The sequence below is a fragment of the Ziziphus jujuba genome, chromosome 1 (genome assembly GCF_031755915.1).
Source record: "Ziziphus jujuba cultivar Dongzao chromosome 1, ASM3175591v1".
NCBI lineage: Eukaryota > Viridiplantae > Streptophyta > Magnoliopsida > Rosales > Rhamnaceae > Ziziphus > Ziziphus jujuba.
Window position 1 is genome coordinate 29,106,428 of NC_083379.1, and position 72,089 is coordinate 29,178,516.

At 30.7% G+C, this 72,089-nt stretch overlaps 3 protein-coding genes and 1 long non-coding RNA gene across 8 annotated transcripts in view; 1 reads left to right on the forward strand and 3 right to left on the reverse strand.

The window, feature by feature from the left end:
* LOC107426428 (nucleoid-associated protein At4g30620, chloroplastic) overlaps nucleotides 1-3,006 on the forward strand; it is a 4,260-nt gene extending 1,254 nt beyond the window's left edge. The window contains exons 1-7 of one of the 3 annotated variants that reach the window (XM_060813561.1): nucleotides 128-247; nucleotides 327-478; nucleotides 845-945; nucleotides 1,043-1,082; nucleotides 1,650-1,721; nucleotides 2,537-2,593; nucleotides 2,685-3,006. In XM_060813561.1, coding sequence (XP_060669544.1) covers nucleotides 187-247; nucleotides 327-478; nucleotides 845-945; nucleotides 1,043-1,082; nucleotides 1,650-1,721; nucleotides 2,537-2,593; nucleotides 2,685-2,759 — 558 coding nt within the window. In that variant the 5' untranslated portion in view covers nucleotides 128-186 and the 3' untranslated portion in view covers nucleotides 2,760-3,006. The other 2 variants (XM_016036620.4, XM_060813562.1) reach the window with 2 other exon arrangements.
* A 490-nt stretch (nucleotides 3,007-3,496) lies between these two features.
* LOC107426467 (serine carboxypeptidase 24) lies at nucleotides 3,497-9,428 on the reverse strand. Its single transcript, XM_016036668.4, has 9 exons — nucleotides 8,756-9,428; nucleotides 6,731-6,838; nucleotides 6,462-6,557; nucleotides 6,256-6,348; nucleotides 6,040-6,125; nucleotides 5,540-5,940; nucleotides 5,327-5,422; nucleotides 4,099-4,204; nucleotides 3,497-3,999 (listed from the first exon to the last, which is right to left on the reverse strand). Exons 1-9 carry the CDS (start codon nucleotides 9,042-9,044, stop codon nucleotides 3,856-3,858), a joined length of 1,419 nt encoding a protein of 472 aa, XP_015892154.3. The 5' UTR covers nucleotides 9,045-9,428; the 3' UTR covers nucleotides 3,497-3,855.
* A 16,915-nt stretch (nucleotides 9,429-26,343) lies between these two features.
* Nucleotides 26,344-29,340, reverse strand: LOC125421279 (uncharacterized). Its single transcript, XR_009636666.1, has 3 exons — nucleotides 28,389-29,340; nucleotides 27,059-28,005; nucleotides 26,344-26,604 (listed from the first exon to the last, which is right to left on the reverse strand). It is a non-coding gene; the product is annotated as an uncharacterized LOC125421279 (long non-coding RNA).
* An 11,519-nt stretch (nucleotides 29,341-40,859) lies between these two features.
* On the reverse strand, nucleotides 40,860-51,427 carry LOC107426604 (probable LRR receptor-like serine/threonine-protein kinase At1g07650). Of its 3 annotated transcripts, XM_060820330.1 has the most exons (26): nucleotides 51,148-51,427; nucleotides 50,847-51,012; nucleotides 49,714-49,785; nucleotides 49,557-49,625; nucleotides 49,409-49,480; nucleotides 49,237-49,308; nucleotides 48,980-49,051; nucleotides 48,816-48,887; nucleotides 48,649-48,720; nucleotides 48,446-48,517; nucleotides 48,276-48,347; nucleotides 47,961-48,029; nucleotides 47,242-47,307; nucleotides 46,669-46,734; nucleotides 46,531-46,566; nucleotides 46,403-46,437; nucleotides 45,891-46,270; nucleotides 45,468-45,663; nucleotides 44,565-44,702; nucleotides 43,904-44,022; nucleotides 43,580-43,790; nucleotides 43,258-43,495; nucleotides 42,049-42,199; nucleotides 41,680-41,711; nucleotides 41,556-41,588; nucleotides 41,323-41,395 (listed from the first exon to the last, which is right to left on the reverse strand). In XM_060820330.1, the coding sequence occupies exons 1-24, from the start codon at nucleotides 51,356-51,358 to the stop codon at nucleotides 41,688-41,690; spliced, it is 2,751 nt and encodes a 916-aa protein (XP_060676313.1). In that variant the 5' UTR covers nucleotides 51,359-51,427; the 3' UTR covers nucleotides 41,323-41,395; nucleotides 41,556-41,588; nucleotides 41,680-41,687. The 3 variants fall into 3 exon arrangements, with proteins under 3 accessions (XP_024923187.3, XP_015892319.3, XP_060676313.1); XM_025067419.3 differs by lacking the exons at nucleotides 41,556-41,588; nucleotides 41,680-41,711 and having other exon boundaries at nucleotides 40,860-41,483; nucleotides 48,816-48,884; nucleotides 51,148-51,424; XM_016036833.4 differs by lacking the exons at nucleotides 41,556-41,588; nucleotides 41,680-41,711 and having other exon boundaries at nucleotides 40,860-41,483; nucleotides 51,148-51,423.
* Between the last annotated feature and the right edge of the window lie 20,662 nt (nucleotides 51,428-72,089).

Sequence of the window (72,089 nt, forward strand, 5' to 3'; positions counted from 1 at the left end):
ATGGAACGAAAACAAAGTAAAGATTTCTGAAAAAAGGAAAAGGAGAGACTTTTTGCTGTTAAGTATTTTTTTACACTTCAGGAGATGTAGAAGAAAATTTTGATGGAAAAATTTTATGTAATTCTTTCTCTCTGTGTATATGACAGTTTAAGATGTTTGATTGTTTCTTAATACGGCAAGTTTAAGATGCTGTGTCTTAAAATGAGAGAGAATGAGGATCTAGAGAATTGTGTTAAACGATTACCTGGTAAAGGGATGAACCTTTAATTCTTGTTTGTAACCTCTTCCTTTGCTTTTAACTTAATCCTTTTATGTCCACTGTACAGGCAATCTAAATTCGACTGCAAATTTAGCTGGTACACAGATCTTCTCCCCGTGTTCTGTGAACTTTGGGCAAAATTACAGATCTCTCCGCATATGTGGTCTATTTGGTGGGAAGAAGGAAAATAATGAGAAGAGTGATGATGCTCCTTCGAAGGTTGATCAATTTAATCTGTTATTCAAGTCTATATATATATATATATATAGTCTAGGTATAAAGTAATTCAGGAGCCAGCAATATCCATATATCCCATAAAAGTAATGCTCACCTGATTTTACAAGGGCACACGCATGTGGGATTTGTTATATCTTGGGTTTGATTTATATGCAGGATAAGTCACATTTCTTTTAACCTGACTATCACATATTTTTCTTGTTCTTGTTGGTTCTTTTTTTTTTTTTTTTTTTTTTTTTGCTTCCCTATCATGTATTGTTTTAGTGAATTGAGTTCTTGGGTAGAACTTTTGCTTCTCTTGAATCTTTTAAATTGAGACTAACATTGAATTATGCTATGTGATTTTAGGCAGGAATCTTTGGGAATATGCAGAATCTGTATGAGACGGTGAAGAAGGCACAAAATGTTGTGCAAGTTGAGGCAGTGCGAGTGCAAAAAGAACTTGCTGTGTATAACATGATTAATTTCATTGTCCTCACATTTTAAAATTCTTCTATTGCATTCCTTAATTTTTTTTATTTATTTTTTTCATGTTCTTTTTTGCAGAGCAGAGTTTGATGGTTACTGTGAAGGCGAGCTAATAAAGGTATATATCTCTCTCGCTGACAAACATACATTTGTTTTGTATGCTACAGATGCTGTTTGCCCTGTCTTTCACCAATTTGGATATTTACCACAAAAAAAAAAATTCAGTCAGTTTAAGTTCAAGTTTTTGTTATAGCTAAGAACAAAGTTGCCTTAAAATTTGGTACAGTTTCGTTCGATTTTCGTTATTTAAGGCAAAATTTTATCTTTTCTGGTTGCTGTTCTGTGACTATATTCTTAAGGGGATTATTATAGCAGTTACTATTTTAGTACAGGCCCACTTATTTTATTTTATTTTATTTTATTTATTTATTTATTATTATTTTTTTTGGAATTGTTGTTACATTTATGATTATGACAATGTTGAAACCCATTGACATTAGCAGAGTTTTTGGTTTCTTGTCATTTGATATCTTCACAAGGTATGAAATATAGAAATGCTTGGAATACAAATTCCATACTAATGCTCAGTTGAATGGAGTATATCTTTAGAGTTCTTTTGATTGCCTTTTTTTGCATCTCACTTCTTTTATCCCTAAGCTTAACCATAACTATTTCTACTGTTTAGGTAACACTGTCTGGTAACCAGCAACCTATACGGACAGAGATCACTGAGGCTGCAATGGAATTAGGACCAGAAGTGAGTGCCCGCAACTCACTTGACATTTTGTGACCATCATGTTACTTTTTCTCTTGGTTGAAAGATGAAAATGCATATCTATCAAGTTTTTTAAATTTTGGAATCAATGTTTGTCCTGCTAGACTATAGAGAAAGGCCGCTCATGATAATCATTTAAATAGTGGTTGTTGAAACTTGAAATACTATTGTACTCTTTTCTTAACCAAGTCACAAGAAAATCCAAAGGTATGTCTCTTGGCATACCAAGTCATTTTTAATATGATGTCGAAAATTTGTAAAATTGCTAAATTGTCTTTTCCAAATTGGAGTCTCAAATAGTCTTTTTCCAAATTGCAGTCCCAAATAGTTGGCATTCTCTTCTTTGTAGAGGACTATCATAGTGCTATGTTTTTGTCCTCTTGTGGACAGATTGATTGAGCTCATGGCCTATGCCTCAATACGTAAAATTTTGGTAGTTTGGCATGATCATCTGGATGACAACGCTTCTGGTTTTGAGGGATGTCTTTGATAAATGTTGAATTTGGTAAACAAAAATGGCTCTGTTTCTGAAGAATGAAGGGGATGTTAACTAACTCTTTATTAGCAAAATGTTTAGTTACAAGTCCATAAATGAAACCCTTCCCAACCTTTTAATGTTTTGGCTCAATTTTCATTCTCATTTTATAAATAATTGCAAAATTGAGAAGCTTTTATTGGTTGGTTTAAGCTATGCTAAAAAATTTGTATGATAACCAAAAATGTGAATAATATTTGGATGCTTGATGTCTGTTTTAGATGCTAAAGAAATAAAGATTGGTTTCCATTTTATGCTGTAGAAAGTTTCTCTTTTGGTTACTGAGGCGTACAAGGATGCACATCAGAAGAGTGTCCAGGTGAGAATTTCCCATTTTACTGAAGGAATGCAACAGTTATTCTGCTGCTTTTCTATTTAAACTGAAAGTCTTTGGTCTTATTGACTCTCAGGCAATGAAGGAAAGAATGAGTGATCTTGCCCAAAGTTTAGGAATGCCACCAGGGGTCGGTGATGGATTGAAGTAATGGTTTTTTTCCTCTGAGATAATGTCAATTTTGTGTACCGTCTGGGCAAAATGCTCACCTTGTAAGTACCATGAGTTTGTTTTCATTTAAATACCAGTTTTTAACTAAAGTAGAGACTTGTAATTTCATATCTCCTTCCTCATGAAAAAAATGAATGTTGCATATTGGTTACACCGATTTGTCATAACCGATGAATACAACCATGAACAACACAATTAAGAGTCCAAGAGGAAAAGGTTGTGGTTGAGGTAGGTGGCTATTGCTTTTCTCCCAATCCTGACAAATGACCTGAATATGACAATCGTTTTGTTTCATTTTTAGGAATTATGGTTTTGTGTGGTAGAGGCATACTAGTTTTTATATTATTTATAAAACGGAAATGAACTAATTTTATACTAGTTTCGACGTTGATGTTTTTCATGTTAAGTACTTGATGTGTAAATTCAGCATCAATGTTACACGAAGTTCATGCAAATCTTGTCAAGTACCGCTGAGGATATGTTTGCTGATCTAAATGTATCTTGCATTGAAAATACTTGTCAAACTTCATCCTCTATCTTTTCTTCCTTAACATGTTTTGGTGACTAGAGGTTTTCTGGTAAAGGAAGACGTTTTGTTTGAATGAGTTTTACACTGCCTTTATTTCATTGAACAAGAACACGAGGAAGAAAAGAATTTTCATTTCTTTAGAACTGCTATATAGTCCTATAAATCGTTTTAGCAAAGCAGACTGCATAAAATGAAAATGCATTTGTTGAAATAGTTAATCAGGAATTTAATAATCCTTGGACTTAAGAACTATACACATTAAAAGACGCAGGTACTCTATGTTATGCTATCCAAGAAAATTCTTGGATCTTATTGTACTTGCGTTGAAGAATTTCCAAGTGAAATAACAAATTTAATTCATAATCTGTCTGAAGATTTCCCAAATTGACCCCAATCTACTTGCTTCATGATAATATCAAAACTAATTTCAATGAATGGTTCCTAATCTAGTCTCTTCATCGTTAAATACGGATTTTGCTCTGACGGATCAATTACTCTTGGATCAAATATCTATGTGATCAAATATCTATGTTTCTTGATTACAATGTCAAGATTTTGGCAATTCTTTTCCTGCCAAAAATGACCTGAAAAGGATGAAAGCTCTCTTGGGCTGAAAGAGTGGAACTTCATGGCCTGCTCCTCTAACGGTTGCAAAAGTTAGGCCATCATAAACCTCTGTCCATCCTCCTACCTATCAAAAACAATTTGACCCAGAACTCTTATAACCCTCTTTGATAATGAAAATGGACGATATTGCAATAGGTTTTTCATTACATTTTCTGATCATTACCTGCCTCCCTGAGTACCATGGATACCACCTGGTTTTGATTTTAAGGTTGAGATGGCTGAGGGAGAATCTTGTGGCTGTCACCGGAACAACTGAATCGGTGTCCCCACTGCAATGAAACAGAAGTAATAGGCATTAAATTCTGTCTCTGCTTATTATGTTAATGTCCCATGAAAATAGAAAATTTCCCAACTCTTTACTTTAAAATGAACTTGATGCCTAATTTAAAATTGACTCTTCTTGCTTACTTTTATGGTAATTTTTGTATTCTTGCCTCCATGAATCTCATGGTATTGTGTTTCTTAAAATTGATCAAAAGAAAAATCACATCACAATTTAAGTTGGATAAAATTTTTTGAACCATCTATAAATATCATCTTTTTCTTTTGTTTCTGTTTTTGTATTTTGTTTTTCAATACTGACAGGGGAAGTCATGACAAGCCCCAGTTTAGGGAACAGAGGTCATGATCATAACATCCATTCATAATTTGAAATGGTCAAAAAGAAAAAAGAGATTATAACGATAATAAACCAGTCAAACACTCGAATCTTTTCAAAAGCCAACTTTCCTGCAAACGGAACAGATAATTCATTTATGGTGATTTGACTTTGTTTAATTAACAAAATGTTCATGGGAAAGAGAGGAGCCGTAGTTGTCAGGCAGTTTTGATAGCTCTAGATGTATATCAGCCTTTCAGGTGTTTTTTGATTTTTATATATATTTTATATTTTCCCTTAATCCCAAAGTACGGATGGGAAGAGGGACTAAGAGGTGACCAATCTTCTTCCTGTTAAAATCTCTGGTGTGATTTTACTGCAACTGGGTAAAGCTTTCTAAGTTTCTCCTCTCTAATTTTTATTTTATTTTATTTTATTTTTTTATTAAAATTTCAGATGTAAGAGTCACAATGATTCAAATGTTCGATTCAGGGGCTGGTATGTACATATATAATATATATTAATTTAAGGTGATTTTTGGTGTCCTATGTAGAAACAAGTCTCTATAAAATCTCCATGGGACCAAATTCCCAGCTATAATATATATTTTCTGTCAAATCTCTGTTTGTGTATGGTGGATATACTGAAAGAAACTGAAAATCAAATAGCAAGTACCCGAAAACTTATCAGGAGCAGCTACGTGCACAAATTTCATTACTATTAATTTCTCCTTCTAGAGCTCATCAATTTCAATATAAAAATATTTCCAGTACAGGTTTTATTGAAATCTTACCTGAAAACCCAGATTCTTAAACCAGCTTCAATCAGGTTCTTGTAAGTTGGTAAGATGGAGTTTTCAGAATCCGTCCAATACTTAAGAAGAACATCACTGCAAGCTCCCCAAAAATGAAAATTTTCACACACAAAAAACAAAACAAAACAAAACAAGAAAACAAAATTTTATTACAAGATTGAGAAAATATTAATTAATAATGAAATTAAGAACCTGCAAGCAGTCCATTTGTAAGGAATCCCTGTAGTGTTTGCATGCAAGGCCTTCTGAACATCTGGTCTGTTGTAATATTTCTCTGCATAATTCTCGGTGCATGGATCATACCCAGTAACCCTTCGACGCAGAAGAGTATTTTTGAGCCTCATGATTTGCATTGTTTTGTTAGGCAATGCCATGCAAGATGGAGTGTAAATGCTGTACTGGTCTATATCTCCAAATTCATGGTTCATTGCATAGCTCACTGCGTTGTCACAGTGTTTAGAGGCTTCCTCTGCACTGAAATTGCAGTGTTTGAGGATTGACTGGTACGTCTGATCGGATATCATGGAATGTGTCCACCAAAATGTCACAGTTCCAATGCTATCATAGTAATTATCTGTCACAGCATTGCCCACCTACATACATACATATATATATATATATATAAATATATATTCATTAATCTAGTTCAAATAACATAAACTATATATAATTTAATTTATAATTTCACTTACTATAAATCCTTTAAGATTGAGGATGGGATGAGAATTTGCTTTATTGTAATCCACGATTCTCTTTGCTAATTGTGGTACATAATGTCCTATATAATGCGAAAGCATATCAAACTAATTAAATATCTAATTTATATATTAACTTGAATTATTTGATTATATGGCAATATATCTATATTGCCATATATATATATATATTTTTTTTTTTTTTTGGCATACCTGCATAACTTTCCCCAGCAATGTAGAATTCTCTGTACTTATATTCTGGAAACCGTGACATCCAACGAAGGAGAAAAACCAGAGCATCCTGAGCTGTGTCATATAATTAGCCCTTCTTATGAATATTTGTTCTCTGCGCTAAATATGAAGTGGTTTTTCAATTAAAGATGAAATTGATTAATTTATCATTCATATTTTTAATTTACCTGTCCTTTTGTCTCCGGAATCTTTAAGGTTGGAACTTGTATTAGTATATGAGAAACCCACTCCAGCAGGAGATTCAAGAAATAGAATATTTGCTTCTGCAAATAAAATTTAAGAATAAATTAAAATTTCAATTTCCACGGAAAAACAAAAGAAATTAATTAAATCAAGCTGGCATATAATAATGATAAAATAAACTCAAAATAGCACATAAACTAAATAAACAGCAATTAATTTGGCGCAAAGATGGTGGTTATTAATTACTATGTACCTGTATTCCAGGAGTACTTGTTACGATAGAGAGATTGACCAGTCCTATTGATCCGAAATGGTCCAATTTCCTCTGATGCTCCATATGCAACTGAGGAACATCCTGGTCCTGCACAAGAACAGCCCAGAAACTAACTGTGAAGCACCGCTATTTTCTAAGTCAAGTTTTACTTATTATTATTATTATTATTATTATTATTGCTTGTCTGACATTTAAGCCTCTTGCCGTAAGTTTGGCTAACAAGATATTTTGTTTTCCTCCAAAAGAAAGAAAGAACTAACGAAAGATATAAATTTTTTTTACAACCATACTTTTCCCACACTATATATGGACGTATATATACATACCGTCAATTTCAAATCAAAAGTTCTCCACCATATCATTTCTTTATATATATATATATATATATACATAATTAATTTACATGCACTCAAACACATTAATGTATCGATATATATAAAAATAAATAAATGAACGCACAAAATTTATCCACCAAATGTGTTAATCTTCAATTGAAACTCCACTTAATTATACATGATTACTAATATATAATGCCCATTATAATTCAATTAACAAAAATGATTCTTTATACTAGCATTACTTTTTTTTTTTTTTTTTTTTGGGGTAAATAGGTAGCTAGCATTACTGTTCTTGCTCAAATTGACAATCTACAATTTCCAAACAATTCACATCATTATCATCACCATTATCACTTCTGAACACGCGTGCTGCAGAGGAAGATGGGAATATATAGATAGAGAAGCTTTATCTTTTTAGTGTATTTTTCTTGGTACAAAATGGATTTGCAGGGAAAGTTTAGTGCAAAAAGATGGTTCACTTTATGGGTAGCAACTTGGTTGGTTTTCTATACCCAACATGTACATATTGAAGACAAACCAAGCAAAGTGACGAAAATTCTCGCAGAAGACCTTTTTTGGAGGTGTAAACGTCTGTTATAGAAGGAATATAACCCTAAAAAGATACAGACAGAAAAAGATGACGAGGACCCATGTGGGTTTTTCTTACTTCTTTTCTCTTTTTTCTACGTTGCAGGTTCTACATCCCACTTCTTTTCCACTCTTCTGCTTGATGACAGTGATGTTGGCGCATTCTAGTCAGCTCTATGAGCTTTTGGTAATGTACGCATCTTGTGGATGGATACGTGTGTATACGTTTTGGTAATGTATGCAGCTAATATGGTTTTTAACTTATGGACTGATTAACTGGGCTTCCGAGTGCGCAGTTCGAGTTTTATAGGTGGAGAGGGGGCCTAGAAGATAGCCAAAAAAAAAGGGTACGCAGATAGATGAGGACAAAAATGTAAATGAGCCATTTATGTGAGCCAGAGAAATATTTTGCTCATCATTTTGGCATCAATATTGCCATTTCCCAAAAACACAAAACAAATTGACAATTAACATATGATTACCACTTTGACCATAAAAATAAAAATAAAAATAAAAAGAATCGAAAAAACATATGATTACCACGACCCAATATCAAAACTGGGTTTTTCTTAATTTGTCTTGAATGCCGATTTCAGTTGGATTGATCTATTAAAAATCTTTCCAATGATATTAAGATAAATTTAAAATACTTCAGTTTGATTGATTTAAACTTAAAATACTTCAGCTTAATCCAGTCCGATCCCGTAACACAAAAATGAAACAAATTAACAATTAACATTTTCCTGGAAAGTGGTTCGTCATTTAGTGGGAAAATATATATACCACTCAGGCTGTTTGGCCTTGTAAATTAATAAAATCTTCTTCCAGCTTAATTAGCTTCAACAACCCATCAATGGATTTAATATACCACTGCCATTGTTCAGGAGGCATATGACAAATTGATAGCCAGCTAAGAAATAAATCCATTATCACTGAAAAATATTTCCAAAAACCATCTTCACAAAATAAATTATCACTGAAAAGTATTTCCAAAAACCATGTTCACTGAAAAAAAAAAAAAACAAAAAAACACACACACACACACATGGCCAGTAAGAAAACAGACATCAAAACTGACCTCCATTAAGCCAAAGAACAAGAGGCTTTTTCTCAGGAAATGTAGTGGCTTCAGTCAGCCAGTAGAAGAGAGCTCGACCATCTTGCTCATTGACTGTAACATACCCAGAAAACTGGTTGAATGGCACTGGTGGTTGTCCAGGGAGTACAGAGATTCGATCTATCTCTCTCTGTTTCGGCCCCAGAGTAGCAACAATGATGTCGGTCAAAGATAAAAATAGAAGGGAAAAGAAGAAGAAGAAGAATACAAGAACTTTCCCTGGGAATAATAATCCCATTTCCATTTCCATAGTGAGAGAAAGAAGATAAAGCTTTAAATTCTCTGGAAAGGAATTGTGGGAGTGCAGAGAAGAGAGAAAGATATTTTGAAGAAGGAGAGGCTCAATTATAGATTTATAAGTAGGCAGAGTAGTGGGCTTCCAATCTGTTGTTGCTGCATTACTACACAAATGCAAGTTGGGGCAGCTATACCTCTAGCTCTCTGTGTGGACCTGCCTCACAGTTTCTCTCTCTTTCTCCTTCTCTCTCTCCAGATTTAGCGAGCGCGAGAGAGAGAGAGAGAGAGAAATTTGACCTACTAGAAAATTGAAGACCCTGATGAGAATAGAAATCAATCCAGAAAGCACCATAATAAATGAGTCACAATAAGACTCTCCGTCTCCAATTAGGACAGTCGAACTGCTTAATATTGAGCCAAAGCAACATTTTAGCTATACCCACAATGGGGCCCTTAGGTTAAGTTCAATTTATATTGTTGTAAAAGCCTTTATCTAGGCTGATTTTTCTTTTTCTTTCTATTTTCTATTTTTTTTTTTTTTTTTTTAGTATCAAAAACTAGAAATGTAAGTTCAAACTAATTGTTCAAACTAAACTATTACCAAATTGTTCGTTTCTCATATATGTAGAAATTAAACTTAACATGTTACTGCTTTAATTAGGATCTTATATGTAGTATCAAATAATACAATAAGTTATTTAAGTGAATTGCAACTATTTAATCAAATAATTAAGATTCAAAATATATCCAAGATTGATGTTATTTGTGACTAACTACACTATACAAATGTAAAGCAGCATTAAAACAACCAAAAAAAAAAAAAAAAAAAACACACTGTAAATTAAGTTGGGTCAAGCAAGATTGCCAAATGATCCTATGCCAATTAACGACATAACGAAACCTAACAAACTTGATAATGATTTTATGCTACAAGTTGGAAAGGCTGTGGATATAAAAGTATAAAAAATCGTATGGTTATGAGAGGATAGCCTTTTTTATGGCCATATATACATTTTTTTTTTTTCAACTCTATGAATGTTTGAGCCAATTGATACGTTCACAAGTCCCCTAGTTGACTCATCCTGCAGGTTTCTTCTAAGTTAAGCCAATGCAGCCGCTACAGGGATGGAAAACAACCCCCATTAAGGCCGGGGATTTCTCGATCAAGTGGGAAAGGGAATGAAGACTTCCTTGTTTCGGATCCAAAATGGAACGGGGATAGGGATTGTACTCCCTATTTATATATATATATATATATATTTAAAAATATATACACATATACATATTTATTTTATAATTTATAAACATTATATTTATATAATATTTTTGAATAAATATATATTTTTAATGTGAAATAAATAAATAAAAATATTTAAAAGATTAAATTAAATTTCTTTTTTACATATATAAATGGAAAATTGTCTACCTCGATTTTTTTAATAGAGAATCCTTCTTATTCTGTTTTAAATAAAACGAGGATAGTGCACATTTTAAGGGACAGAGAGTAGGCCCTTCCTCCCCTAGCCCGGACCACCGGGCCCCATTGCCATCTCCAAGCCGTTAGTTGACTCAACCTCGTAATAATGTGTGTGATAAAGAATTTACAAGAGAAGAAGTGTATAAAATTACTATATATATATATATATATATACAGTACGTGTGGTCCTTATGAAAACGTAGATAAAAGGTAATTGCACTAGCAGAGATAAATGTGGGGTTGCCAAGCCTTGTGACCTCTATCGGCTTGCTTCTTTGATTCTTGATGGAATTGGTATAAGACAAAAGAGACGCAGGAATCCAACCAAAAGGGATTTCATAAACCAACACAAAACGTCCCCTATTCCCTCTTAGTGTCTGAAAAACCAAGCTTTTATAAAATACCATATATGGTTCGAGTCAAAATCCCTTTGATTCTGTTTTTTAAAATGAAATGAAATGAAATCTACAGATTTTATTGGAAAATAATCGAGCCACTCTTCATTAATTCGTTGGATTTCCCTCTTTTGGCCATATAACTAGTTAATTATTTTGATTATTAATTAAATTATTACACAGACATAGATATTAATTTTCAAAGTGGTTGACTGCTAGAGGGATAGGATCTTTGTAAAAAATTTTTTTATTTATTTTTGATATTTTTCCTTTCCACTTTTGATATGATAATATTTTATTTAAAAATATTGTAAAAGAATAAAATAAATCTAACTAAAAAACAATTAACTGTTTTTAAAATGATATAAAATTTTTAAAATGAACTATTTTTAAGATTATATAAAAGTTTTATCATTGATACCATGAAAATGATAGAGATATTATAAAATTTGTTAGTTGCATCCGCCGCTTGATTTGATATGGGCTTTGTCAATGGAAGTGGTTAGTCTTTGTTCACCAAATCCTCCTCAAAACTCACATCCATGCATATGTTAGTATTTTATAACAACACTATTTAATATAAATTGCGCTGGTTTTTCGTTGCATTTGGTCAATATATATTATAGTAGTTTCTCCAAGTGTATGTGATGCTTGAATTTGAATTTCATTGACAACCATTACCATATATATCCACAAATTAATTAACTCACTAAAACAATTAATTAAATCCAATTTATGCATGATTAAAAAAAAGAAAGAAAGAAAGAAATCCAATCAGTGCTTCTTTGGAATATCCCTTCTATGATTCTACTAAACTCTGTCGTATACATATAAAAGAATATTTTGGATTCCTCATAACTGATTCCCTCTCATTTATGAGATCTCAGCTTAATTCTTAGAATATAAATTATTGTTTGACCAAACAGTAAGTTAAGCAAATCTAGCACCAAATATATTTAACAATATATATATACACATATATGGAAAATTTTATTTATAGCATTTCAGTTTTGTTATTATTTTATTTATATTCACCATTTTAAAAAAATATTATTTACCTTCTTTTTTTAGTTTTTTTAAAATTATCAAAACAGATTAATCTATTGGTTTTTGCTAATTTTTACTCGTTAATTTTAACATTTAAAGTCCAATTTATATTTTTTTATAATATTATTCAATTATAAAATATAAAATTTAAATTGTTTTTTTGGCATTTAACTATTTAAATTAAGGAATAATTGTATTTTGGTACCTTCTAAAAAACAATTAATTTCAGTTTAGAGCTCTAAAATCAATTATATCATATAGATACCCATGTTTTCAAAATTCGTACAAATTAATTCAATTCAATTAAAATTGACAGAAACCATCAAGTATGGGTCATATGCGGCATATGTGACCCCTAAATCTGATATTTAATTTATTTGTTTAAATTTTCCATTTAAAAAATTCAAAAAAAATTGAGATCCCCAAAAAAAACCAAATTTAAAAAAAAAAAAAATCAAAGAGCCCAAAAAAATAGTAGGTGATAAAAAAATTCCAATAGAATGATAAAAAAAAAAACTAGATGTTCAAAAAATTACAAAATCACAAATAAATACCAAATGGTTAAAAAGGACTTTGAGTGCCTGAAAAAAAAAAAATCAGATATTCAAAAAAATTTCTAAGAGTCCAAAAAAGATATTAGATGTTAAAAAAAATCTGAGAGCCAAAAAAAATCAGATGGTAAAAAAATTTTGAAAATACAGTAAAAATACTAGATGGTAAAAAAGATTATGAGAACTCCAAAAAATATCATATATTTAAAAAAATTTGAAAACCCAAAAAAAAAAAAAAAAAAAAACAGATGATGAAAAAAGAATTTTAAGAACATGAAAAGAATACCAAATGGTTAAAAAAAATAATTCAAGTGTCCAAAAAAAATGGATATTCAGAAAATTTTCAAGCATCCGAAGAAATATCAAATATTCAAAAAAATATTAGATAGTTAAAAAAAATTGAAAGCACGATAAAAATATTCGTATGGTAAAAAAAAAATTAATGAGGACCTAAAAAAATTACAGATGGTTAAAAAAATTTCAAATGTTAAAAAAATAACAGATAGTAAAAAAGAAAAATCTTAGAGCATGATAAAAATACTAAATTTTTTTCGGACTTTCAAAATGTTTTTTGAATATCTATTTTTTTTTTTTTTAACTCTTGGAATTTTTTTTATTTTTTTTTTGTTTACCATTTGATATTTTTCTGGCATTTAAAAAAATTTTTTAACCATCAGATACTTTTTTAGACTCTAAATTTTTTTTGTTTTGGGAATATATGGTATTTTCTTAAGCTTTCAAAATTATTTTTTACCATATGATATTTATTGGTGCAACAGGATCTTTTTAACCAATTGCTATTTTCTTGGGTTCTCAAAATTTTTTTTGAACATTTTGTATTTTTTTTGAGCTCTAAGAATTTTTTTCTTTTTTTTTTTTTTTTACCATCTAGAATTTTTTGGGGCATTTGGAATTTTTTTGAGTATTAGTATTTTTTTAGGCTCTCAAAATTTGTTTTAAACGTCTGATGAAGATATGGTTTTGGACTCTTGTTTTTCTACTTAACATCTTCTTTTTTTTTTTTTTTTTAATAAGCTTTCAGAATTTTTTAAAAATATTTGGTATTTTTTGGGTTCTTAATTGTTTTTCAATTATCTGGTATTTTTTCTAAGTTCTTAATTTTTTTTGAATATTTGATATTTTTTTTATGCAATCGGAATTTCTTTTTTACTATCTAATATTTTTTTAGACTTTTGGATTTTTTTTTTAACATATGGCATTTTTTGCTCTTGAATTGTTTTTGAATTTTTGAAGTAGAAAAATCTAAAAAATAAATTAAAAAATTATATATGAGAGTCACATATCCGGTACATGATCCATATTTGATACTTTCCATCAATTTTAATTGATTTTGACTCATTTGCAATAATTTTAAAAACAGAAAATATGAATGTGGTAAAATTAATTTTAGAAACCCTAAAATGAGACTAAGTGATTTTAAACGGCATCAAAGTGCAATTATCCCTTAAATAAATTGATAAAAACTGATAAAAATTTATAAATAAATTTATTTTGATATATATAAAAAAACTAAAAGAGATTAATAATAATTTTTTAAAAATATGAGATCTAAATAAAATAATGAGAAAATTGAATGGGTATAGAAATTGATCAAAAAATAAAATCAAATAAACTGAGCACTACATGTTCTACAATAAAAGGGATTTTCAATAATACTCAAATAAGGAAAAAGGCAAGCAAGCACCAATGTTAGATCTGAAAAATTATTCTTGATTTCCGAGATGTCGTTTCTTCACTTCTACTGCAAATTTAATTTCCATTTATATGAATATATAAAATAAAATATATTCAAAGTTATTTCTACAATCCCATGAGCTGCAAAAGAGAAAAAGAGCATCTCTTACTGCAAGGAAGCTTCTTCCTTCCCTTCTTTTAATATTATAATGATATTGAAAAGGATAAAAAATAGAATGATGTTATGCCCAGTTGCATTGAATATTAGTGCACTCTATTGTATACAACTCATGGAGGTCTAATTTATAATATTATAATATTTTTGGTACAACCAACATTAACCAAGATGGTAGCGCATTGGGGTTTGGATTTTCATCGAAAAAGACTGATGTGAATCTGTTTAATCGGCCCCTACCTCCTTCCATTTCAACCCAAATTCCAAAATTGTTCTTACAATTTATTTTTTATTTTTTTCATTCTAGTGTTTTTTTTTATAAGTACTCATTTTTCATAGAAACTATCTTTGTGACATTTTTGTTAATAAATACTTTATAAAATGAGTGATATTATGTTTGAGTATACATAATAAAAAACAATTTTAAATCTAGTTTTGATATTTTTATTTTTGATGAAAGTGGTTTTTTATAAGCACTCATTTTTCATAGCATTTGTTTTTGTGACATTTTCGTTGATAATGTTCGACTATATACACTTTCGTTGATAAATGCTTCATAAATTGAGTGATATAAATGTTTGACAATATACAATAACAAATAATTTTAAGTCTCATTTTGATATTTTTACTTTTAATTAATGAATTGAATGCCTATTTTTTATTTTATTTTATTTGTTATGAAGCACTTAATTAGAAAAATATCAACCTTGATGCCTTTTATAGAAATATTTTAATATTAATTTTTATTGGATAAATTACATAATTGGTTTTTAAATTATATCGCTATTTCTAAGTCGGTTTCTAAATAATTTTTTTTTTTTAGCATTTTAGTCTTTAAATTCATTAAAATGTTGAATTGTTAGTCTCTCAATATCTACCATTAGATGTACATGTGAATTTTGTGGTAGGAATCAATTTGCAACATTGGATGTAGTTTAAGAATTGATATAAAACATCTTCAATAATTTGAAGATTAATTGTATTGTTAACCCATTATCACGTTCAATCCTCAAATTATATCAGATGTTACAAATTGATTCTTAAACTATATTTTATACTAGGAATAGGTCCCTAGAAAAATATGATTTTGGACTTAAAGACTAATGGTGCATTGTTTTGATGCGATCAGGGACTAAAATGACCCAAAAAAAAAAAAAAATTCAGTAACCAATATAAATGACAGTATAGTTTGGGAATTAATTATGTAATTTAATTTTTTTTTATTAACAAAAATATATTTTTTAATTTTTTACCCAAAATAGTCACATATGCTTATTTTCTCTTGGAAGTATTTATTGGAGCCCCAAAAACATTTCAAAACACTTCCAACATATAACTGGTAATGATCATAAGTAGAAATAGTAATGATCATATGTAGAAATACATAGCAAAACTCCTTTTTAATGTTGTGTATGATCCAAAATTTGTCAAATTTAAGAATACTCATTTTAATACATAGCAAACTCCTTGTTAACACTCATTTTTTCTCTTTAAACTTCTTTTTTTTTTTAGTGTTATTTTCTTGGGGATGTGAGGATATGATTTGAAATCTGTGTCATTGCTAGAGGAAAACAACAATAATGGCGGCAATCTTGCAATGACAACTCTTTAAACTAAGAAAATTACCCCAAAAAAAAAAAAAAATCAAATGCTTGTCGTGTCTCATGATTCAAAATTTAGTTGACATAATAACTTTTATTTTATTATTATATTTTGAAAAAAATTGGAGAAGAAAGTCTCTAATTTATAGGGAATGATTTTTGCTTTTATCAAAATTTCTATATGCAATCTGTCCAAATTTTTACCATTTTATAATTCAAATTCATATACAAAAATATATTACCTAAATAAGCGTGTTCAACTACTTAAAACTATTCACTTCGTCCATTTACGGGTAAAGATTGCTAAAAGAGAATGGAGAACAAATTAAAGTCAAAGCTGAAGTACTATTTCTTATCTTTAGTATGACTCATTATTACAAATATAGCAAGTACATCACCAACTTTTTTGTTTTTGTTTTTCGTTTTCGTTTTTTGTTTTTTAACTTTTTATTGTTTGAAAATCCTAGAGATTACAACTACTTTTGTTTTTTGGGGTAGATTAGATTACGACTACCTACTCATCTACTGTCTAACAGATCATATAAACTTCTAAATTCCTAACTTAGATAATAATAATTGATCACGTAATGCCACTGTTTTTTTCAACTGAATGGCCATATTATGCACGGGTTTTAATGAAATTAGATATTGATTAGAGGATTGGTTTGGATAAAGGAGTAAAAAAAAATAAAAAAGCGAATAATATATTTTGTCCAAAATATAAATTCATATCTAATTCCGACCAATATTTAATTAATTAATTAATTTGAGGAAATCAAGATTATCTTTTTTTTTTTTTTTTTCTTTTGGGTAAATAAGATTATCTTCTTGTTATTAATGAAGTTTTATGAGTCAAAGGGAGCCCCCGTTGAACCGATTGCAAGGAACTAAATTTGACCAACTGGTAAAAGTATTAGCTATTATATTTTGGCCTCTAAGCTAATCTTTTTTTTTTTTTTTTTTTAGGCTAAAAGGCCTCTAAGCTACTCATATAATAAGGACAACCTATTTGTATGTGAGTGCATAGAGGCGAGAGATACTACTTATTTATTATTATTACTTTTTGGCTAGAGAGGTGCTCCTGATAGATTAATTACAATCTTCTAGGTCCACTTTAATTCAAGTCAAAAAAGTAAGGGACGTCAATCTGGTTGTTGGCTCAATCGGATGGTGGGTTTGAAACGAGTTTATACTTTAAGAGCTTATGAAATAGTAACATTAAGATTATTCGACGTTGACAATATTAGTTAGGAAATTATTTCTCCAAGACTACGTTGTTAAACATTTCTTACTAGTCCATCATACATTAGACTTTATGAATGGTAATTAGAGTTGGGTTCAATAATTAGTGTTGTGGGTAAAATTAGCTCATAGTGTGATCACAATTGCTTATTCTCAGAGACGATGAATGGTGGCTAAAATCTAGATGTAATAACCACTATTATTTGGTTAAGAAATTTGAAAAATGTGGGATTATGATTGACTACAAGAAAGGTCAATATGATTAAGAGAAGTTATAATTACATTATCAAACGAATTTAATATAATTCCATTATAAATTTATATTTTTATTCCTATTTAAAATTAATATTAAAGGTATTTACTAATTAAACATATTTATGTTCAGAAGTATAAGATTAAACATTTCAAATATATTTACAAATATGTAATTGAACATCTTAAATTTATTTAGAAGCACGCGATCGAACATTTTTAAATATGAATATTTCAAATGTGTTTTGAAGTATGCAACTGAACATTTTAAATGTATTTAGAAATATATAACTAAACATCTTCTGATACGAATATTTCAAATATATTTAGAATTATGCACTTAAATATATTAAATATATTTAGAAGTATACCACCAAATATTTTTAGTGATGTTTTATAATTTTGAGACCAAGCATTTCAACAAATACATCTTTCCATTGTCAAAAAGTGTTCTAACTGGAAAGAAAATTTTGTGAAATTTCCATAACTATCAGTTTCGTTTAAATATGTTGTGAAGAGTTTTCATAGAGTGGTATTTGATTTGTGGGAAAAAAAAAGTATTTTTTTTTTTTTTGCTTAATTAAGATTCAATAAATTGTGGATATTTTAGATATTAAAAGTATTATATAAAATTATTTTATATTTTTATATATTTAAATGATAGTGTATAAAAAATCATACTGTATAGAATTAGTTTTAAAATTGTGAAAAGAACTTCTCTATGATTAATTGGTTGTATATTATCTTCAATAAGGATGCCTTAATCATCAAATGTTCATAATTCAAATTACGAGGGATATTATCTACACTTGAATTGAATATGGATGTTCGTAATTCGAATTACGAGGGATACTATCTACACTTGAATTGAATATGGATATTAAATAAAATCCCATGATTTTTTCATAATTTAAAATAATATATGATAAAACTAAATTCAAATAATATGGCCATCCAAAGAAGCCAAATAAGGGCTATAAAAAGTTAAGTCTTTCTATAAAAACAAAATGATAAAAAAATTTCTCTATTATTTTCATATAAAACACAGTAATTGATTTTTAACTTAAGTGTTGAAGTACATCTGATCAGTACCATATTGGAACCCTAAAATTTTTATTCTATTTTTATTGTCAGGTCAACAATTGAACATGATGGAGCTCCAATTGATGAAAGATTATTTTGATGGAGTTCTAGTTAAATTGACAAATATATTGACTGGCAAATTTTCTACGCCAACAATTAGATCCATTATATATATAGGTTCACATTAGATTAATTTATGATTTTAGCGTTAAAACCTTCCTTTATTAACCGTTGAAGTTGAGACTTAAAAATACAATAGTGGTTTGATATGAATTTAATAAAATATTAAATTTTATTTTGGACAAAGTTATTTAAGATTGTAAATAGATTTGAATCATTTGAGATTAATTAGTGATTAGCCTGGTTTAAGCTCACTCAAACTTAATTAACCCAAAAAAATTGAGTCAAACTTAAACAATAAATGAAACTGGTATAATATACGAATAAATATTAAGTAGCTTGAATTAATATATATATATATATATATATATTTATATATTATTAATATAAACATATAGCAAACTTATAGTGCGTAAATATCATTTTTATATTTAATTTTATAAGAATAAAAATAAATAAATGAAATGTATTTAATAATTTAACAATGAAAACATTTTTTTTTTTTAAAAATAGATGTGGCCTTTATCTTCTAAGGAACTAAGCCAAGTTAATCTTAAACATTTCATGAACAAGCCAAGCTAATCTTGAATAAGACATTTTGAAATTTTATAAATTTGAAAGAAGCTTCTCATTTTAAAATTATTCCAGCTAAATTTGAAAATTCTAATACTTGCTCAATTTGGCTTTTTTACATCCCTAAAATGACTAATTCATATTTGTATTTAGAGAATTATTAATATATTTTCAAATCTCTATTTTTGAAGTGATTGAAGAGTTGATAAAGGAAACTTTGATCCTTTTGTATAAGGTGAAGCTGATGGTGAAACTTTTTGATATGTATATACATATATATAATGTATATTTGGGAAATTCAACTTGACAACTTCTATATGAGAGTTTAGTTTTAGTATTTATCAATAACATTTATGTGGAAAAAAACGATGATATGATATAGTAAATTAAGTTGTATATATAGTGTTACATAGAAGTCAACGAGTAAATATATTAAAAAATGATTTGTGGAAATATATTCGGACATGAGATAAGAATATAATGCCATATCAAATGTTAAAGATATCATGCTATTTAAAGATTTAAAATTAAAATTAAAATTGAATAAATAATAATTTTTAATAATTGCTATGTACATCAACAAGTATTCATTATAAGCTAAGAACTATGCTCCAAACAAATTATATAGCTCTATGTAGATTTTATGATGCTAAAGCAATTTCTTGTTTAAAATAATTCACCTTATGAAAAAGTTTTAATAATCTAACAAAGAAATATTATGTTCGAACAGACGTGGAGTTAATTGCCATGAAACATATAAATCATAATGCAATCATATATTAGTTTAGATTATTTATGGTTTGGTAATAAAAAAAGAAGAAGATTATTTATGGTTTGCAATATAGTACCCAAATTTGCGTTTCAAAAAAAAAAAAAAAAAAAATATTATAATGCCCAAATTTGGACATGTCCAAACTCAAGGTTCATTCCGTGCCTAGCATTTGATTGCTGTTCTCACTCTTTCGCTCATGTTGTTTGTCTGGCTTGTATAGAATTTGGTCCCAATCCCTGGTGACGAGGAATCTCTTTAATGAAGTTTGTCTGCGCCTAGAACTCATAAGCATCCACTCACATTATAAGACAGACCAGCTTGATTTTTGTTCATTAATCACTTTTTTGGCATTACCAATAGATTATTTCAAACATCCTTATTTATTTATTTATCTTTTTTTTGTGGTTCTTATAAAATTTATTGGTATATCAGTTAACGGCCATCTCACCAAAATTCTATTACTAGTAATTTAAAAAAAAAAAAAAAAAAAAAGAAGCCAAAAAAATTTTTTGGTGGACATATAAGCAATTTCAGAGAACAAAAGTAGTTCCAATTAATTAATTTCGTCACCCATGCAATGCAACCAAATCTCAAAACCCATCTTGTCTCATCTTATAATGATATAAAAACATATACGTATATGCATTCATGCTTCAAAAGTATATGGGCAAGCCTCCAAGCAATGGGCCTGGTCTCCTTTCTCAAATTTTCAAGTTGTGGAAGTGATCCATGATAAGAGTTTTTTTTAAAAATAGCCACCTCATGAATGGAAACTTGAAAAATAGCAAAAAAAATTTATTTAAAAAAAAGGTAGCCAACTATGAACAAAAAAGCCCTTGACTAAATGCAAAATTACAAAATGTTGTTTCTCTTATCCTTTTCTTTTTCTCCTTTCTCAAATAAGTACCGGTTTTCTTTTGGAAAAAAAACATTTTCACTTTGACATCGATTCCCTTTGCATTTCATTTGGTTTCACTCTCTTTTTCTCATATTTTCTCACCTTTGAAGCTTAAATCAGGTAAAAATTTAGATATGGGCATGTCTTATATTTTCTCCTTGGCAAATGTTATATTTTCTTCTTGGTAAATGTTATATTTTCTCACTTTCTTTAAGATTTTTTTGATATGAGTATGTAATAAATTAGTTTATAAGCTTTTATATTTGAGTTTAAAGATACTTAGGTGATATATAGTATGAAAATAGTGGAAAAATTGTATAGATATGAAAAATCACGAAATTCTGTAAAAGCAGAGGAAAATTGGCAAAAAAGATGAACTTCCGCCATTTTTCGCCAGTTTGTCAGTTTTCGTTAGTTTTCCACAAAATTTCCTCTAGTTTTCCACCAATAGGAAAAAATAATATTTAGGCGAAAAAAAAAATAGAAGCGATTTTTTTGGGACAGTTAATATGTTTATTTAGTATTATTCATATTTTTATATATTTATTTATTTAGTTTAATGTTATTTATTTAATTTTGTAGTAAAATGGAAGATGACAATATTGTAATTGCGGTTTTATACAATGGAATGTTGGCACAAAATGTTGGTGGTCATTGGGAGTATCAAAATGGTAAAAATGTAATGGTTTCCGTCGATAAAAGATGCACAAAATCAAAGTTAGAGGATGAGATTTTCAATTCTATTGAGATAGACCGAAATGAATATTTGCTAAAGGTAAAATGGATATATGAACGATGTGCAGAAAAGTTGGATCCTACAGAAATACGCAGTGATAGGGATGTGAAATGCTTTCTTCAAGAAGTGAAAAATGGAGGGATGACAATGATGTGGCCTCCATTGTATGTTGAGGTGATTTCGAAAGTTGAATATGTATTTAAAAATGTTCATCAAATAGCCTTTGCTTCGAATAGTGGGAGTAATCTTCATTCTTTTGCTTGTCCTTCAATTGGCATTCGTCTACCACAAGTTTCCAGTACTAAACCTATTCAGGCTACATATCAGGAAATTATGGTTTCTGAAACTCAGTTTAGAGATTAAGTTGATGTTTGTGGGGCTTAAACATCATTTAACATCCATGAAGGGGTTGATGTTAGAGGTGACTATGCTGAATGGTTTCCTAACAACGAGTATGAGCAGTTGCATAATATTGATCATTATGAGAACTACAATGCAGCAGGGGATGGTGTTAGTATACAGTCGAATGATGTTGATCATAGTGATGTAGATTTTGAACATGAGTTGCCAAACAATAATAATGATATGCATCCTGAAATGATAATGAAGGAGTTTATGATGTTAGGGTTCATCGTGCTATAAGTGACCACATAACATTGAGCAACAGAAGTGGTTCTATGACCATATTTTCATTAAATTTCACTGGTTGTGAGAACGTAGTAGTTGGACAATTATTTTACAATAAACGTGACTTATAGAATAAATTAAATATCTATTGCATGCGTGAAAGTAAAGAGTTTAAGGTGACATGGTCAACTACACAACGGTATGAGGTTATATGCTTGGAAAATACTTGTAAATGGCGACTATGTGCAACCAAATTTAAAAATGGAAAAATATTTATTGTGAGAATTTTTTATAATGTACACAGTTGCTCATTAGATATTGTGCATCGAGAACATAAGCAGGCGAGTAGCTGGGTTATCGGGTAATGTATCAAATCTAAATATGAAGGGATTGCACATGTTTACAAACCCAAAGAAATTCAACATGATTTTCTGCAAAAATATGGGGTGAATATAAGTTACAACAAAGCATGGAGAGGTAAAGAATATACACTTAACAGTGTTAGGGGATCTCCAAAGGAGAATTTAGCTAAGTTGTTTGCCTACTGTTATGAGTTAGTGTCGAGGAACCCTAGGACTCTTACACATATCAACACGAACGATAATAACAATTTTGTATATTTTTTTATGGCGATTGGAGTATGCATTAGGGGATTATATCCCACATAAGACCCATGTTGGCTGTTGATGTGACTACTTTGAAAGGAAAATACAAAGGGTACATGTGTATTGCATCGGACATGGATGGCAATAAATAAATATATCCTTTGGCTTTTGGCATTGGAGATGGAGAGAACGAGCAAGCATATACATAGTTTTTCCAAAACCTCAAGGATGCCATTGGAGTTTTTCCAGATTTGATGTTTGTCAGTGATAGAAACCCCGCTATTGAAAAAGGCAATACGCAAAGTTTTTCCCAATGCATATCATGAGCTGTGACGTACCACATAAGCAGAAATATTAAAGCAAATGGACATGCGAAAGATAAAACGATAATACAATGTTTTATGCTCGCAGCTAATGCATATTTGGTTGAAGATTTTGAGTTTTATATGGGGCAAATGGAGGCAAAAGACAATAGGACTGCCAGGTACATCTGATCATGTAACCCTACAAGGTGGACACATTCTCTTTCTCCATGTAGAAGGTATATTATCATGACCACAAATATTGCAGAAAGCTTGAATGATATTTTGCTAGATGCTAGAGAGATGCCAATAGTATAATTAATTGAGCACATACGGGATTTACTGTAAATGTGGTTTTATGAGTAATGTACTGCAGGTGCAAAATTGACCAAGCCTGTGACTGACCATATGGAAGAGCAACTCAAACTCGGCAATTTGGAGTCTGTCGGACTACATGTAAAGGCCGTTAATATGCAAGAGTTTCTTGGGGAAGGTGGGCGTTTGAGGGGCATAGTTAACCTCCAATAAAAAATATGCTCATGCAAAGTCTTCGATCTTGATCAATATCCGTGTGATCATTGTATTGTTGCTTGTAGAGAATGTAAAATTACTCCTTATGGCATGTGTTCTCATTACTACACCACGCATGCATATTGTGCAGCTTATGCTGAGTCCATTTACCCTGTGTTAGATGAAAAATAGTGGCATGTTTCGTATGACGTGTCAAGTTATATTGTTTTTCCACAGAGATGGACACGTAGGTGAGTCGGTAGGCCGAGGATGCAATGCATACTGTTTCAAGGTGAAGATGTTATTGGACGTAGATGTGGCTGATGCGGTGGTATTGGATATTATAGGCAGAGATGTATGAATCCATTGTCTTATGCTTCTAATTAGAAAGTTTTAATTTAGTGTTATGGTTTAATATCTTTTGATAATTATTTCATATCTTGAATATTATATTTTCTACTCGACGGTAATGATTTATTTATGTTGTGATAATGGTATAGTATGTATTTAGCAATATGTTTTTTTTTAAGAATTTAATCCCAAAATGAAAAAAGGCATTTTGAAGTTGATTTTGAATCTTTAGTTTACATCTCATTTTATGAAATGTCCAAATGATTTTGAAAAGAAAAACAAATATATATCATTTTTTCTTTTCTTTTAATTGATTATTAATTTTAAAAGTCAATATATTTTTTGTTAAATCCATCTTCATCTTATATAATATTTGTCTCCATTCTCAATTTTTTTTACCCCCATATTAATTTAAATAATCTATTAGAAATTGATTTTCCAAGTGAAGGAAATTAGTTTGCGACACAAGTAAATATTTTTCGACATTTTCCAACAGCAGGAAATGTTTTTCAACAAGAGGAAAATGATTTCCGCTTGGAGGTAATATTTTTCGACAGGCGGAAAATTATCCAAAAGCTTGAATTGAGCGGCATATAAGGGGTTTGTGCAAAATGGAATTCTAATAAATATGCTACATTTTATAGATGGTTAATTAGATATTTTTACATCAAAACACATCATTATCTTTGATATATAAACATCAAAATAATCTATCATTATCTCTATATTTAAATCCATTGGACTTCCATTTATTAGGTTCATGACGTATTTTGTCTCCACTCTCCTTTTTTTCACCCCAATATTAATTTACTCATCTATTGGAACTTGATTTTCCAACTAGAGGAAATTAGTTTTTGACAGGAAGAAAATGTTTCTGACGGGAGGAAATTAGTTTTTGATAGGAGGAAAATGTTTCCGCTTGGAGGAAAAAAATTTTGTTTCGACAAGTGGAAAATTTTACAAAAGTTGCAATTGAGCTAGATGTAAAAGGTTTGTGCATAATGGAATTCTAATAAATAAACATGGCACATTTTCTACAAGATAAATTAGTTATCCTTACATCAAAACACATCATTATCTTATATTGTCCAACTACTCTCTTATTCTTATATTTTTTCACTTTTGTATTTTTTAAAAGTTTTTTAATATGTATGTGTAATAAATTAGTTTATGATCTGTTATATTTGAGTTTAAAGATACGTAGATGACATGCGGTGTGAAAATTAGGAAAAAATTGTATAGAACTGAAAAATCACAAAAACCAATAAAATGGATGGAAATTGGTGAAAAAATAAACTTCCGCCATTTTTCTCCAATTTGTCAGTTTTCGCTAGTTTTCGGCTAATTTTCTGCCAATAGGAAAACGTTATATTTGGCGGAAAAAAAAAAATAGAACCTTATGCTAGATGAAAAACAGTGGCATGCTCCGGATGATGTGTCAAGTGTTCTTCCACCGAGATAGACTTGTAGGTGGTCTCGTAGGCCGATAATGCAATGCATACCATCTCAAGGTGAAGATGTTATTGGACATACATGTAACTTATGCGATGATGTTGGACATTATAAACAGAGATGTACAAATCCATTGTTTTATGCTTCGAATTAGAAAATTTTAATTTAGTGTTATGATTTAATATTTTTTGATAATTATTTTGTATTATGGATATATTTTCTACTTGATGGTAATATTTTTTTATGTTGTAATAATGATATAATACGTATTTAGTAATTTTATTTTAAGAATTTAATCCTAAATGAAAATAGGCATTCTGAAAATGATTTTGACTTTAGCTTACAAAAGATTTTTTGAAATGTCCAAATGATTTGAAAAAAAAAAAAAAACAAAATGTATCAATTTTTTATTTATTTTTAAATTGGTTATTAATTTTAAAAATCAATACATTATTTGTTAAATCCATCTTTATCTTATATATTAATTATCATTAAGATATATATAGAGTTAATTGAATTTAATATATATATATATATATATATATATATATTATATTATATCCTATTTTAAAGAAATGTCAGTAATACTCTCATTTTCATTTTTTAATCCTAATATTAATTTATTCATCTATTAAAAATAATTTTCCAACAAGAGAAAATTGTTTCCAATAGGAGAAATTTTTGTCCATCAGGAGAAAATGTTTTTCCGATTGAAGGAAAGTTTCCAATAAGCGGAAAATTTTCCAGATGCTATAAATGTTTTGGACCTAAGAGGTTTGTGCAAAAATAAATTCTAATAAAAATGTCAAAAGAAATTTTTAAAACTAAAGCATGTTATGGATTTAAAAGCTGGTTAGATTCACTTTAACATGCTCATTGTCGTTATCAGCTTTAAGTTCCACTACAACATCAGGTCCTTTATCTAATTTATCTTCATTTTTATTGTCATTGCAATCTTCATTGGTATCGCTATCCACATCCTCATCCAAGCAAGGGTCACTCAATTGTATGGAGTTTTGAAAAGCGATTCACTTATCAACCAATTCAGGATGTATCGCCAATGGAAGTGAAATGAAATGAGAATAATCAAGATTTTGGCTTTTGACTACCTGTATTTAGCAAGAAAATTGAAATAACATCAATTATGTATTTAATAATGTGTGCATGCGAACAAGGAAAACAAGAAAGCAATGTTAAAGAACATGCTCCTTATCAAGAAGTTAAAAAAAAAAAGGACATATATCAAATGCATGCAACTGGCATAAAATTCCCTTGTTAAAAATAAAGAATGAAAGAAATACCCTCACATATTTCTAATTCAAAAGAACAGGGTACTGACTTCATCAATTATGATTTGGATCTTTGCTAAAGCTTTAGTTACACTATCAATTGAAATGCCCTTCAATGACTATAAAAGATTACCATGTGAATATAATCAATGGATATTTACTTCACATTTATATCACAGTTATGAAATAAACTTAAAAAGATAACAGATCCAAACCATGCGTTTGTACAGAAACCAAAAACAAAACAACCATAAATTTGAACCTTACAACTTACCAATAGAATCATCCTCCTGTGATGATGGAAATATTATCTTAACTCCCAGCATGTCTTCAATATTTTTATGTGTAGATCCCCTAAGAGACAAAAATTACAATTAGAATTCAATAATCAACTTACCATGCATTTTCAACTCTAAATATCCACAAGCTGCACTTTCATACCTTTTTCTCATGATAAATCGAAGTAATGAAGCACCTACTTGCAAATCAAATAAAGAAATTAAAGGAGCTGGCTATGTGAACATTCTATGAAAAAGTGCAAACCCAAGAAGTATAGTGATGTTATTTCTCTTGTTTTGCACAAAATGTTACTACAACTCACTTTTGGAAATGAATGGTTGGCTTTTTAAAAGTGCAAAGGATAAATCCATTAAGTAGATAAATACTAATTCCAAACAGACGAAAATGTTCTATAAGATCAAGATACTATACCAAGCAACAAAAGATGTAATATTCCAATTGCCTTTTAAGGTCCATGTCTACCAGGTGTTAACCTCCCTCGAAAAGTTCATAAAAAACCCTACAACCTTATGAGATATGACTTGTATTGCTTGTTTAGTAGCATTCACAAGTGAATCGAGAAGCAGTACATCCTTCCCAACCTCAACCAAAAGTAATTCAAAGTATCAAGGAAAATGAGATGAGGAAAAGGTGCTGGAAACTTCAGGTAGTAATTCGTAGGCCAAATCTAAGATGTTGACAAAATGAAATCTTGCCTCGACTAAATAGAATGCTTTTCAGTAGAACCTCTGATTCTTCTCCTAAAACTCTATCTTCTACATTATCCTGCAATGCACCTGAACTTATAGTTGAATCCATTACTTCAACCACTGGTTTAGCTCTGTCAAATTTTGCTGAATTGAAACACAGGTAGATGTGCTATCTTGCATTTCTTGCTTTTGACTTTCATCTTCTGATCAATTTTCACATCCTTTACCGTTTCTGGAAATTCACAGCATACATTCCTTTGAGTGATAATGAAACTGAAGGTAACTGAAGTTACTAAACCATCAAAATATCCTTATTTCATGCGTATTTTTATTAAGTTATTATACCATTCTCAAACAGACTGATCAATGGTTAAAAGAAGCTGAACATAATGTATGAGTTATTAAACTAAGTTTCAGAATAATTACATGGGTTGAACATAATGTATGAGTTATTAAGCTAAGTTTCAAAATAATGACATGGTACCACAAATCTCAGGATAAGCTAACAGGAAATCTACCGCATTCAAAGCACCAGGCATATTTGACACAAAAAAAAAAAAAAAAATTAATGACATATTCTTATTCTGCGTATGCTACTGGCACAAAGAAACTAACCTTCAAAGGAAATGGCTTGAGTAACGACTGGTCTCTAAACTGGAATAGTCATCTTCAGCTTTTTGTTTCCCTCCCCAACCTTCTGCATATCCTTTCTACCACCCATTATAACCTTGTAGCTCAAACCATGGTAAGTTTGATATCCTTGTTGCAGAAGTTGATATCACAAAAGTTAAATGAACAAAAAAATAAAAAATAAAAACTTTCTAATTTGTCTCAAATTTCGGATCTTCTTCTAATTTGTATCAAATTCAAACTTCGGATCTTCTTCTAATTTGTATCAAATTCAAACTTCGGATCTTCTTCAAGTTTCAGATCTTCTGTTACAGAGAATTTACAGAAGCTTTATAACATGGAAATTTTCTTGTATTTATATAAACGATTTTTCTTATATTTATATAGCCATGGGAATTTCAATCAAAATAACAATGTGAGAAAATCAAATTGTATCCTCCTAAAAAGAAAATTTTCAGAAGAAATAGGAAATTTTGATGTATTTCTGTGACAGAAATATAACAGTGGATTAAAGAAAGTTCTTCTTCGTTCATTTTCTTTTTCCTACGGATTCTTGTCAACCAAATAGCAGATAATCGAGGAGGGAGAAGGTAGGGAAAAAAATGAAGGAATAAAAAAATCATATAATACCTTTGGAAGATGATGTAGAAGTAGAACGGTTTCTTAGTGTTGGAGACATGAATCCGATTCTTGTTCCTCTTCTTCTTCGATTCAGCAGAAGCAATCTTGCTCGCACCGCCATTACCAACAATAGCAACAGTGAGCTTCTCGTCGTTGATCTTGTTCTAAGCTCCCCTTTAGCCTCCATAACCTTTGCAACAACCAAGCTCGCCGCCATTGCAGATCTCTGTGTGTGTGTAGTGTGTGAAATGCACAGGTAATATATTCTTTCAGAAGGGAAAGCGAAAGGGAAAGCTGGAAAGGGAAAGGAAAAGTGAAAGTAGAGAAAAAAGCCAAAAACAAGAAAAGAAAAGAAGCCGCCTTTTTGACAGAGGAAACAAACAAAAAAAATAATAACAATAAGAGAAGAAGAAAAATGGTATTTTACTGTGTTAAAAGTTGGTTAGTTTTTAAATATTTTTTTTTTTTGGTTGCTATTTTTCAAGTTTGAATCGATAAGTGGCCATTTTTCAAAAAAAAAAAAAAACCCTCCATATATAAGCACTATCCCTCTTATTTAAATTTTGTCAATTTTTTCATGGAAACTTTTGGCGTTTGGATTTTCATGAATGAAACTGGCTTTTAGGATACATTTGATACGCAGGATAGATTCGGATAAGATATGATCGAACAAGACAAGGTCGGATCGAACAAGATAGAATAGTATAGTCTTGTATTTGGTATAATTTCAGACTGAATGATGGACTAGCTGTTCCATGTTTGATACAGAATTAGACTGGATTGGACTATTTTATAATTTTATAATTTTTTTTAAAAGAAAAATTATAAAATTCTATTTATAATTACAATTACAAATAATATACTTAATTAATATTGGAAATTGATATATTTGTATTTACATATTTCATTTACCATTTTTATTACATCCACAAACTATATTAATTTATAATTTTAAAATTAAATGAAAATTAAATTATAACATAATATTTTATAAATAAAAATTAATTAATGAAATTTTGTAATTGTAATTTTGTTTTTACATTATAATTAAATTGTAATTATTTTTACACCCACAAATTACATTAATATATAGTTTTCAAAAAAAATTAAAATGATATTATAATATGTTAAATCATATGTACAAATAAATAAATTTAACATCATATTTAATTAAGAACTTGTTGATAAATACAATTTCACATACTTGTCTCCATAAAAATGTATATATTTGATTTTTCACCAATAATCTACTTATATGCCAAATAAGTAAATACACTCATTGATAGTAATCCAAACAAATAGTCGATTATAAAACCATTACGCCACTCATTGTTCAAGTTGGCACGTGTATGTGCGGTAATATGTTGTATTGGATTTGCCTCATTTAGATTCCTCATCATTCGTTCTACATACTCAGCATATACTATTTCAGCTTCTTCAGTTGTATTATAGGCTTGATATAAATTATTCTTAAATCCTTGCACCTGTTGATGACATTTAGGCCAAGAATTATATATCCATGATTATCTACCTTCAAACACAACATAAACTCTTTTTCTTGCCATTAAATGTTCCTGCATATTATAATAAATTATAACATAATATAATAAGATAATAATAAAATTAAACAAAATAACAATGAACTAAATCAATCAGGTGCATATTAATACACTAAAACATAACACATGCTTCATAGAAGTGTCTTTACATACATAATTAGATACCAACATCCATTACCATATCACATATGTCCATAAACAACCATACAACATATGTCCATAAAGTTCAAATCCAAGTGTTCATAGTTATCCTCCCCTCATACATAGTCTTAAATATATGATACACAACGACACTTAGTAATTTAAAAATTTTCTAGCAAATTCAATCTTGCCCGCATCCATTCTAATAATCTTATAAACCTTAACGTTCGATAGATCCAATCTCATTGCCTTAGAGATTTCGAGATTGTCATCAATAGAGAAGCCTAACCTGTCAAGCTCCATAGCTAAGTATTGTGGATAATTGGCTTCAGATTTATCTAACTTTGCAGCCAATTTATCAAACAATTTCTTTACTACATTGCCAAACCCGCTCACAATGTCATCATCCTTCAATACAGATTTTCTCTTACCTCTTGATTTGGATTGGGTGGACGGTTCACTATGAATTTCATTCACAGACATTGGAGAACACACATCATTAAATTGTTCATTTCCACTCTCCAAATTCAAATCATTGACCATATCAATTGGAGTTTGTGCTCCATGTCCCGTTGTCCGATCCTTTACAAAAATATTAGCAAGCCTCTCATATAGTGGGGCTAAAATAAAAACACAAACGTTTAATTGTAAACAATAGAAAAACATAACTTCATATATCAAGTGAAAAAATTCAATGAAAGAAAATATCCAAAGTTTCAAAACCTGCACATATGCTTTCCAAACTTTATCACTATCATCTTCCACACATTTAAGAGAGTCATTCCATCCGAAGCCACTTTTGTTTAGCATATCATATATTATACCGTATTGCTTCTTCCACTTTTTCAGCTTTGACTAATACAATTAGCATCATTGTCTAGTAGACTATTTAGAAAAGATATACGCAATTCTGCATTCCTAGGTAATTGATTTCTGTAACCTCTAACATTTCACCTTATATATGCCCAGTACATATACATAAGCAAAAGTAACATAAAGGACATACAAAAAGACTCTAATGGTGAATCATTTGGAAGCAAAAAGAATGCAGCGACTTTTTTTCGATCCATATGTATTACAAAAAAACAACAAAATGCTTCAAGAAAAATAAATAAATAAATAAATAGCATATTAAATTTGAGATACATAAACTACTTTGGACGAAACAACGCAAATCAATTCCAAAATACATCTATTTGTATGAAACAACGCAAATCAATTCCTTCCATTTGCCATAGGATGAGTATGACTAATCAAAATTTAATTTCACTTGTCATATATCAACTATAAGCAAACCAGGATTTTCATTTACCATTTTTCAAGTATGAGCAAGCATATTCTTAATAACATGTGTCATTTAACAAGCTGACTAATCCAATAAATCATGTTCATGTCAAGCATTTTTCAACTTACAAAGCATTTCTCATTCCATTTGTCATCAACCAAAGCACATACCGTGTTAAAGAAATTGTAAGTTAATAAATTTTATGTCTAAAACACTAAAACAAATGTAGGATTAAAACACATATTTTATAACTAGGATATCACATGTAATAATGCTCCAAAACTGATCCGATATTTATGGTTGAAAGACCAAAATGCTTATAATTTTTTAAAACCCAGATCATCTAACAGAGAACAACCTGGTTGCCCTTAAAACCTGTGTCTTAAATGTTTCCATCTCACAAGGTTAAAACAAAAAAAGAAAAGAAAAAAAGGAATATTAAAAGAACAACGAATTATCTATTTTTTATTTAGTTTAGAGGCCATGTAAATTTAGTTGATTAGGCAGGTTGCAATAATTTGTAATGACATTCACAAATAATCCTTATAAATTAAATCTGTAAATTTTTCAATCTTAAGCAAAAACTTATATTCAATAATGTAGTTTAAAAGCCTTTAGTGTTAAAAAAACAAAATTAATTGACTAAATCTCAAAATAAAGTTTGAAAGCTTGTTCACATTTTTAAGTGCATACTTAATATAATATAAAGTAGATTTTCTTTTTGGTTTTTGAACGGATAGTTATTGGCATGCCAATGGAAAATACCAAATGAGCAAACATGAGAGATTTTCCAAACATTATTCCCGAATTTCAACTATTGCCACACATCATCAATAAAATGCTTCAAGATGGATTTTAAGATTTTCTTCAATGAAATACAAAGAAAAAAAATACTTAGCAGGAAAACCAACAAACAAAATCGAAAACATTTGATCAATACCACTATTAAGAAGCACTGTTCATCTAACCAAGCTTTTTTGGCTGTCAGGGACCAAAGTTTCTCGATCACAAATTGCACTGCCTCTTTGTCCGACCGATCCAAATCATAAGATAATCTTTGAACTGCACAAAAAGAAAGGCATTATGAATAAAAGATAAGCTATAAATTACATAAAAAAGAAAGGTATTATGCATAACAGATAAGCATATGCAGAACAACTGAATTATAATTATCTTTTCCTTCCATCTTACTTTCCACCCCTCTTATCTAACCAATCATGACAAAAATCATGAGAAGAACAGTACATGAACTTTCAAGGATACAAGTTACAATTAAAAATCTTCAAGAAGACATTTCTAAAGTTAAACAGCATGCATCCACTTCTTGATAAATACATCACAATTTGCCGAAGCAGAGTAGAGAAAAGGTTTATACATACAACTTATCAACTAATTAACATTTCAGCTAGCAAAAATAATTATTTTCAAGTCATTAGAGCGAAAGGCAATATGGACAATATCAACAGAAAACCAATTGGTTATGAAACCAAAAACAACCATTTATACCATCAATGATAAAGATTCTTACCTACCAGTTCTACACAGTTTCTCCTTAATTTCTGACCTAAAGATAAGCAAGCAAGTAAAAAGGAGAGCGAACTATATGGCAAAACTGCATACGCAATCACAATTCAATCAAACTCACATAAATATTCTTCCAATATTCAACATAAAGTAATAAAGCCTTCATAGTTGATGTTCAGAACAATTACAAAGTGTGCATCGAAGAAAATTCAAGCAAAGCATAAGCATACATAATTAAAAGCCAGCAAGTGTAGACCAGGTGAACTTGGTTGGCTATGAGTTGAGGACAAAGTACTGGGGCGAAGGGATTGCAACATAGGCAGTCCTAAAATTGGTGTGATGCTATTTGAAAAGACTGGCCACATTTTGGAAGATTTGAAGCTCTTGTAGATGTTGAAAATGCTAGTTTAAGAGGGTGCTAAGAAAGCTGGTTTTCAATGAGAAGGTGTTCTAAGGAAGTACTTTACACTATGGGAAAACTTGATTAAAAGGTGATTTTTTAGTCGTCTTTTCCATTGATATTCCTCAAGCATGGTTAAAAGATTATATCAAAGAAAATATGGACCATCATATACATCAATCAAATTCACTCTGTAATTTTCTTCTTTTTATTGACTAATATATATATGTATGGCTTTTCCTTCGTTAAAATGTGGTCATCAAATCGAAAATGTTTGTTTCATTTTACAAGAAATGTAATGGAAACTTGTTAGTGTCCAAAATGCAACACTTTATTGAAGGCACTTAGCTTTCAGTATGTAGACTCATTGTGATCCGTAATTTTGTATAGTACCAAGAACAAAAGGTCAAATGCAATAGTAAGCAACACCAACCGCAGATTCTATATCATACCCACTTTACAAGCCACCAAATCTAGGCAATTTGTCACTCTTTTTATGCTAAAAAGAGTGACAATGTAAAAATTATATGTAGAGATATTGCAAGGGAAATAGGAATTTAAGTTTAAACTATGTCATTGAGTTACCACACTAACCACAGGTTAAATCAACACCAAATGACAACAATCAATCAAACCGACCCAATCAAGATAGCATAAAGAATACCACAACTAAGTTAGAACCATTTCACATACTTCAGACACACAAGACAAAATAAAAAATAAAAAATATATGCAATCCATTAAGCTAGTTTTCGTTGCCTAATTCCAGATCGAGTAAGATCGGCACATAAAGAAAAATCGTGACATAGAAGGAAGAAGAAGAAACCATTATACAGAGCTGCAGAGATGGAGGGTAAGAACCATACTCACTGACCATATTTCTTTGTCCGATGCAGGTGTCCGACGAGCTCCTTTGATCTTCTGCAATGAAAAGTCTTGTTTGCAATGAAATAAGAAAAAGAAGAACAATGCCTAAGCCAAATGAATATAAACCCAACCCAAAAGAAAACACAATTTACAGAACAAAAAATATCGAGTTTTGGTAAAACTTCTCTAAGGATATTTCTTTTCTTTTTAGATATGTCGGCGAGGGATGGAAAATGGGTTTCAAATCCACACCCATGATGACATACAGAGAGGAAGACAATTGACTTGCAAATGGAAGCCCTTCCCCAACCCGAAAGAAAACAGAAATTGAGAAAATTTTTTTTCCAAAAGCAACGAAAAAGGTAAAAATTCTCAGGATTTTTTTTCTTTTTAGATATGTCGACGAGAGATGAAAAGTGGGTTTCGAATCCACACCCATGATAACATAAAACAGAGAGGAAGATGGAAGCCCTTTCCCAACCTGAAAGAAAACACAAATTGAGGAAAAAAAAATTCCCAAACGCAGAGAAAAAAATAACGAATTTTGGGTAAAACTTTTAAGGAATTTTTTTTTTTTTTTTAAAGATATGTCGGCGAGATATGACATTTTCAAATCCACACCCACAACAACAAAACAGAGAGGAGAGGAAGATGACACTTGCTTGGGTTCTTTGGAGTTTGGGGTTTACTTGCAAATGGAAGCCCTTTCTAGATCGAGTAAGATGGCATTTTATTTCAAAGGGTACGAAGAAAGGTCACAATACAAGAAGAAGAAAACAGATAGAGATGCAGAGAAGAAAACATACTCACCGGCCGTGTTTCTTTCTCTGAGAGTTGCAGATGTGATTTTTCCTTCGGTCTTCCACGCGAGGCAACGATCCGCTTCGGCGAGAAAACAGATTAGGGCTTTTTTGAGTTTGGGACAAAAATGACCCCGGTGGGGGGGGGGGGGGGGGGGACGGGTCAGATGTGTCTCGATTGTTTAGGATTAATTCACTGTTTAGGTTAAGCCTATCCCGAGCTCAAATGATCAACCAAACAGCAAACTGGGATTGTATCCCGTCCAATCCAAGCTAATCCGACGTACCAAACACACCCTTAGAGTGTTGGTTTGGGCAACGTTTTTTGGTTAACAAGTGTCGGCTTTTATATAAATTTTTAAAATTTATGTTTTATTTATATGTATATAAATAGAAAATATATTAAATAACAATATAAAGCAAAATAATCAATGTATTCATTTAACTTATATGTTTTCAATTTTAAAGTAATTATTTTTTAAGTTAATAAAAATAATAAATTTAATTATTTTAAATTTAAATGGTTTTAGACGACGTTTTCATGATAAAAAGAGTTGGTTTTGATATGAATATTTGAAAATTTAATACATTTTATGTTTTATTTATATTTGTATAAATAGTAAATATATAAACAAGCAATTTGAAACAAAATAGTTAATATATTCATTTAATTTATTTATGTTTCAATTTTAAATTAATTATTTTTTTAAATCTGTAAATATTATAATTTTTTTTAAAAATTTTGAATGGGTTTAGGTGATGCTTTTTAGTTCAATAGTGTCGACTTTAGTATAAATTTTTAAATTATTTTCTTTCTATTTTTTACTCATTAAATATACCATTTAGAATATTAGTCATATATAGTAAAATATTAAAAATTAGTATTAATATACATGAAAATGAATAAAATATTAAGCAAACTAATTTTTATTTCAATTTTAAAATCATTTGTATTGGCCTCCAATTTTTTCAAACCTCACTATTTCATTTTTAATATTTTAAACAAATAGAATAAAATATTAAGCAAATTAATTTTTATTTTAAATTTTAAAATCATTTGTATTCCTCCAAGTTTTTCAAGCCTCACTGTTTCATTTTTAATATTTTAAACAAATATGTTGGATGCGTTTTTCAATTTCCATATGTTTCACCAAGGTACAAGCCCTAAGTATTTGTTATGCTCTAAGTCTTGAATAGTTGGATTTCCTTTACTAGGTTTTTGGATTTTTTTTCTTTCCGTTTCCTTTGTCGGCGTCAATGAATACATTTTCTCTAGTTTTTCGTCTATTTTTGAATGACGGCAGTGCTGTGTTTTATCGTGGGTAATATTTTTAACCATCTTTTTTGTTTTTTAATTTTTTTTCTTGCTGGGTTGTTGGGTTTGTTAGTATGTTTCTTGCTAGGTTGAACGGTGGAAGTTGCTAAGTTCTTGGGTTGCTGCGTTGTTTGTTTGATTGTTGTGTTGCTATGCTATTTGCTGGGTTGCTGTGTTGCTACGTTCTTTGTTGCATTGTTTGCTTGGTTACTGTATTGCATGGGTTGTAGGTGAAAAAAACTCAGGTCATCAATTTTCTTCAAATATAATCGGTAGGTTTTCTTAATCTTGCTTGGGTTGATATTTTGTTTGTGATTTTGCTTAAGATTGGGATTTTGTTCTTGATTTTGCATTGGGTTGGGGTTGTCCTTTTGATGTTGGTCACTTGTTGTGCAGTGGTTTGGGTTAGCATGGTGACTGGAGTTTGCTTAATTTGGTCATCAGATTGGCCTTAAGTTTGCTATTGTGTTTTGTTGGTTATTGGGATTATGTCATATTTGGCGTCGTTGAAAAAAGTATGCTTGATTTTATTTTATTGGTTGATAATATGAAGTTGAATTATTATATGAGTATGAGTTGAATGTATATATTTTTATAGGTTTATAATTTTAACACAAAGGTAATTATCATTTTAAAGTGAGCATTATTTGTTGTTAATTTATATACTTGTTATCTTATACACTTCTTATTTACTATTATATTTAAATTAATGTTTGCAAATTTAGACTCCTAAACAACCTAGGAACACCGGCTGTAGTTATTATATCATGATGATAATGAGGGATATCATTAGGACAGATGTACCTCGTCAAAACTTACCAACAATGACAATTTTGACATTTTAATATAATTATTTATTTTATGCTAATTAATATTTATTTATTTTGTATATGTTTTAATAATTTTTTAACATAATTTTTTCATGTACAATATGAGGGTGTAACTTGATCACAAGATGATATCAACGAGTTTAGAGCTAAATGGACATCAATTATGATCTCAAACCTTTAATCTTAGTGAGTATAGTAGTTTAATTACTTTTGTTTGTACATAATTTTATAAAATAATTGATCAAATAGTAAAATCATTATATGAGTTAATATTTGATTTAGTTGAAATATTATTTTGTTATGCAAGTATTTATTTTAGTTTTGTTGTTTATTAATTATTTTGTATGAAACTAGTTATTAAACAATCCTAATTTGACAAAATTAAAAGCACCATTCAAAATAAAGAAAAAACAAAAGAAAGATGACACTTTTAGGTAAAATGTTGTCGATAGATATGAAAATAGCCGATGCTTTTTGAAAAATGTTTCAGTTATTCATAAACATTTAGTGACGCTTTTAAAAAAAGATCAGGTATTCCCAAACATTTAGTGATGCTTTTTTAAAAAAGCATTGCTAAATGTGCGAAGGAATAACCAATGCTTTTTTAAAAGGTGTTGCTAAATGTATGGGAATACTCGACGCTTTTCTAGGAAAGCATCCCTAAATGTGTAGGAATATATGATTTTTTTTAAAAAAGCATTGTTAAATATATATAAGAATATCTGACCTTGTTTTAAAAGCATCGCTAAATATTAGGAATACCTGACATTTTTTTTAAGAAAAAGCATCGCTAGATACAAAAAAAACAAAAAAACAAAAGAAAAAAAGTAAAGCATCACTAGATACCTAATTAAGTGATGCTGTAAAATGCTCGGCTTTCTTTTTGATAATTTTAATAACACCATATTAGGTGACACTTTGTTAAGCATTAGCTTTTCTTTTAGATACTGTATTAATTGTGTCACTTGTTATTGTTTTTCTTAGTATATGGTTAAAATTATGTATGGGTAGTTCTCTTTTAATATAACTAGCTCTATAGTCATGTAACCAATAAGAATCCATACTGATTAAACTAAACTTAAAATAGTCTAATCCAGTTAGTCTTGTTTAACAAAGGGTTAATGCTTTTCCTAGTTTAACCTATGACTTCTCTCCTTCCTTTGCACTTATTTTGGTTAAATATGCCATCTTTTGTAATCTTTATTGTCCTTGCTTAGAAGAGGGCCTAAATGAATAAAGTCTTTTTCAGATGCTAATGTATTAGGTCCTTCTTATTAATATATTTTCTGCTTTGATTAAAAAAAATAGTAGTTATTAAAATTATCAGGCTCGTTTATTACGCATTATATAATTGGATTTATCAATTGGATAGAACTATATATATATATATATATATATAATTAATATTAAAATGAAATAAGTTTTTTTTTAAAGAAAAATGAATAAAAAGTAATATATTTTATTGATTTTTGAATTAAAAAAATGATTTAAATGAAATAAGTTCAATATAAAAAAAATAGATAAGTTCTTTATTAATTATTTTCCAAAAAAGTTTATAGAGTAAAAAAGAAAAAAAAAAGAAACAAAAATAGAAAAAAATTTTAAAAAAGAAAAAAACCGGAGAAACAAAAATAAAACAAAATTAAAAAAAAGAAGAAGAAAGAAATTGAAAGTTAAGAAGAAGAAAAAAAAAAAAAACTTATAACTCATGCAATAAAAAAAAATACTAAAAAAGAAAAACCAAAGAAGATAATATCAAAAACGAAAGATACAAAAAAAGGAAGATAAAAAAAAAAAGAAAAAAAAAGAATACGATAAGAAAAAGGAACAGGGAAAAGAAAGGAAGAAAAGTAATTTATACTGCTGAAAAACTTGGAGAAACAAAGATTAAAAAAATAAAATAAAATAAAAATCTGGAAAAAAAATCAAAAGAAACAAATTTTTTTTTTTTTTTTTTTAAAGAGAAAAATAGCAAAGAGCATATTATGGTGGGATAACTTTATCCTACCATTTTAAATGAGATTACTTTATCCCATATGAGGGGCTTATTTGGTAGATCCAAAATGTTTTAATCCTATCAACGGCAATTTTTAATTTTGTGAACTCCTGGTCCAAATATGAGATTTGGATTATTTAATTCCAATCCCAATCCTTATCCTTCCTACCAAACATGATCACATAGAATTAAAGCCAATCTTATGTAGGAATGTACATGTGCACTTTATTCAACTTTAAAATTTGAAAGGAATCAAATAGAAAAAACAGGGTTTTCTCATTATTGACTTGATTTGTTTCTCCTAGAAACTTATATATGTGAAAAATAAAAAATTTCATTATTGAAAGTTAAATCATGCTATATTATTTCCAACATAATTAAAGACTTGCTTTAAATTCTTCTTTTCTTTCTATTCTGATATTGGGGTTGGGGACCATTAAATTCTACTGGTTAAAACCCAGGAGGTTAAATGGTTTGATGATTATCCTGTTCTCACTGAGCTTACACGCCGGGGCTTAAAGAAGATTGGTGTTCTCATTAATATGGACGAAAAAGTTTGGAACAGAGAACTTATTTATCAAACTTTTTTAATTTGGTATGCTAAACAGATTTTGAAAGATATTTTCAATTTAGAGTTTAAAAATTTTTTAAAATATTTAAAAATTCATAAGTATTCGATTTAGATTTTAAAAAAATTTATATAAATACAATTTTATTGATTTTAAACTATTTTAAAAAATAATAAATTTTAATGAATTTGAAAAGATTTTAAAAATGAAATTGTAAAAAAAATTATCAATATAATATACAATCTTGATTCTAAAAATTTAATGAATTCTTTTAAATTCTCTATGCAATTTATAAAATTCTATAACAATCTATTAAATTTTTTAAAATTTATAATTCATTTTAAATTCATTAAATTATAAATTGAAAATGTCTTTAATTTTTATTTTTGTCTTGATTTATGACTTGACCCTCTCTTGTAATGTGGATCCAGCCCGTTTGGTTTGGTTTGGAATTCCATTTAATTGGAAAAAGGATATAGCTCAATTTACAAGATCGTAAGTGTGGGTCTATATGATTAAAAATGGGAATGCTGACCAAGGTGCAGTCGATAAACAAAAAATTATTTAATTGAGAATCCTACTGTGGCTCTAAAAGAGCAAGAACAAATAAAGCCAATTACAATGACAGAGGCAGAGATACATACAGCTTCTGTTATATGTATCACATATTCTTCCACTCATTCTTGGGATATACAACACAAATATACTGCAACTGAACTATTTTCTTACTTATAGTCGAAGTTGAGAATGGAGTTTGTAAACAAGCCTTAATATGCAATGCTGGAAACAAAATTTGCTTCTGCTTCTGCTGCTGATAACTAAAGACTAAGGATCCCGTACGGATATAGAGGAAGAGCCAACACATGTTCCATCCCATGAATGATTCCGTACTTCACTTTCACTCTGGTTTTCAATAGGATCAAACTGGTCTCCCAAGGCCCCAATTGTCAATGGTAAGTCATGAATATTTGGACCCATGATCAATTCATGAACAGTGGTTCGGCCTTCGAGCATGCTCACTACGGCAGACATGGAAGGTCGGAGTGCAGGTGATGGATTAGTGCATAACATAGCTACTTTAATCATTCTAGTTGCCTCTTTCTTATTGAACTGAGATCCTAACTTTGGATCTACCAGCTCCATTAGTTTTCCTTTTTGGTTTGAAACAAGGGCCTGTATCAAGCAAATAGAAAAGTATGTAGAAGGAATATGAATAACTAAAAATGTACCTAAAAATCAGAGTTGTTTTAGTAGAATGCATTATATGCGTACAACCGCCAGGAATCTTACGTTATAACATTTCCCATGGCCTAAAATAAAAAATAAAAAACAAAAATAAAGATAAAAAAAATTATAAGTGTACAACTATCAGAAATCTTATGCTATGACATTTTTCATGGCCTAAAAAAAATACGGAAAATTTAGGACCACAAGTGTTAAAAAAAGATCAATTCTGTGCCTAAATTCATTGCGAGTCAAGTTCAAACTAAGAGCTCACAAGCAACACGCATATACTGGACACCTACCCTACGTTGATCTGTTGCCCTGACTTAAAAATCTCATCATTCTGAGTTTCTTTGGCATCAAGTATAATGTCACAGACAGTTGAATAGATAAGTCAAGTCACACAAAAAAAAAAAAAAAGAAAAACAAGAAAAAAAAAAATCTGATCTGATGTCTATTTTTCATGATTTGCATCTATTTATACTTGACATAGTATTGTAAATTAGCATCTTACCCAATCTAGAAGGCAGACATAATTCTCTTGTGGGTGAAATTTTGTGTTTTTTATTCCAGCCACAAGTTCCAACGCAACAACACCAAAACTGTAAACATCTGCTTTATCAGTCAAATAACCCCACAAAGCATATTCCGGCGCCATGTATCCTCTGCACAAAAAATCTATTCATTGATTTCTGCATGATTTACTACTATAAAGATGTATTGAATCAAGTGATAGTTCAAGGAAAAATAAAAAAAACAATAAAAAAAAGGGACAGACCAGAGGGTTAGATAGCATTAAGTAGACTTAGAATTGGCTGTAGCATATTTTTACTACTGATAGCACCTTAAATGCGAAATCTTTTTTGTAGCTTTGGAAATGGTCCAATCATTTATGAACTTTGATGGTTCACTTCTACGCATTTTACATGAATAGGCATCTCTTACAAAAACCAAAAAAAAAAAAAAAAAAAAAAATGTTGCATAAAAACATAATACTTTTATCTATGTTGTCTGATTCTTCTTTTTTAAGGAATGAGTTAAAAAACATTTATGCTATGGAAATAAAATTTCTGTGAATCAATTTTTTCAAACCTAGGTTTTGTCCTCCCATTTATCATATATGGGAAAATTTGGAGTTTTAATGTAAAATAACAAAGTGGAATAATAACATGATTGGAAGCTTGGAGACTAAGTAAATTGGGCAAGTGATTTTATAAAGGGAGAGGGTAGACCAAGAAAAGTGAGAGAGGAGTAATGCTAGAAAGATACATTAAGTGTCTGCTGCAATTGCTATTGCTTGGCTAAGATTGCTCTTGGCTTAGAAACGGAGGGAGCCTATTTAGGCAATATAAAGCCACCCAGAAGTTTCTTGCTACAAGGAGAACTATGCACGAGGGCACAAATGCAAGAAACTTTCGACTTGACAAAACTAATACACTAATTTAATTCTAGATTTTTCCTAGAAAGCAACGGCATCACATGCTTTTTACTGCACAAAAAGTAAAGAAATCAAGCCAATTACCTGTGGCCCACATGCTTTAACAAAATTACAAAATTATTACTTTTAACAAAGGGAATGCTTAGTTATCCTATAAACATTGAATCAACACATTATGCTCAAAATCTGGAAAAAAAAATAATCATGATGAAAATTTGGATGGAAAAAAAAGAATATAAGAACAAATCAAAATCTGCAGTAACAGCAAAAAGAAGGATGACTCACATAGTTCCAGCAACTCTGGTGCTAATGTGGGTGTTCTCCTCTTCATCCAATTTGGCCAGACCAAAATCAGAAATCTTAGGGTTAAGATCCCTATCAAGCAGTATATTTGAAGCCTTAATGTCTCTGTGCACAATTTTTAGTGTTGACTCCTCGTGCAGGAAAGCCAGACCTTTTGCAATGCCAAGGCATATTTTCTGCCTGGTAGACCAGTCCAATTCCAATTTACCTTCTTCAGGACCTTTTTATCAAGAAAGATACCAAATCAATACAGTTCACCGTACAAGTTCTTTGTATATACCATTGAACTGTTTTTAAAGCTCACCAAACAATGAATGTGCAAGACTATTGTTCTCCATGTACTCATATACCAAAATCAATTGTTTTCCTTCAATACAGCATCCATACAGTTTAACTAGATTTGGGTGTTCCAAAGCAGAAATCATGCCTATTTCATTTACAAATTCACGATTTCCTTGCTTTGATTTTGAAGAAAGTTGCTTAACTGCTATACTTGTTCCATCTAATAATAAACCCTGCATTGCAACATTTAACCATGTCAGGCTTACATGTAAAATAACATTGATGAAAAGAAAAGAAAGACAATAGCAAATATATACTAATAGGAACAAAATGAAGTTGTAGATACCTTGTAGACAGATCCAAATCCACCTTCCCCAAGCTTGTTTCCAACATCAAAGTTGTTAGTGGCAGCTTTGATTTGTTTGAATGTAAAGAAACCAGTTCGAAGATCTATTCCCCTCAGAACTGCCCAAAAAACAAGGTTATCTCTGTTGGATTACTTCTTCATTGAACGTTAACAAAATTTTTCACAATGAGAAAGGCAAAGGAAAGACAACCCAAGTAGCAAAAAGGAGCTGCATGCATTAGTTGATTATAGAAGTTCTAGAAAGAAAGTTTTAACCAATCTCAATCTTTTACATTCTTTACATAAAAATTTGTATAACTCAATTGAGCTTTTGACTTGAAATATTGGAGTGCTTTATATTGTCAAATTTACAAACAGAAGCAACATGCTTAGTAAAACTAAGTTTAGAAATTGGTTTATACCTCTTCTGTAATCAATCATGCAGTAGCTTGAGATTGCTAATTCTTTAGCCAAACAACATATTTGCACCTTTAACTTTATAAGGTAGAATGAATGAAAATTTAGCAGTAGTATATTGTCTCGACTATTGAGTACCTTACAAAGTTTTTAAAGCAATAGACGGGAATAGATAACGGTTGTAATTCCTCTAAGTGTAAAATAATAAAAAGAAGGCTCAAGGTCTGAATAGTTTATCATTTACCTTCTTCTCTTGACGTCTTGCCAATGAAAAAGCTTTTCCACCAAAGACTGCCTATAGTTATGAAAATTAGGCATAAAACCAAAGCACCTCCAATCACAATATACATCGTCTTTTTGCTTTCATTAGGAGGTTTGGAATCTACAAAATACCAAAATAGTTGAGAGATTGGGCATGTACCCTAAATTAGGTAATATCACAAAAGAGTAAATTTTTGTAAATACCAACATGGTGTTTTATTATTATTATAATTATTATTCTTATGGTATTTGTATTTTAATATTATGATCTCAAAAAAGACATGAATGATAGGATTAAATAATACTAACACTCAGTTCAATTAACTCGGTCCAACCTGTTGGCTGTCCCTAAAAGAACTGTTAGAAAAATAACCCAAATACATAATCAAGGCAACGCATGCACACACTTTAGCTCTTCCTACTCTTGTATGCTCCTCCACTAATGGGGGCAAAAAGGGTCTGTCACATACACAACACAGTTAATCAATTCTAATACTGATGAGAACAAATAAGTGTAACTATTAGAATGGAGATCATTTAATTTCAATTAAACCAAAAAAAAAAAATAAAAAAAAAATTAAGTCTTAAATATAAAGATTGCACCTTCAGAAACTTTGATAAATTTTAATCCAGTCTTACACTTCTAATGTAAAGGTTGAACGTTTCAAATCTCAAGTTCTAAGATGCACAATTTCCATTGACATTACGACTCTGGTTTTTGTGAAGAAAAATAATTTTTTATGCTTGTTAGGAGAGTGACAAATTTTCTAAAACCAAAAACTAGAAATGATAGTTATACTTTTGAGAATAATTGTGAAGGACACGTCAATTACTAGTGCATTGATTTTGAAAACACAACAAATTTAAACAAAGTTATTATACATACCAGACTCTATTGAGATGGCAGATATAAGAGAACCATATGTTCCTCGCTTAGGAACATTTGTTGTACCTTTCCCAGACCAATGGAAGCGAATCTCTAAAGTATTACTATTAACAACTGTTTTACGTACTACAATCTCTTCCTTATCAACTCCACTAGCTTCCTTTTCAATATCAAAATCCTTCAGCTCCAGTTTTCCCTATAAAAGCAGACATACAGAGTAAAGTTAGACATGTAAAGATTGTACTATCTACAGGTCTATAGTTTTATGGCCCATAGTTTATATTAGCAGTATATTATGGTTCATATAAAATCTTTAGACTTTATTTATATTTTGGTGATAACATATAATTTATAATAGTTTTGATCACAGACCAGTTATTACCAAGTGTAGCTACAAAAGCAGTAAGCAATGCAAATGACTACCTGAATATAAACATCAAACATTCGTCTTCCAACACCAAAATAGGATATATTGTCTCTTAATACTATCTCTGCAAAGTGAAGTGTCACCGTGTAATTTCCATTGACTAGGCATTGAGCATAATATGTGAGTGAAAGAGGAGAAACGCGTGCAGTTGTGTACAATTTGGAATTGTTCATTCTTAGTATGGACATATTTTTTGCTATATAATCATCTTGGGTACTTCTCCTATCCAAGAAATCACCAGTGCTACTAAATCCCCAGTTTGCTGTGTTATTGTGGAAAAACTTTGCTGCACCTCCTGTATCTTCATCCCCTTCATAAGTGATGCTTCCAATGGTGGTTTGTTGTCCTCCGCAATTTATATGCAATGAATAATGTTCTATGAAACAAAACCAACATATAGAAAAACATGATAGAAGGCAATTGAAGTTAACAATATTTCAATTTCTTAAATAGATGAAAGAAGCTGAATATACTTCAGCCTTTTTGCTTTGCGTGAGGATTTAAATACCTTTTGAACATGAATTCAGGCACTTGCTCAAAATCCTATGCAAGTATAGTACAAAGAAGAATCATTATTTTATGCCATAGTATAGTGAAACCAAAGATTCTTGTTATTTTAGTAAATTTGATGCTTACAAATTGTTCTGTCTGGAAAAGCTTCGGTACAAATTGCTGATGTAACAACAAAAGTAGTTACTTATTCACAAGGTAAAAGAAAGTAAAATAAAATATATCAATTGGAAAGCTTTAAAGAAGTGAAAGAACTACTCTTACAAGGTTTCTCGGCAAGTAGGTGGAACAGAAATCTCAGAAAAATTATTGTAAGAAAGATCTATTTGGCTGCATGAAAATGAACATTTTTATCAGCTAATGGAAAGCCAAGAAAAGCATATTGGGGTACTTCAGTATAACCTCTCATATTGTAAATCAGCTTAGTTTAAATAGGATAACAAAACAGGAAAATGTTATCATTTCTTCTAAGAACCAAGCAGAGTTAACCAACTATCAATACAATTTACTACCCACCTTCCTATTTTCAGATAACAAAAAAATATGTGCGTACATGACAAAGGTGATTAACGCAATACATATTGAAGCTGTGTAGTACACCATGTTTCTCAGGAACATTAGTATAGGGCTATAATCTTTTTACCAAGTCTATTTGTAACCAAACTCGAGTGTTTGTGAAAGCCTACAGGCAGGCACCTAAAATAAACAGGGACATACAATATACATGCATATTCATCTCTGTGTCCTCATGCCTTATCTGAATGTTATCCAAGTAAATAATTGATAAAGCCAAAAAGTAAAACATGTAATTTATGAAAAATATAGGAGGAAACATACTAGCGACTATCTCTGCTTTTGAGCCAATCTGGTATAGCCCCAGTGAGAAAGTTACTTGTCAGATATCTAATTAAGAGGCAAAATAACAACATATGAGGAAAATGAAATATTAACTTATATCATTTCTACTTCAAAAGTTCATAATAATAACAATAATACAGCACTTTGAATATCTTGTGGAATAGAAATTTTAAATTTCAAATTTTACATTTGTTGAGGATATATTTCTACCCTGATATGCTCATTGAGGATTGCCCACTTGGAATTTCCACATTCTTTATATTCTTAAAGAACTCTCAATACAGTGTCAAAACTGATAACTAGACAAGTAAGAAAAGCAAAATTGCTGACAATTGTTACTTTCTAAACATAACAGCTTCCATAATATCTAAAAGATAAAACCAATCGCAAAGGTAGACAGGTCAGAGTAAGGGCATGAAAATTAAGCTATACATATTTAAAAATTTCCTAGCCAGTAAATATGGGTGCATTAGCTACCCCTCAGAAGCTAAGATACTAATTGTATTCTGCTTAGGTTAGAGCTCCCATCATCTAAAACTATGCATCCACATTAACTTTGAAAAGAAAGTTTATTATAAATTATAAGTTGGATATCCATATGGGTCAACAAAATGATGGTTCCGTATGACATATAAACTTTACAAAAATCTTTCAGAAGCCAAGTAACCTAGGCACTCAATAACGTTGACACTACTTACATTGTGTCCAATTGCACTAAATCAGCAAAATTTTGAATCGTCCCTTCCAGTCTGTTAAAGCTAAGATCCCTGCAAAATAAAACTTCTGATGTCATGAAAACATAGAAGAAAAGTATCTGAATGACGTTTGATCTGAATATGAAAAATAAAGTCAAGAATTAACAAATATGAAGATTTTTTTTTTTTTAAACATGTTGTATAGTCTGTTTCTTTGCTAAAATTTTGCTAAAAATATATAGCCAATTATGTGTCAAGCCCATTAATAAGTACTGCGCAGCACAAAAAACTGGGACAGAAAATTAAAAGAGCTATTACAAATTTCTAAGACTTCTCATAGTAGATATATATTCAGGGAAGCTTCCTTTTATATTACAGCTCCTTAGCATCCTGCAATTTCAAGAAAGTCCCATAAGCACAAATTTCAAGTCTGATTGCAAGTAGATTATTCAAATTAGAAAGAACCGTGAAGCATAAATAGGACTCACAGTATCTGCATGTCTTTCATGTTTTCTAAATCTGGAAAATCTGAACTCTCACCATTTAGGTCACTAATCCTTCTGGAAAGAGTCACAACAAGATAATTGATAGTTCAAGCATTTTCAGCAATGAAATTTCATAATTTGAAGGCATGAGAAGATTTAAGGAGACCATGCAACAAAAGATTTAATAGTTACTAGCAAGGACTCACAATTCCGTCAAATTATTCAAAATAGAAAGACTAGAAGGAATGGGTCCTTCAAAACCACTTGCTTGCATCTCTCTGTTAACAACACAATTTACACATATTTAGATTATGTCATGGTAAAATACTATGAAAACGTAGGGTATTCTTATGAAAACCTAGGGTATTCTTACAATTTCTCAAGTGATTTCCAGCTTTGAAAGAAGTCAGGGATTCTTCCAGTGAAGTTGTTGCTGCTAATCCTACTGCAAATTATCAATAATTAAAAAGGATCTTTCATAAAACAATCGCATCAGGGTCTTAAATTATTATAGAAACAGTACAAATTAATACTTACAGGACCAGTAATTTGGTCAGATTGCGAAGAGTATTAGGCAATTCTCCTGTGAGATTGTTTGCACTAAGAAAGCTGAAATTATCATGACCAAACAATTGTCACCTCAAGTTTTACTTGATACATTTCATTCCAAAAAGTGGGTCGTGGCATAAGCACATCAAAGAAAATCAACAAAATGGACTTATTGAAGTAAAAAAAATATAGTAATAATAATAAAAAAAGAAAGAACAAAAAGGAAATAAAAATTGCATACTGACAGAGTCTCCAAGTTAACCAATTTTCCAAACTCAGGTGGAATAGTTCCTGAAAACAAGTTGCTCTCCAGGGCCCTGTAAAGCATATTCCTCTAAATGTTATCAACAGACCGTATTTCAAAAATACAACTTCAAATGAGTTCAGAGATAAGTGTGGGAGATTCTGATAACATACAACTCTCTGAGAGTAGTAATGTTTCCCAAATAGGCAGGGATTGGTCCAGATAAATTGTTTACACTGATGACCCTGCAATGGATCCGTTCATTAATTCAATTCCTTTTATAAACCACCTTGAAGTTGAACATGCAGGGTGGAACCTTACAGTATTTCCAACTTTGTAGAAGCCCACTCGTGTGGTATAGAACCGCTAAGATGGTTCTGGCCCAAATTACTATAAGCAATAATGAAAACTTATTAGTGTGAGAGCTAATAGATTGAAGATCATAGAAACCAAAACTAATAATGGGAGCTCTTCATACACATCCTTGAGGAAAGTTAGCTTTGCTAGTGATGGTGGAAGCACGCCATCGAGATCCTGCCCCATGAGGAAACTGTCATAACATGGATAGAGAAAATCATATATTTACAATTTTGGAGGTAAAGCAAGGAAGGAATTTTACAAACACTTGTTATTTTTGAACATATAATTTAACTATTTCAAATTACCATATAATTTAGCACCCAAGACCAACAAATATCATAACATATAACCGCCGGAAACCACCAAACAAACATAACACATAACCGAATTTCAAAATTCTTCAATAGTTCAATTTCGTTTCATATTGCATTACCCAAAAGCATTGAGCAACCAATATCTAATCTTAGACCAAAAAAAAAAAAAAAATTGTTTTTTCCCTGATCCAGAACCTCATGCCTTCACCATAGCCACTTAGCCACCACTTGGACCGAAAGCCCAAAAGTTATACTCCACTGCCAACCAACCTGCTTGGTGAGGAAAGAGTATGGAAAAAGGTACAAAATTTCCAAGTCCACGCTGAGGATGTAAAAATCCAACCAAATCTAAAATACCCATCAGCTCAAGGACTCGCAATGAGCAAAATTGAGTTGAGCTCTCCTAACAGCCAATGAAGTAGATCAGCAGTCTCAATCTGCGTTTCATGGATTCCAGTTCACATTCTCATCGCGGATTCTTTGTCTTCATCAGCAAGAGGGACCGGATCATCAATAAACCCAGATACCTCAATTCCTTCTGGGACCATTCGTAGGTGAAGGAACTTCTTACAGGCAAAATAGATAAAATAAAAATAAAAAAGCATGTATCAGGTTCATCAATATTCAAGGGGACACATTACCGACTTCAATTTCCAAACCCGAGACTGCCCAAAATCCAATGTTTCATATTTTTAGCATAACAGGTGATTCAATCCCTTGTAAAGAGCAAAACAAACAAGGAACAAATTTCCCTACTTTTATCTTTTTCTTAAGAACTATTAATTAAAAGAATGCATTTATCAGTCTGATAACTGGGTATATTATAATATTTTATATATAATATTGTTTTTGTTAGTCTGATAACTAATATAATATATAGTATTATAGTACGTAGAGACGAAAGTGTTGGAGTAGAGGGAATTAAGGAGAGAAATACATGCTCTGGATGTGGCACTGATTGGCAGGGAAGGAGCAATTGCAGACTACCGTGTTGTTGTATTCATCGGTATGTGGGGTGGCCATTGTTGGGATATTGCTGCAGGGATCGCTGAAATTCCAGTCTTTCTTATTCAGTTGTTCACCTATTTCACGAAGGGCTTCCACTGCATAGTACATATAAATATATATATATATATATACATATGTATATATATTATATAGCAATCAAGTTTATAATCTTAATTAGCATACTGGTTTAGCTTGAAGGAGAAAGCTGGCAGAAGCAGAAGCGAGCTTACCCTCATCATGGGGAAGAGTTCCATTAGCAGCTTGAGCTTTGGCCACCAACGACAACACAAGAAAGACTAGATGACTCCGAAACATCATCATCAAACCAAAGTTTGCCATGCACTTCTTCACCTTGCTACCTCCTCTCTTAGTCTGGTTGCAATTTGTTCGTCCCAAAAGAAATATTGTATATGCATTATATGTTCTCTCTTTCCTCTTCATCTTTTCATGTTTAACTTTCAATGTACATAGAAATTTCTAAAGCCGACACACACATAGAAAACAATAGATCCGAGGCCGCCCGACAATGAAGAAATAAGTCAAACTTTTGGATCCCTTTTTGTGGGACCATACTAGTGAATAGAATTTGCTCGGAGCAAGTAATCTATGGATGTTTCATTTTATTGTTCATATTTTCTAATATTCAATGTGAAACAAATTATCTGTAAATTTACAATATTCAAAAACCATTATATATATATATATATACTGGGCAAAAAAAAAAAAAGTGTTTGGTGATAAGAAAACCTTTTTGTTTTTTTTTTTTTGTTTTCTTGCCCAAAATATAATAATAATATATGTATATAATTTACAATATTCAAAAAACATTATATATATATATATACTGGGCAAAAAAAAAAAAAAAGTGTTTGGTGATAAGAAAACCTTTTTGTTTTTTTGCCCAAAATATAGTAATATATATATATATATATATAAAATTAGCATTGCATGTTATCGAAAATATATATATATATATATATATAAGTCCATTATATCCATGTACATAATTTTGTTATGGTTGGGATTTTTTTTTTTTTTTTGTCGGTGGAAGAACGGTGGGGAATATTAGTACCCACCGTTATACTAATGGCCCATATGCCTCCTGCCAACTTCTGTCCCACCAAAATTAGAGCCCACATGCCAGTCGATATATTATGTCCATGTACAAATCAGAATTGGACTTTTCATCAAGAATGTATAGATACAGATAATTGTACTTTTGGAAAACAATATCATTTCTACTTTTTTTTGCGTTTTGCTTTTTTGGATTCCTTATTTATTTATTTATTTTTGGTAGAAACGCTTTAAATTCCTGGGTTTGTTCATATCAATAAAAAATAATTTGCTAGTTACATATGGAGCACGCCACAACATGCTGTAGCCATTCGCCAAAAAACAACTAGTTCTAGCACGCAGCTACGCAAAGTTAACATACTACCTGCTCTAGCGCACATAGAATATTTTGGCCTTTATTTAAAGTGTTGTTTGTTAACCTGACTTAGAATTTAAGAAAGAATATTGAGTAGCTATAATTCTCAAATGATTTCCATTAATATGAATCACTGAATTTATACACAAGTTGATAACAGCAATTTAGAGGATAAGCTCATCCTAACTAAGTGAATTAATCTACACAACATAAAAGCGTAAATACTACATAATCAGTTGTATTAAGAGATAAATCAGTAAAACTAAGTATGTACCATCAGAATAAACTATATATTATCTCTTACAATCTCCCCTTCAAGCTAACATGGGAGAGGAACGAACAGTCTGCTTGGAACGTATAAACAAAAACCATGAAGCAGACAATGCTTGGCGACAACATCAACCATCTGATACAAGGACAAAACATGCCAAACAACTAGATACATTAAGTCAACCGTGTGACGAATGAAATGAACATCAACTTCTATATTCGGATGAGCATGGAAAACAGGATATTTGGCCAACGCAATAACACAAGTTATCACACCACAACATAGGAGGTTTAGTGATTGGAACATACAGTTCACGAAACAATGAACGAAGCCGAACAATTTCAACAATGTCACTTGCTGGACTTCAATACTCAGCCTTGGCCGAAGAACGGGAAATAGTAGATTGTTTCTTAGCACACCATAACATTAAATTTGAACCAAGATATAAACAATAGCTTGTAGTGGATTTTCTATCATCAAGACTTTTAAATGAGAAAAATGACAAAACAATGATCTAAGAATTCTCATATCTCTTAAATATCTAAAATTATGTTTGAACCTTCCAATAAGTGTCAAGTGGCTTGTGCATGAACTATGACACTTGATTGATTGCAAAATCTACTTCAAGCTGGGTTATGGAAACATACTGAGAACCACCAACAATATGCCTATTTAAGGTTGGATATTAAACAAAGTTTCCTTGAAAGCTTAAAGTTGTTGTCCACTAATCATAGGTGTAGATATCGGTTTGGCATCATGCATCCTGACCTTGTACAAAATATCTTGAATGTACTTATTTTGAGACAATAATAAACCATCCATGTTACAACAAACTTTAATCCCAAGGAAAAAGTTTAATTGGCGGAGATGTTTTAAAGCAAAAAAAGAGTTTAATTGTTGAACTACAACATAAATATCTTTGTTACCAGTAAGTATGATATCATCAATGTAAGCAAGAAGGTATAGGGTAGAGGTAGAGGAATAACAAGGAGAGATCATATTATGATTATGTGAACCCAAGTTGCACAAGTGCTCATCCCAATTTGGAGAACCACATGTGAAGAGCTTGTTTAAGGCCATATAAAGCCTTTTGTAACTTGTAGACCAGATGTTCTATTCATGGTGACGAAACCTGATTGTTGACTCATATAAATTTCTTTATCAAGTTCCACATGCAAGAATGCGTTTTTGAAGTCGAATTGCCTCAAAGTCTAATTACATGCTAATGCAAGTGTAAGGAGAACACGAATGGTGATATGTGCAACGACCAGTGTGGGCAAGTACGGGGCACCGATAAACTATCTAGTGTCCAATCAGACATCGCCTGAGTGTAGATTAGGGGATGAGTCAAATGTAATAATAGTCACTCTCATAATATTGTGCTCAGGCGAGAATAGTCCAAAGATGAGTGACCTCCTAAAAAGCTCTAAATAAAAAACAACATATCGAGTACAATGGCTAAATTGAGGATAATATCAACAAAGAATGACAAGCCTGCTAAAGGATAACTTGTATATAACTTGCACACTAATTCAACATAATAACCAACAATCTTAAGGCCAAGGAAAGGAGGGCAGCTGATGCTCACTGTGGGAAATACTTGTCAGCCTTCAAGTCCATGGCATCCATAGAATGACCGTAATATAATAACCAGTTATTTTGCTGCCAAGGAAGGAGGCAACTGATGATCGCTGTGCAAATATACTTGCCAACCCTCAAATCTATGGCTTCCACAGGGTAATCATACATATTTGCGTGCTAAACAATAAATACAGTACAGAACACCGGTATTGTATGACGCATTTAAAAACTATAAAAATTTACAATATTATAAATGTCGGGATTTGATAACATACCATTGGGTTTGATACACTTTTGTTAAACCCATAAAATTCTATATTTACTTTAAATAACCACATAAATCCAATTAATTATTACCAAAATAATTTCAATTTCACAAATATTCAAATGCACAAATATATTTTATAAATTAAAAATTATTATTTTTCTTGAACTCGTAAAATTAATTTCTGCAACAATTATATTAAATCACATAAAACTCACACATAAATAACCATACGTAAAAATATTTTATTTTGCATAATAAAATCAACAATAAAATATAACAATAATTTAACACAATAATTTCTTTAAAATCCTAGATATAAATTTCATGCATCAAATATATTTAAATCACATAGAATCTGCACAATAAAATTAAATAACAAGTTTTTTAAATTTTTAAAACATACATAACATTTTTCGGAATTTTAAATAATACAATATATATATATACAACATCTATATGTACACAGGTATATATGTTCATCTATATACATTCATATATATATATATATATATATATATTCAAACACACATATGTACATATAGTCATATACATATAAACACAATCTTTTTAACAAGTATATACATGCTAATATATATATTTATACAAATCTATCTATCTATCTATCTATATATATATTTTTTTCATATACACTCATATATACATATATATATAATCACATATATTCACACACATATATATTCATATATATATACAATTCTCTTAATAAGCATATATATATATATATATATCCATAGAGACAGTCTGTGGTGCGGACGTCAGTACGGTTTTAAAATGCAGACTTCAGTATTGAAGACGGTTACTGAGACGACTGTTTTTGAAGAAACCGTTATCAATATTGAAGTCCGCACCACAACATGGTGTAGATTGTTCATACCGTAAAATTTTCTTATACCCATATACGCAAATATATATATACACATTTACACACATACCAAAGGAGTCCCCACATATACTTATATATATAACAAGAATATGCATTTGCAACGGACATGCACATATTTATACATGAACTTGTACATATATACACAATTTAAAAAAAATATATATATCACATTAAATATAAAATTTACTAAAAAATTGAAACTTTTCAAATACACTACCATAATTCACAAACAAAGTACAAATGGAAACCTAAAGATATTAGGACCACGCTATTGACCTCCGTTGGATCAATACGACCGTGGTAGTTAGAAAATGATCAGAAAAATTTGGCCAAAGTTCAACTCGCCATTTCTCCAAAATGGTAGAGAATTGAGCTGAAGGGAGCTCAAGAGGTCCAAAAATGGTGGAAGGGAGGATCAATTCAATCGAGAGGTGGCTGGATCATTGAAAAATCGGCTTTAACATCGCCGGTGAAGGACGCCTGATCTGGGTGTGCCGCATTCCACACGAGCTCCACTCTCATTCGGCGCATGTGGTGCACGGACAGTCAGAATGACCAGAATCCGGCGAGGCCGAGAGAGAGAGAGAGAGAGAGAGAGAGAGAGGAGACAGAGCTTTGCACGCAAGTGAGAAGGGAAGAAAAAGAAAAGAAAAAATAATTTTTTATTAAGGATGACACATGGTATGCTCCTATTGAGGCACGTGGCATGTTTCTAAATGTAACATATGGCACCTTTCAATTGGTGACATGTGGCACAAGTTAGAGACTCATTTAAATATTCTATTACTCAGTAAAAAAAACAAAAAAGATACGACTTTATAGACCCATAACTTTTCAACCATAGATTCAAATTAAGTGTCCTACCATTCTACGGACTCGTATCAACGAGTACTATCATATAGTACATGTGTCAGCATCAAAATCTATATAGATAAAAAGTCAACTCGAACTCACTGATAAGTTCGGGTCGTATCTTGTTTTAACCATAACTTTCTAATTTTAGCTTCGATTTTGGCGTACTACTAGTCTACGAACTCATGTTGATGAGAACTTTACCATGGTATCTCGATTAACATGAAATGCCTCTCATGATAAAAAGTCATTGGTGGGACCCACTTGATCAATCCCGATCAATCTTGGTTAAAAATTCAAACTCAAGGCATTTTTTCATGTTGGAGTGTTACATGGCGAGCTATATATACTCGCTCATCTTTACTCAAACACTTACATCCTCTATATTTGTAATTGTAATCAAGAAAGCTATAAGAAGTTGAATGAAACATGAGCTTTGTTATATTAATTATGTAGAAGAAAGCAATATTTTTTGTAATAGAAGAAGGCAATGATAAACGTTTACTTTTTCCATATTGACATTCAAAACAAATGGAACTACTATTGAACTGGAAAATTTGATATTACAATATCTCATAATTGTTTTGATCACTTTAAGAGAAGGTGTCCTAACCTTTAATACCACAAATGCAATTTAGACACACTTACATCATTATTAGCAACTAAAGCAGTTAACTTAGATGAAGTTGAATTGTTATTGAAAGAAACAAATTTCCAAAAAAAAAATATGAACTTGTTGAAAGCAGTCAAGGCTTGATTTATTTAGCCTATATGTTCCACGTTCTTATTCTACACTGCTCCTAATATCTAATGCATATAATGATGTCTATGCCTTCCTTGAAGTAGTATTGCCTCAGTAGCTTCATCCTTAACAAAAAATAAATAAATATATTAGGATGAAATTCAATGAAAACATTATTATCATGTGTGAACTTTGAGACATGCAATAAATTCTTAGTAATTTTCAAAATATGTAGCAAATTCTTTAAATGAAGATGTGTACTATGAGAAAAAAAAATTAAAGATGAGCAATGTTAGAGATCATCAAACCTTTACCATTGCCCATAAATATCTTTTTATGAACTAGTATACTCTTACTTATTCATAAGATTGGCTGCATCAAGTCTGCGATGACTAGTTGCATATAAATTTGGATTCTAGTTAGGATCAATTAGAGAATCTGGAAGAGTAGCAATAATAGACATGTTTGTTTTGATTATTTGGATGTTGATAGTTCCAACATTGTGGGGTTATGTGACCTCCTCTTCCACAAATTTGATAGATGGGTTTTTTGGACAAGTTGCTTCTAAATTCTCTTCTATAGCCCGACCACAACCACAATAGCTACCTCATCCTTTGTAGTTGTTATTGTCATTCTGAAAGGTTCCATATCCTCTATATTGAAAAGGTTCTCTAATTTTGAGTGTTAGATCGATGGGTTTTGTCAAACTTGTTTGCAGAAACTATTTTGTTTGAAGAGATATTGACCTGCATTGAATCATCTGTAAAACTGTGTTAATCCATACAAGATTTACATGCCAAAAGCATTGAACATACATGAACTCATCTTGTTGATTCCATCCTTAAGGTGAAAGAAATAGCAAAAGCGTCATATTCAATACCAAGACCACTTGAGATATATATGAAGGATTTGATCCTCCTATGGAACAATATGACCTGCAGAAGCAAGAGGTTTGGTAATATCTTTAATTTTTAAGAGATACTTAGCAATAGTTGAACCTCCTTTCTTAATTGTTTGTAATTGAAGCTTGTATTTCATCTTTTGTGCCTGTGATTGTGAGGGAAAAAAGTCATTTAGATGTTTTCCAAACCTAAAAAGATGTCTCATATCATGCTATTTGACTTTGGACATTAGGGGTCATTGATTTTAGTAATCAGAACATCAGAATTTGATATAGTTGAACCAAAATGATGTAGGCATTGTTGACAATTCCTTTTTGTTTATCAGCTTCTATCAGAAATTCAACTAGCACAACATCTTTATCATGAATGTATTGTAGCATCTTGTTTCCTTTCACACCAGCACTTGTTGCTCCCATTGAAGAAAGTTATTCTCATCACGTTTTATTGAAAGTGAATAATTGAACATCCTAGAAATTTGAACATAGACGCAGGCAAGTTTTGAACAGTAGGTATCTTGCTAATGGTTCATGATGTTTTTGCCATAATTAAAAAAAAAAATGGGAGAAAGGACTTTCAAGGATCTATTGATATGCTTTTATACCAAATTGTAATTTAAGAAAGAATATCGAGCAAGTATAATTATCGAATAAGTTTCCATTGATATGAATCACTAAATTTATGCACATGAGTTGATAACTATAGTATAGAGCATAATCTCATCCTAAGTGAATTGATCTACACAACATAAAAGGATAAGTACAACATAATCAATTACACTAATAGAATAAATTAGTAAACCTAAGTACATAGTATCAAGAAAAACTATTATGTCTAACAACCTAATTGATTTTGTGTTTTTCTCTACTAAGTTGATTGTAGCTTGTTTACTTGAATAGTTTGTTAATGTTAATTTATGCTACTTAGATATCTTTATAAATTGTTAATTTAACGAGGAAAAAAATATAAAATGAGTCACAATTTGAAATTGTCTTTGTTTTTAATTTTTGTTTTCCTATCATTTCTTCACATCAATGGTTAACTAATATGTCTAATGAACTATAAGTTGAAATTATGGCACTTGTTTGTGCAAAAAATTGTAAATCCAAGGCTAGATTTACAAAGCCAAATTGTGTGTTTTTGTTATGTTTGTCTAGCTTAGCGTAAGTTTTGTAAAAGAGCAAGTTAGATGTAGTTTTGAAGACTAATTCATGAAGAAGTAAGCTTGAGGGGCTTGAGCTACTTGTCACCTACTTAAGCATGAGGTGTCAGGACCATGAATAAGCCTTAATATTCAAGCATGACAATGCCAGGCTTGGAAGCACCACAAAGTAAGCCTACTTATGACTAAGTAAGGTTATGTTTACTCATGTTAAGCCATGGTTAAGTTACTTCAAAGTGAAGGAAGTGAAGTTGCATTCACACTTCAAGGTTACTTCATTGTTAAGCAATGTTGGAAGTCAGTTTTGTAAGCCATAAATAGAAACTAAAAGTGTGTCCTTGGATCAACCAAGAGTGAGAATCCTTTAGGGGATCACTAATAACTATATCAAAGAGTGAGATTGTATGTAGGATCATTAATAACCTAGAGAAAGTAAGAATCCTTTTAAGATCACTAATATCATGTTCTAATATAGAATTCTTATCGCTCCCATTATTGTGTTCCTTTTGGTTTTAGTATTGTCTGTGTCTTTTAGATATTGGAATATCCTATGTCTAGATTTGTAACAATGCTTTCAATTAATGAAGACATCAAGTTCACTTTCATTTTATCTTTTCTATATATCATCCTTTCTAGTAAAACTAAGAGTGGTTTAGTCTAGCAATACTCTTGCATACAACACTTAATCTTATTGAGTGTACACCTTTCCAATTTATCCTTTTGAACCAACTTTTCCTTCCAACACTATAATTATCATGAACTACTAGAAGCAAACAATAAAAATAAGCAAATTATTCATAGTTTAGGGGGAGAAAAAAAATTGAACAAACATTAATAGACAACATCTATAAAAAAAAAAATATTCTTTTAGCATTTAAACAACATGAGCTATGGGAGACTGATCAAATTTAGCATTTAAAGGAGGAAGTAGGAACTAGGAGATATGTTTCCATATGTATGGATAATATCTTACCTTTTGTCAAAAAAAATAATAATAATAATAATAATAATAAAAAGAAAAAAAAATAAGAAAGAAAGAAGATAATATCTTACCTGAAAAATTGACAAAGAGAGAGATTTAAATGACGTAGTTTTCATTAATAAAACAAACACACATTCAACCAAAAAAAAAAAAAAAATTGCAATGGGCACACAAACAGCTATTGACAATGTTTTGACAGTAATCTAAATGATTTCAAATTCTAATGAGTTATTTGAAAACTTTTAAATCTTGATATTTAAATATCTTGGTATTTGAATTAATGCTTTAATCCTTTTGAAAAATAATTGTTTTTGAGAAAGTCGATTTGAAATTGTATATTTTTAAGCATGTTTAAGTGTTTTATATTTCAAATTGCTTAAAAATAATTTATGGTAGTATATATTTCATTGTTTAATATTTATGTTTTGGCATAAACTAATGATTAAGAATATTTGAAATATTTAAATAAATGGTTGGGCTTGAATATTAAATTCTAATTTATGGTACTGTATTTATTTGAGAACAATGGAAAGTATGATCTTGAAAGGATTATTTATGAATGCTATATTGTTGTTTTTAAAAGGTGTACCATGTTGTACCAGTAATTCTATTTTATTTTATAAGTTGTCCGTATGTTATAACACCTTGTAGCAAAGTGTACCAAAATCTTTCACATTTTGACTAAGTTGGATGGAGTTTTGCTTTGACTAAAGCACCATTTCGAAGCACATATCATCCCAAATTTGTAGACAGTAGCATATTAAAATTAGAGTTGGGATCAGAAAGTTATGATCAAAATAATGTGCTGTCCAGATTGATCGAGGGAACCCCACATTAACTTTGTATTTGTATGAATTATGGTTTTGACTATATACCATTGTATAGTGCTCATCGATGAGTCTGTAAACTAGTGGCATGCTTAATTTAAACTTTTGGTTGAAAAGTTATGGATATGTAATGTTTTAATTATTACTTTTGGATTGACTTTACTGGGTATTTGGACAACATATGTAAAATATGAGATTAAAAGCCACAACTAACACGTGCCATGTGTCAGCACTAGGGCCTTTCCCATTAGTGTATAGTGGCATGAAAGATGGTTTTAATTGGCCACTTGGCACATGAGAGAGGAGAAAGAGAGAAGAGAGAGTGAGAGTGACCAGCCACCATTCATCGGTCGATCCACCCATGTCCAACCTCCTCCCAGCCACATGTACCACTCGCCAAATAGCCCACTCAATGGCACACTAACCTCCCAAATTTCACAATAAGCAAGCTGACAACACATCTGGATAAGAGCATTTCTGCGGTAGTAGCCATAGCAACTTTCGTGGCTTATTTCTCCTTTTCTGGCCATTGTTTTGCCTCACCACCACTACCACCCTTTTACCCATCTAAAAACCGTTATTTCCATAATTTCATGACTAGTGGACAAGCGACGTGCCAACACTGATGACTTTTTCCAATGATGGTGGTGGCTCACTGATCTCCCACTTCCAATAAATTTCTAGATGATCACCAAAGCATTCCACCATTTTTGACCCTTCAAAACCTAAGTCACTAATACTCAACTCTAGCTAGTTTGTGAGATCTAAAAGCATTAAGTTGACTTTCTAATGCGATCCTGACCATCGTTGGCCAAATCTCTTACATGTAAGACTTGATTTGTGATTCTCGTACTCTAAGCTTTGCTTTAGTCTATTGGTTGTTAGTTTTGGTTGAGGTTTTATGTTTAAGTCCATGGGTAAATTGTGTGTAAAATGCTCAATAAAAGTAATATTTTAATCGATATTGCATTTTGTTGGTATTTTAGGCATCCGTGTGAATTGAGGAACATGTCCTCTGGAGGATCTGGAGTGATTTACATTTTTGGGTGAAGAGGTACATTTTCGAAAGCATATTTTTGGGAATTAATTTATTTTATGTTGTTATGAAATTAATTTATATTTTTGGTAGCTATTTTGCATTTTGAGCATTAGTCGCCCCTTTTTTTTTAACCATAGAATGGCAAGTTGTTAGCATCAACGTCTTGGTATGTCAAGGTGTCCGATTAGCCGTATCTCTATTTATTACTTACCATGCGCCACATGGCATTACTTGGTATATGGTGTGGTGCATTATGTTTACACCTGTTATATGTTTTTTTTTTTTTTGGTTAAAGTTTTTAAATTTATTTATTTATTTAATTTATGATTTTAAAATGTTTAATTAACTGTTTATTATTCTATTCAATTGTTTTAATTATAATATTTATTATATTATATTTTTCACCTTAATTTTTCTTATTTATTTTAAAAGAATATTTTTGGAACATTTATCTAAATAATATTTTATTTTATTTTTAATTTTTTAATTTTTTTTCCATAATAGTATTTAAATATGTGGGGATACAAAATTATCGGTTTTGTGAAAATGATCTTAAATAAGGAAACTTTTCAAATTGAGTGAACTACTGAGATTTTTGAGAGAAAATTATTCTTTTAAATATTTTTTAAATTAAATTTGTTAAACTTTTCCTTATTAGTATTATATTATTGTTATTCTTACTATTATTAATTAAATAGATGCTATTCACTGGGATGATTAGTATTTCTTTGTTTTTCAACCTATTCCCTTATGTCTGGATAGCTAGCAAAAGATCGCCAGGTTGTGTGCCCTTTTAATTGCATCCTTCCATTGTTATGTTCAAGTAGAATTCTTCATTCCACCTCTTATATTGCTTTTTTCTATTATTTTATATTATTTCTTTTGTTTTTGTAATAGTTGTTTATTAAAATATTTTCAAAATGCTATGGGATCGAATTATGGATTGAATTATGGGCCACACTGTTTCTATTTCCTGGCCACTGTATTGAATGACACCAATGGAGTAAAGGATTTGAAAGGTTCAATTGTAAGAATTAGTGGATACAGCTTTTATCATAGTGTAGCAACTTGGGGAGTACTAGTCTTATTGTTAAAGAAGCAAGATAGTAACTTGAGGTTGTGCATTGATTACATGTAACTTAATAAAGTCCCTGTTTCGAATCGGTACCCATTACTAAGGATCGATGACCTATTTGACCAACTGCAAGGTGCAAAGGTGTTCTCGAAGATTGATTCGAGGTCTGGATATCATCAGTTGAGGATTAGGGAATCTGATATCGCTAAGACTATTTAAAAACTCAGTACAGGCACTATGAGTTCCTCGTGATGTCATTTGGGCTTACAAATGCTCCAGCAGCCTTGATGGATTTGATGAATCGTGCATTCCGCCCATATTCATATCGTTTTTTAATCATGTTTATAAATGATATCTTGATTTACTCAAATAGCAGGGAAGAGCATGTGAGGCATTTAGGAAGTGTGCTGCCTTAAGGCAACATAAACTATATGCCAAGTTTAATAAATGCGAGTTTTGGTTGGACAGAGTAGGATACGTTAGGCATATAGTATCAACAAATAATATCTATGTAGACCTCAAGAAAGTAAGAGTTGTGTTAAATTGGGAACATCCTACCACAATGATTGAAGTATGGAATTTCCTTACGTTGGCAGGGTACCATCACTGTCTTGTTGAAGGGTTCTCAAAGATAGCTAGAGCACTCCATTACTTAACCCAGAAGAGAGTTAAGTTTGAATGGATGGATAAGTATGAATGGAGCTTCCAAGAATTAAAAAAAAAAAGATTGACATTAACTCATGTTCTAACCATCCCAAAAGGAAATGGGGGTTTCAAAGTCTATTGCAATGCATCCCATCAGAACTAGAGTGTAACTGCTTATGCTTCAAGACAATTGAAGAAGCATGATTTGAATTACCCTACTCATGATTTGAAGTTTCTTGCAATAGTCTTCGCTTGAAGACTTGGATGTCATTATGCATCTTTAAATTCACCTTTAAAAAAAAAACAAAATTGTTGCGCCTGGGTAATACCCCATCCTTTTTTTCTTTTCTTTTTTTTGTCTGTTAAATTTTTAACAAATTTATCATATGGGCGGCATATAAAGCAAAAAATAAGGTTAAAAGTGCAAATCTGTATACTTTAAAGTGAATGGCACAAAATTTTCCAAATAAAAAAATTAGCAAAAAAATAATAATTTTTTATTAAGAGGAATTATTATATTGTAATAAATAAGTAAAGCATTAAAAAAATGTAAATGGTTTTTCGAGTAATATAATTAATAATCTGTACATATTGTAGAGATTCAAAATAAAACTTTAAAAAATAAAGACCTGTAAAAAAGTTATCAAGCATTTGAAAAATCTAAAATAAAATTTTGAAAAATTATTTTTATAAAGTATGTTGTTTATTTTATTGCATGTATTTTTTTTTTATATTTATAATTATACTTTAGAAAAAAAATACTTCTATGGATTTTATAATATGTATTTTTTCCATAAAATTGTTATTTTCCAAAAAATTGATTTTTTTAGTGCACATCAAATTTTGTTATTGGTCTTATATTTTTTAGCATTTTTATTTTATTTTATAACATCTTAATAATAATTAGTACATATGATAGAGATTCAAAATAATTAAAAAATAAACACCTATAAGAAAAGCCATATGATAGTTATAAAATCTAAAGAAGATTTTGAAAAGTTATTTTTATAAAATATGTTCGTTTATCAATAACATGGATTTTTTATATTTATATTAATTATTATGACAAAATATTTTTATGATTTTCTAATATGCATTTTTTTAATAAAATTTTTACTCTTCAAAAAGAAAAATTGTTTTTAATGTATGTAAAAAATTTTTATTGGTCTTTATTTGTCTATTTATGTCTAACATATATATTGTATGTAAGGATTCTTTATTTCTATTTTAGAGAAATAACGTTTGCAATTTTTTTTTTTTTCACTAACTTATTAAAAAAATAATAATCTTCTTTAATTGTAGCATCCGAAATTTGAAGATTTACTGTTTCTTAATTTCCAAGAAATATTTATGGTGCTTGTGTTTTTGTTTTTAATTTTTTTTATTAACCTTATTGTCGGAATTTAAAAAAAAAATATTTATTCCTTTTGAAATTTACAAGTTTAAATTGGAGACAAAAGTTAATTCGAGAAATTAGTTTTTCTTGTATTAAATTATATATAAGTACATGTACAAGTTTATTTATCTCGTATACTAAGAATTTTTTTTTTATTTAAACCTTGGGAATTTATTAATTTATGCATATAACCTATATTTTTACATTTGGTGGAATTAAAATTTTTTTAGTTAAAAATTTATTTTGGAAAAATTTGTCTTGCTAGAAGGGGACATGTGCTGGAATTAAATTACATGCAAAGTCATTTTTGATGTTTACCAACGATAACCTTGTAAATTACCCAAAGTGCCCCTCACCATTCTAGCATATAAAAGGCCTCAAACACCATTTAATTTCACTGTTCCCCTTCATTTTCCACTCCAAAGCTAAGACCCGCCCTTCTCCCAACACCACTAAACCATGATCACCACCACTATAATATCCATTTCTTCTCTCTTGTTCAAACGTGACTACATTTTGTGTTAGGATCCATCTAAAATCCCTTTTTGGAGCCTTAGATAAACCCTAATCTCAGGAAAAATCTTACCAGACCGTCCTATAAAAAATTCGGTAGCATCTTCCCTAAAAGTTGAGTATGTCCCAAAAATTATCTGCACGAAAACACACTTCTTTACAGTACCACCTTATCCTTCCTATTTTATTACAAATAATGCCACAAATGGCAGCATGTCGATAATAAAATATAAATATAGATGGACATATAATAGAAATAATTTAATAAAAAAAGAAATTCATTTATATAATTTATTTAATCATTTAGAGTTCTTGGCTGGCTTTGCCGCCTTCCTCAATTTACTTTCTCTATTTAATTCCGCTCATATTCTCTGCTCTTATTTCATTAGTTCTTTAGTTCTTTAACATTTTTTTCTCTCCTGTTGGTATTAGAGACATAAGTGTTCCGATCTGTATCTTGCTACTTTCTTTAGCGCCTGTAGAGTGTTATATCTGGTTAATTCATTCAGTTTCATATTTACTTTCTTTATCTTTATTTTCTTCGATTTACTCTTGCTGTACTGCTTCTTTCTGAACCTTGCTGAACTATAAATCCTAGGAGAGGTCTGAGAGGATGTCGGTCTAAAAGGTTTAGGAACAGGATGGAAAGATGTATGCAATAGTAGATTTAAGTTTATAAAGCTTTAAAAAGTAAATTTTGAAAATGGATAGATTATTTAGATCTAATTCTTCTACTAGTTCTAGATTAAGTACTAGTTCTAGATCATCACTAAATGGAAATCAAATACTAGACATAATCAACGAAGAACATTATAGTTTTTCTTCTAATGAATCAATCACGATTGGAGTATTCCTCCAGTACCACATAGTGATATTTATCATCACAAAACTTGGTCTTTATCTTCATTTAAAAGTGAATCACACATTAAAACAGTTGAACAAGTTTACACAATCAACAAAGATCACAAAACCTGCCAACTACTTAGTAAAGATAGTATTAAAAAACATTTACATGATGGTCACCATTTCCTACATATAAGTTTAGTTCAAATTGGAATCAAACCCTTTACAAAATTAGGGATCAATTCATCTATTTTATTATGTCTTAGAGATGCTAGTTTTAAAAACTTTAATGAAAGCGTCTTTGGAGTCATAGAAACAAGTTTATGTAATGGTCTAGTTCATTTTTACTGTTACCCAGATTTTCCAGTCAGTTTAACAGATCCATGCATTTTAAAAGTCTTAACTTTAAACATAAAAACCTTAGGTTATAGGTTTGACGAAGGTCGCCAACCATTAGCCCTAATTTACAGAATTCATTATAAAGTCTTAAGACCTAACATGAACTTCAAAGCTAAAAAACATAATGCTAGAGGTCATACCATGTTAATCCAGAGTTAATGCCAAGGTTTAAATATCAAAATCCCTAAAATGATCAAATGGTCCGATATCAATTTACCCTCTGGTTGGGTATTAACTGATGTCCGAGCTCCAACCCCTATTCAAAACATTTTAACCAACACTGAATTCATCTCACAGTCTGAAGATGGGTCAGTAAGAATCACCTTTGATAGACAACCTAGATCTAATAAACTCTTAGGAGAAACCTCCTTAAGAAAATCTTTTAATTAACCAATCATAGAATCCATATCTTCTGATAATATATCTATTTCAAATCAATTGATCAGCACTGGAAATACCTACAATTGTTTTTAGATATTGTCAAAAAATATGGTTTAGTTCTTTCAGCTTCTAAATTAAAATTATTTCAAACAAAAATTAGGTTCTTAGGCTTCAATATTTACCAATCTCAGATTACCCCAATCACTTGAGCCATAGAATTTGTTGATAAATTTCTTGATGAAATTTTGGATAAAAACCAGTTACAAAGATTTTTAGGCTCCTTAAATTACATTGCCGAATTCTATATTAATTTAAGAATCAAATGTAAACTTTTGTTTGACAAACTAAAATCAGAACCCCCACCTTGGTCTTTAGTTCATACCAAACTTGTCCAAGAAATCAAAACCCATGTTAAGACTCTTCCTTGCCTTGGCATTCCTTCACCAGATTCATTCAAACTTGTTCAAACTGATGCCTCTGAAAATGGCTTTTGCCATATTCTACTTCAACAAATCACTCCTGAATCACCCGAACAAATCATCTGTTTCCATTCTGGAACATGGACTTCTTCTCCAATAAATTATAGTACTATTAAAAGAGAAATTTTTATCTTTAGTACTATGTATATCTAAATTTCAAGATGATTTACTTAATCAAAAATTTTTAGTTCCTACTGATTGCCAGAGTGCCAAATATGTTTTGGAAAAAGATGTTCAAAATATTGCATCAAAACAAATTTTTGCCCGATGGCAAGTTATACTAAGTATTTTTTATTTTGAAATTGCATACATTAAAGGTAATCAAAATTGCATTCCTGATTTCTTAACCCGTGAATTTCTGCAGGGAAAGGTTTCTCACCCGAGGCCTCACCACGCCTTAAATAAACCAAAAGGGGTCATCTACCCCTCAACCCAATCAAAATCCTCCTAAGCCAGCTCAGCCACCTAAACTTCAAGATTCCCAATCTACTCCTAATCAAATAATCACAGCTGAATCAACCCACTTATCTCACCCAATTCCAGCAAGCCATATCAATTACCAAACTGCTCTAATCCAATCTTACAATCCTTACAGTCTAGTTCCTAGCCAACCATTCACTCCAATCAATCAAACTCAACCTAAATCATCTCCATATTTTGATATCACTCGTAAATTATTATTTTATGTTGAACCTCTTAAAAAATTTCCTATAGTCACTCAAATTGTTCATCAGTTTCTTCGCCCAAATTTCCATTACATTCCCAATGCCCCCGGCACCAACCTAAAATATTATACTACCATTCTCCAACATACTAAATCAGTCATAATTACCCCTCTTTTTGCTAAACAAGACAACCAAACTATCATTTCCCATAAATTTTGGATTCACAAAATTCTTACTCTTGAAGAATGGAATCAACCCCCTTTTCAATAAAAAACAATCACCACTCCTGGTGATACCAATATGTTTAAATTACTCTTTTAGTTATTTTGATTATATTAATGCTTGGGAAAATATTTTCTTACATCAAAATGAATCATATTCCCATTCATCGTTTATTAGTTGGGATTCCAAATTTCAACGAAATTTTCCTAGTTGGTTTTTTCAGTGGTAGTGTGACCATGGCCCAGCCATAGAACATCTTCCACCCAAAATACAACATTTAATTTCCCACTTCAAAAAGAATTACAAAATCACCAGACAAGAAACTGATTTTCCTATTGAAATGGTATTCATGTCCAAATATAAAGTCTCTTGGATATACAAATGGCAATATCACAGAGAAAAATACATTGTTTACTATATCCATTCTGATCGCACACATACAATGGTCATGGACGAATTTCCTATTCTTCCCATTCTAAAAATCAAACCACCTTCCAGTCAAACCTCGATAAGCTCAACAAAATCAAAGAAAGAATTGCTTGCTCATATTCAAAAATTAATTGCAGAAGTAGACCAATTATAAAATGATTCAGACACATCTGATGATGCTTCAAGCCACCTAAAAGAAGAATCAAGCAGCAGCAACTCAAAACATATTGCCGAATCATCCACCAGATGAGCAGACTTTGTCTATCAAGATAGTCAAGATCCCTATGATTTAGGATCTGACTAAACGACAATCAACTTTGGAATCTTTGATAGTGCTGAGTTACTTTCAGTATTCCACTCATAAAAACAGATCATGAGAATCACTATTCATAATAACTATTCATGAACAGTAAAAAGTACAGAAAAGCAGATACTGTTCACAGATACTATTCACCGACATAATCACAAGATCGACAAGATTCGTAATCATTCAACCAGCCCTCCTTTCCCGATATAAAGGAGCCTCTCCCTCTCATTCAAGGAGGAGCTAGTAAGAGCTTAAGGAGAATTTCTTTCTTGTCAGATTTTGATTTTCTTCCTTCTTTTCTCCCTTCTCATATTTACTTTGCAATCAAAATATAAGTGCATATTGTAATCAACTGAGTGAACTAAGTGCATATTGTAATCAACTGAGATACCAATATTTGGTATTTCACTGTAATCAAGTAAGCATTTATGCATTTATTTTAAATCATTTATTTTAATTATTTATTTTATATTGCTTGGCCGGTTCTACCGCCTTCAATATATTTTAGTTAATTCATTTATATAATTTATTTAATTATTTATAGTTCTTGGCTGGCTTTGCTGTCTTCCTCAATTTCTCTATTTAATTTCGTTCATATTCTCTACTCTTATTTCATTAGTTCTTTAACACTCTCTATCCCCTGTTGGTATTTTAATTAAGGAATTAATGAATTCAAAATTAGTTTAGAAAACTAGGAAAAATTAGGCACTTTCCTAATCTTTTCTCTATGTTGGCCGAACTTTCCTAATGTTTTTAGGGTTTGATTTCTTTTAACTTTAGCCTATTTAAAGGCTTATTTTTCAATGGAATGAAAGGTTAGATTATTATGCAAAAATTATTTGTGAGAAGAATTCTCTTTACTCTCTTTGAACACACCTAAAACATCGAATAGGGATAAAGTGTTTTAGTTTGACTTATCAATAGGATGTCCATCACTTATTATGGCATCTTCATCATATACCAAGGTTTCTAATTACAAGTTGATTAAGGGTCAAGGTGACCATTAGAATCTGAACTTAATTTCGATCTGGGCTAGTATAATATGGGTTTAGGAGCGAGTTGACCTAGGTTCGTATCATCACAAATGGCTTGGAATTTGAATGAATGGAGGTCATTTTTTAGATCAGGAGGTCTAAAACTATGCGAAAGGACATAAAATTTGGCTGGAAACGGCCAAAAACCGGCGAACTAAAAGGAAGCTCACTACTTGCTTTTATGGATCTTTTCCAATGCATCTTCGGCTGTTCCAGTAAACGGCGAGCGTCATGGTATGGCCGGTGTGATGGGTCTTCAGCTGGAGGTGGTGGTGACACTCAAGCCGGTCGGTGTTTTGGTGATCCTTCATGGGGAGCCACGGCGGCCCAAGGAAAAGGAAGAGAGAGTGATCGGTGGGGAAGAAGAGAGAGGGAGAGGAAGAGAGAGATGCACGTGTGAAAAAGGTATCGAAGAGGGAAAAAAACAGAAGGAAAAAGAAAAGAAAAAGAAGAGAGAGAGAGAGAGAGAGAGAGATAGAGAGAATAAAATAATAAAAAAATATATATTTTTATTAATACTTTTATTATTAACTTATGGTGACACGTGACACTTTTCCATTGCGACATATGGCACCTTCCAAGTAGTGACATGTGGTGCAAATTAAGGACTCCCTCAATTATTTTACTACCCAATAAATATCAGTGTTGGAAAACACGTACAAAATTTTACATATCCATAACTTTTCAACCGCAGGTCCTAATTAAGTATGCCATTAGTTTATGGGCTCGTATCAATGAGCACTTTCATATAACAAATGGGCCAATGCCAAAATCCATGTAAATAAAAAGTCAACTCTGGACTTGTTGATCAGTCTAGATTCTTAGCTCCGATTTTGGCATACTACCAATTTACGAACTCGTGTCGACGAATATTTTACCATGGTACCTCAGTCGACATAAAATTCCGCCCATAATAAAAATTCAACTGTGGGGCCCATTTAGTCAATTCCAGTAAACTTTGGTCAAAATTTCAAATTCGGGGCATTTTCTTAGGTTGGGGTGTTACAATCTACCTTTCTCATAAACATTTATTCCTTGAAATTTAAAAGACCTAACTAAAAGTAGAGTCAACAAAGACTTGCACCCCGTACTCGAATTATTTGGTCACATTATCCCCTAATCGATCGTAACTATAGCATGATGACTAACCATCCAGGGTACACCACCACACCATATCCCGAAAACGCCAAGGGGTAATGGAGCCTAGAGCTCTGATATAACTTTGTTAGGACCCATCTAGGATCCTTTTCCGGAGACTAATCACTAGGAAAACCCTACTGGACCGTCCTATGGAAAATTCAGCAGCATCTCCTCTAAGGGTTTAGCATTCCCCAAAACACACTTCTTTACAGTATCACCTTATCCCTCCCAACTTACTACAAATAATTCCACAAATGGTAGCACTTCGATAACAAAATATAAATATAGATGCACATATATTAGAAATAGTTTAATAAATGAGGAATACCTTTAATTATTCACGTCCACCCACACCACTCACTTAGTGTCATACTACATTTCAATATTTGTTTTACAAATGTCCCATTGCATAATGTAGATAGGAGGGTAATAAAACAACAAGAATAATAGTAATATTAATAACAATAATAGCACAACTTGTCTGAAGGCTACCGCCTTTGCTCGAAGGCTAACATATTTGCTTGAAGGCTAACATACTTGCCTGAAGACTTCCACAATTACCCAAAGGCTAACATGCTAGCTCAAAGGCTAACATACTTGCCCGAAAGCTTCCACACTTGCCTAACATACTTATCCGAAGGCTAACATACTTGCCCAAATGCTTCCACACTTGTCTGAAGGCTAATAT

What these genes read in the sequence shown, in the direction of transcription:
- LOC107426467 (XM_016036668.4), bottom strand. Translation starts at nt 9,044, where the DNA reads ATGGAAATGGAAATGGGATTATTATTCCCAGGGAAAGTTCTTGTATTC. An exon ending in TGTTCTTTGGCTTAATGGAG is followed by an intron (nt 6,839 to 8,755) that starts GTCAGTTTTGAT and finishes GTTCTTGTGCAG; the next exon opens with GACCAGGATGTTCCTCAGTT. An exon ending in TTCCGGAGACAAAAGGACAG is followed by an intron (nt 6,349 to 6,461) that starts GTAAATTAAAAA and finishes TATATGACACAG; the next exon opens with CTCAGGATGCTCTGGTTTTT.
- LOC107426604 (XM_016036833.4), bottom strand. Translation starts at nt 51,358, where the DNA reads ATGAAGAGGAAAGAGAGAACATATAATGCATATACAATATTTCTTTTG. An exon ending in CCTACTTGCCGAGAAACCTT is followed by an intron (nt 46,567 to 46,668) that starts GTAAGAGTAGTT and finishes TTGTTACATCAG; the next exon opens with CAATTTGTACCGAAGCTTTT. An exon ending in ACCAGAGTTGCTGGAACTAT is followed by an intron (nt 42,200 to 43,257) that starts GTGAGTCATCCT and finishes TTTTTTGTGCAG; the next exon opens with AGGATACATGGCGCCGGAAT.